The sequence below is a fragment of the Nicotiana sylvestris genome, chromosome 1 (assembly GCF_000393655.2).
Source record: "Nicotiana sylvestris chromosome 1, ASM39365v2, whole genome shotgun sequence".
In the NCBI taxonomy this organism is placed as follows: Eukaryota; Viridiplantae; Streptophyta; class Magnoliopsida; order Solanales; family Solanaceae; genus Nicotiana; species Nicotiana sylvestris.
Window position 1 is genome coordinate 42,944,020 of NC_091057.1, and position 72,089 is coordinate 43,016,108.

The window sequence follows — 72,089 nt, forward strand, 5'->3', positions numbered from 1 at the left end:
CTTTTCAAAATCCTAAAAACGTAAGAGGCGATTTTCCAAACACTCTTTCTTCTCTAAAACATTTGTAAGTGATTTCTAACTCATTTTCTTTACTCATTAACTTCTTTTTACAAGATTTCATCCTAGAATCTGGGGTTTTCATTGTGGAATTGGGAATTTTGGGTAAAACCTAAGAATATTGAAATTTGGGGATTTAGACCTCAAATTGAAGTTGGATTCCAAAACCAATTATATATCCGAGCTCGGGGGTGAATGGGTAATCGGGTTTTGGTCCAAATTTCGGGTTTGGGCCAAGTGGACCCGGGGTCGATTTTTGACTTTTTGGGAAAAACTTTAGAAAACTTATTTACATGCATTAGAATTTATTCATTTAGCATTTATTAATATAATTAAGTAACTTGTGGCTAGATACGAGCGAGTTGGTGGTGGAATCAAGAGGTAAAGCGAGAGTTGACGTTTGAGTTGTGTTCATGGCATCGAGGTAAGTGTTTGGTCTAACCTTAGCTTGAGGGATTAGGAGTTGTGTCCTATTTGCTATGTGTTATTTTTTGAGTACGATGTATAGACATGGTGACGAGTATCTATACGTTGGTGTCAAGCATGCCCGTGAGTCTTATGTTATGATTAATGTGACTCCGTTTGTATTGTTCATGCCTAATGTGATGATTGCTATTGTTGAGTAAGGTTTGTGGAAAGAATATTGATATTTGAACATTGAAGAGCGTTGGCTCAAGTTGTAAAGTGATTTGTAGAAGTATAATTGGCAATTGAACCTTATAGAGCATTGGCTCAAACTGTGAATCGAGTTGTGGAGTAAATGTGAAAAAGAGAAGAGGATTATGGTATTGTTCCCTTGCCGGGACGTTGTTGCTTTTAATATTGTTCCCTTGCCGGGATGTTGTTGCTTTGATATTGTTCCTTTGCCGGGATTTTATTGTGATTCATTTATTTCTGTGCCCTTATTATTTGTGTTTGTTGTTTGGGTGAGGAAGAGTGTAAAGCACGAAGGGTAATGCCGTATATGATTTTTGTGAGGAAGAGTGTAAAACACGAAGGGTGATGATGTGCCGTACAATGTACAATTCTGTGCCGATTATATTGATTTTATGGTGGGGATGAGAGTAAAAGCACAAAGGGTGATGCCGTGCAGTTTATTTTTATTTCTATAGTGAGGATAACAGTAAAAGCACGAAGGGTGATGCCGTGCAGTTTATTTTAATTTCTATAGTGATGATGAGAGTAAAAGCACGAAGGGTGATTCTGTGCACTTGTTTGATTTCTGATTCTTGTTAAAAATTGAGTTATGGTGTTCCTTATGTTTACCTGTTGTTCTCCTGTTATCATTTGTTGTTTCCCCGCAGCATGTTTCTCCCTCCCATACTTAACTATACATTACTGTTCTTCTTTTTTGCTGTATATGAATTAACTGCACATGTTTACTTGGTAGTCTGGTCCTAGCCTCGTCACTGATTCGCCAAGGTTAGGCTAGGCACTTACCAGCACATGGGGTCGGTTGTGCTGATACTACACTCTGCACTATGTGGAGATCTCGGAGCAACAACTTTTGGATCTTAGCTTTGGGTGGCTGCCTTTAGTCCATACAGAGATCCAAGGTAGTCCCGCAGGCGTCCGCAGGCCCTGGTGTCTCCCTCTATCCCTTCATCATGTTTCATTTACGTATTCTTGAAACAACGCTAATGACCCTCTTGGAAACGTGATAGTGGGGGAGGAGGTAGATGATCTTGAGCAAGATGAGGTGCCTCTTGCACCTCAAGGTCAACAGAGAGGCCGGAATGCCAAGGCTAATCCAAATGACAATATTCCAGACCCTCCCCCGGTTCCTCCAAGAGTGGCTCCCAGAGTATTACCGAACTAGGGCTATGCAAGTGCTATTGTCCCACCTCGAATCCGGCGGATAACTTTCAGATAACCAATGTGATGTTGACCTTACTTGAGCAGCGTGGGTACTTTACTAGTGCTGCAAATCAAAATGTCTACAAACATCTCAAGGGGTTCGTAGATACATGTTGGGGGAGCAAGCAGACGAATGTATCCGAGGATGCGTTGAGATTGAGACTTTTCTCGTTCTCACTTTGGGGAAAGGCATTAGATTGGCTCGAGTGACTCCTCAACCATTCCTTCACAACTTGGGATGAGTTGGCAGATAAGTTTATTGCCAAATTCTTCTCACCGAGTTATATGGCGGCACTTCGAGATGAAATATTAGCCTTCAAGCAAGAGCCAACGGAACCTTTGCATGAGATTTGGGAGCGGTATAGAACGATGGTGAAAGAGTGCCCAAATAATGATATGACCGAGGCCATGATCCAACAAACCTTCTACCGAGGCATAAATACTACAAATCAATGCATTGTTAACCAATTGGCCGGGGGCAATTTTATGAAGCTTTCTTATGATGAGGCATGTGAAGTACTTGATGAAACGGCGGACACTTCTTTAGCATGGCAGAGTAGAGCAAATGTGCCTCAAGGTGACCCTACGGTTATCCATTTGCACAAGGAATTACATGATCACGGGCAAGCGATAGCTGAGCTTACTACTACTATGAACCAATTGGCCAAGGCGCAGTTGCAACAAGTTCAGAATCCTTGCCAAGTGAATGCCATGGAGGGTGTTAGTATGCTTGTCAACAAGAGAAGGCAATTGAGGCAACAAAATCAAGGAAATTTTGAGAAATTTGTTGATGAATATGATGGGTTTCAAAATGATGGTTATTATGACCAAAGTGAAGAGGTACAATATGTCAACAACTATCAAGGCAATAGAGACAACTCTTCAAACCAACAATGGCGACCCCAAGGAAATTGGGGCAATCAACAACAAGGTGGTGGAAATTGGAACAACAACAACCAAAACAACAATTGGGGTAATCAAAACAACAACCAAGGCAACTGGAATGGAAATAACAACAATTGGGGCAACAACAACAATCAAGGCGGGTGGAACAACAATGGAAACCAAGGCAACCGGGGGCAAGGCTTTCAAAGGCCCCCAATGTACCAACAACCGAACAATCCACCCTTTTTCCCTTCTCAAAGTCCTAGTTCTTTTGGTAATGATATGGGTAGAATTGAAATGATGTTCGAGCAGATGATGAAGAGGAATGTGGATTCTGATGCACAATTAGCTTCTCACAACATCTCTATCTGAAATTTGGAGGTGCAATTAGGCCAAATCTCCTCAGTCATTGAATACTCACCCAGAGGGTGCTCTACCAAGTGATACAGTAGTGAACCCAAAGGGTGAGAACAATCATGTTATGGCGGTCACAACAAGAAGTGGGAGAGGAGGTGATGTGAATGCCTCTAAGCAAAAATAAGTCGTGGATGATGATGTTGAGTTGCAAGATGACAAAGTCCCTTTGGTAGTTGAAGATGTGGTTGATGAAAATGTGAACAATGAAGTGAGGATTGATATTCAAGAAGTCGAGGTGGAAACCCAAAATGATGTGAACCCGTCTAGGGAACACATAATTGACATGCCGGAGCCGGTTGTGCCAAAAGCCAAAGCTCCTTTACCAAGGCCACCTCCACCTTATCCTCAGGCTCGCGAAGCAGAAGAATGATAATCAGTTTAAAAAGTTCATTGACATGATGAAGAGCTTATCTATTAATGTGCTTTTGGTGGAGGCACTTGAACAAATGTCGGGTTATGCAAAATTCATGAAAGACTTGGTTACAAAGAAGCGTTCTATGGATTGTGAAACTATAAAGATGACTTACCAAGTTAGTGATATAGTACATTCAATGGTCCCGAAGCTTGAAGATCTCAGTGCTTTCACCATTCCTTGCAGCATTGGGAGAGCGAATTTTGCCAAGGCTCTATGTGACTTGGGAGCTAGTATCAATTTAATGCCCTACTCGGTTTTCAAAACTTTGGGTATCGGAAAACCTAGGCCAACCTCAATGAGACTTCAAATGGCAGATAGATCGATGAAACGACCTTTGGGCATTATTGATGATGTGCTTGTCCGGGTGGACAAATTCATTTTGCTGGCCGACTTTGTCATTTTGGATTGTGATGTGGACTATGAGGTTCCTATTATCTTGGGCAAACCTTTCCTTGCAACGGGGAAGGCATTGGTTGATGTTGAAGCGGGTGAGCTCACTTTCCGAGTGGGAGATGAAAAAGGTCGTTTTCCATGTTTGCAAGTCTATGAAGCAACCCAATAGCACCGAGGTGTGCTCATTTGTAGACCTTGTCACAATTGTGATTGTAGATGATACCAGTGTTATGATCAACATGGAGGATCATCCTCTTGAGGCCGTGCTATTAAATCTTGATGTTAATGAGGATGCAAGTAGAATGGAGTGCGTGAATGCCTTACATGGAATGAGCTCTTATTCTTATGAGCCTAGAAAATTATCTTTGGATCTTGAAAACTGGAAAACTCCACCAACAAAACCATCAATTGAGGAGCCACCAGTGTTGGAGTTGAAACCACTTCCTCCACACCTCAGGTATGAATTCTTGGGCTCAAACTTTACTTTACCAGTTATTCTTTCTTCTTGCCTTACTAACATGCAGGTTGAGGCCACTTTGGCGGTGCTTCAAAAGTGGAAAAGGGCAATTGGATGAACTCTAGCTGACATTCGGTGAATAAGCCCCGCATTTTGTATGCACAAAATTATCTTGGAGGATGATGCAAAGTCTTCCTTGGAGCATCAAAGAAGATTGAACGAGGCTATGCAAGAAGTGGTGAAAAAAGAAGTGATCAAATGGTTGGATGCCGGGGTTGTGTACCCCATTTCTGATAGCTTATGGACTTCTCCGGTGCAATGTGTACCGAAGAAGGGTGGTATGACTGTGGTGACCAATAACAACAATGAACTTATTCCTACTCGGACAGTCACAGGTTGGAGGGTATGTATGGATTACCTAAAGCTAAACAAGGTGACCCGAAAGGACCATTTCCCATTGCCATTCCTTGACCAAATGTTAGATCGTCTTGATGGGCGTGCTTTTTATTGTTTCTTGGATGGATACTTGGGGTATAATCAAATCTTAATTGCCCCTGAGGATCAAGAGAAGACCATTTTTACCTGTCCGTATGGCACATTTGCTTTCTCTCGGATGCCGTTCGGATTGTGTAATGCTCCGGCGACCTTCCAGCGATGCATGATGGCTATTTTCACCGACATGGTGGAAGATATCTTGGAGGTTTTCATGGATGATTTCAGTGTGGTTAGGGATTCCTTTGAAGAGTGTTTGGGTAATTTGGATAGAGTGTTGGACCGGTGAAGACACAAACCTCGTACTCAATTGGGAAAAATACCATTTCATGGTTGAAGAGGGTATAGTGTTGGGTCACAAAATTTCAAAGCATGGAATTGAAGTTGATAAAGCCAAGATAGAGCTGATTTCAAGGCTTCCTCCCCCCATTTCTGTCAAAGGGGTGAGGAGTTTTCTTAGGCACATGGGTTTTTACCGGAGGTTTATAAAAGATTTTTCAAAAGTAGTACACCCCTTGTGCAAATTGCTAGAAAAGGATGCAAAGTTTGTGGTCGATGAGGAATGTATGCAAGCATTCGAGCTTTTCAAGCTTAAGTTGACCACTGCCCCTATCATTACCGCACCAAATTGGAGCTTGCCCTTTGACTACTACCCCTACCATTAGCTAGTTGTTCTTTCACATAAAAGTTCTGACTAAAGATTTACGTGCAACTCACGTACATAGTAACTAGTACTACATTAAAAGCATGAAGCCCTTAGCAAAATGTCGTTCACCTTTTTTACCCTTTAAAATTAGACTTCATATTGGACAAAATCGTAATTAAATTATTTACCTAATATTTAGGAATTTCAAATCAGCTAAAAGTTTGCTTGCTAAATCTTTCTTTATTTGAACTACTATATAGGAAGTTCTAATATTTAGGAGCTTTAAAATCAATTAAAATTTACCTTATATATATATATATATATATCCTTTTATTAATTGAACTATTAAATGCAATTGGCCATTAATTAAAGGTTTTAAAGAATTGACATAAATTGACAAAAGCATGTCAAACTATCAAAGACGGCGTGGATATAAAATTGTATACAAAATCTTGGATTTTAAAACGTATGCAAAATTTTACCTTCATGTGCACTACTTGGATGGTTTTTTCCTTTATTTATAGTTATATTCATTGAAAGTTCAAAAAAAGCTACCCTTTTGAAATTTGATTAATTAAATTATTTTTTTGTAATATTTATAATTTTGACATTAAATAAATTTTGACATTAAATAAATTTTGAAGATTATTTGTTTGAGTTATTATTTGCCATAGAATTGTAACGAATTAAATTTTTAGAACATTGATACCGCAAATCAAACATGATAAAATAGATATGATAATTAGTGGATTTAATTGGAGTAAGAGTATTTTACCTAATATTTTGAAGACCAAATCTCTCTTTATTTGAATTATTCCTTATCGTAGAATTCTAAACAATTAATTCTATTTAATTATATCTTAGTTCAAAGCAAGAATAAGTAAAAACCTATAAGTAAACAAGGAAGTATTTAAAAATATATTAAAAAGAAAAAAAAACGTGTTTGATAAAAGTCAATTATACAAATGATGTTGTAGAATATAACGCTTAGTACATAAATGTATTATTACAGTTATATATTTAAAACTAGGGACGGGTTTATATTAAGATTTGAATAACAAAACATAAATTATTTCTTTTAATAAAAAATTAGTAATTTGGAAATAACTCATTAGACAAATAAACTGACTCAATTTTCCTAAATTCATCATATAAATGGAATCATTTTTTAAGTTAGAAAAAATTCTTAATTGAGTATTAAGACTCAGATTGATAAAAGTGCTAACTTGAAACAACAATGATGAAATAGTAGAGAAAAAATTTCTAAATGAGTTATCATTAATTATTTTTTAAATTTTTTTTGCATTCCTCCTAACAAATGACATCTTGTTGTAAAATATTAATTCAATATTAGTTATTTTTAGGCTTCATACTTTCATTTATCAGATTTCTTCTATGAGCTATAGGACCACCTCTTATTCACAAATGTTTAAAAGATCAACAGATTCAATTTTGAATTTGAGTTATCTAATCTCTTAGAAGAACCACAATAAAAGTATAGTTGATCATATTTGTGACTTCTCGGACAAACTTGAGTATAGCTTTCCAAAAATATTTTTACCAAAACTCTTAAATATTCAAGGGTACATATTTTTGCTAAACTAAAAAGGAATAATTCGATAACTTGTGAAACTGAAGCGATAAAATTATAAAACTGACACAAAGTTTAAGGTGACTAAATTGAATGGTGATTGAGGACTTCTAAGAGACAAAGTTTCTATCTTTCTCGAGTTAGCTATTAAGGATCAATGTTATTAGCTTCAAGAGCTTACACTTATATTTTATAATTTGAATATAATTTTTAATATAATATTTATGTGATAATCTACACACACAACGCGCGTACACTAAGACTAGTTCTTTATAAAATTTGTCAAGAAATTCCTACATAAAAATTTATTCTAATTATTCAACAACTCATGGCTCACGAGTCACGAGTGTCTAAAATAAACAAGAATGGTAAGAAGTTTGAATTCACATTTCACATGATGCACGTATTTTTTATTTTGAGACAGATAGAATGAATATCGTACGCCATGTATTATTGGTTATGTTCAATTTTTGTTTTTCCACTCCTAATAATAATAATGAGAAAATATAGTGCAATATGCTATGAGATTACATTAAATATAAATATCTTATGCTCTCTATCCTTCTAGAAAGAAATTAAAGAAAAATCGTAACAAACTATTTTCATTTAATTATTTGGTAAGGGAAAAAGAACAAGCTCATATGCACTTTACCCCTTCTCAATCGTAATACATAAGCAAAATTTGTCCACATAATTACTCTAGATCGACTTTTTCCTTAGTGTGAAAATGAGTCATCTTATCATCTAAAGTTTCAGGTACAGTTTATAGAGAAGATTGATAAATTGCATCAAACCGGCAAATTGAGTTAAATCGGGAAAAAATCTTATTAGTAATTTGGTTTGATTAGTTTGGTATTGAAGGAAAAAATTTTAAACGTGATTAATTGGATTTGGTATTAAATAAAAAAAAGGGCCAAATAGAGATCACGCTAACCCGACATTATACATATACAATTTTTAAAAAAATATATATAGAAAACTTTATTATAAAATAATTTATAATATTTCTTTAACTTTATCATAAGTTTTGTTTCTTAATATTTTAACATCAGGTTTAGACTTACAATTTTAGCCCACAGTTCCACATAGGGGTGTACATAGGTCAGGTTGGTTCTGGTTTTGCAATTACCAAACCAAATCAATTGTGTCGAGTAAACCAATAAACTCAGGTTTTTCAATCTCAGTTTTTCTCGGGTTTTCGGGTTTTTCGGTTTTTTCTCCCGATAAAATCTTCGTATCACAAAATATATAACTTGTGTTTCAAATATTTCTTCAATCCTAGTAAGACACAACTATATAAGTTTTTTTCCCAAGAAAATAACATAAAATACGAGATGTATCATGACAATATCCTAAAATATTCAACAATAAAGACAATAAAATCACTTCATATAAATATTGCTAATTAAAAAGTCATAATAAAAATAAACATAATCTAAAAGTACTAAGTCATGCTAAAGTAAACAGAGTAATAAGAGAGTATTAATTACATGACTAAACGCTAAAGAAAAATAAAAATAGGGTATGCATTTTTATCTAAATCATTGCAAAACAAAAAATAGATATTCAATACATTGTCATGCTTAGTATTAGATTGAATGTCTTTTGTTAGCATTAGTATTGATTTGATTATGGTTTGGACTTTTGTTAACATTATTTGGTTACTAATATTAATGGCTATAAAATTTATTGGAACATTCAAAAGTTCTAAGTCCAACCTTGAAATAATTCATTAAAAGATAAAATTGTGAAAAAGTTTAAGAAATATTTATAATTACATCACAATAAGTATATTTATACATTAAATATATCTAAAATTTCTATATATGTATTGCCGGGTTGGTTTGGTTTCGGTTTGACTTTCTTTAGTTAAAATCAAACCAAACCAATTATGATCGGATTTTTTTTTCCAACATCAAACTAAATCAAACCAAACCATAGTTGAGTTTTTTTTCTCAATTTGACTCGAATTATCGGGTTGGAGCGATTTGTCGGTTTCCTTTGTACATCCCTAGTTCTACACGTAAAAATTATATCCAACAACTTGAATGAAACAAACCAAAACCAAATTTAGTATAACATCCAAACCAAGCAAATATTATTGTAAGATGCTTCACATTTCACCACAAACAACAACAACAACAACAACAACAATAACTGAAAGTCAAAATCTGGCTTTTGTTTGTTTGATTTGGTTTAGAAATTTCGCCAACCAACACAATTGGTTTGGTTTTATAAATGAAAAATTCGGACCAAACTGACATATGTACAGACGCGGACCTACGTTGCAAGTAGAGGGATCACGGGACCCCATTAGATTCGGCAAAAACCTTGTATATATATGTTATATATATTTGCGCTTATATATAGGACCCCTTAAATATTTTAGTTGTGCCCCTAGACACAATAAAACGGACGAAAAAAGTGGTTGTGTTGTGCGCTCAAATTCCCTTGTTTGCTGGATGTTTCGTGTTCGAATCCCTCCTTCAACGTTTTTTTAGTTATTGAATATAACGTACTTGCTTTATATAATAGTCAACTTAATTAATTTTTTTTCTTTCAAATTCATCCCTTAAAATTAAAAGTTTCAAATTGCAACTTATCACTTCACAAATACAAAAATACAAATCTTTATGCCACTACCTTCTTCATCATTTACATTGACCCCGACTCGGCAACGGAAACTAAGAATTTTAGACTCTTCTTTATTTTTTTACTATTAACATACCCTTAATCTTGATTTCTTTAAAGTTTGAATGCCTTTTTGATCCTTGACCCATTTTTTTAATTAAAAAGACTAGAAATTTTAAAGTGCGAAACATGCTTAATCAAACATTTTCCCTTCCCATAGCACCCAATTTGCGAAGAAATCTCTCTTTGTTCGGTATTTTCTTTTCTTTAGAACTTCTTTTTGTTTATACGTGGATGATAAGTCATTATAATCATTAAATTTTCAAAGAGTTGCACGCCGAATTTTATCGCTAGTGTGACGACCCGGTCAGTCGTCTCATGAGTTACCGCTCTATTTTCCCTATTTCTACTTCTTTATGATTCGTTATCCGTGTTTTGTGGTATCAAATTGGTCAGATCGAGTCCGAAATGATTTTGGTAAGGTTTGAGGCACTTAGTCTCTTTTAACAGAGTTTAAGTTGGAAAAGTCAATCGGATGTTGACTTATGTGTTAGAGGGCTCGGATGCGAGTTCCGATGGTTCGGTTAGCTTCAGGAGGTAATTTATGACTTAGGAGTGTGATCGGAATGAGTTTTGGAGGTTCGAAGTAGAATTAGGCTTGAATTGGCAAAGTTGATATTTTGGCGATTTCCGGTTGGTAGGCGAGATTTTGATATAGGGGTCGGAATGAAATTTCGAGAGTTGCAGTAGCTCTGTTGTATCATTTGGGATGTGTGTGCAAATTTTCAGGTCATTTGAACGTGGTTTGGTTGGTTTTTTTTTTATCAAAAGCGGAATTCGGACGATTTTAGAAAGTTTGGCTTGAATCCGATGTGTTTTGGGTGATTTAATGTTGTTTGAGGTGTTTTGATGATTGGAACAAGTTTGAATAAGATTTTAGGATATGTTGGTGCCTTTAGTTGAGGTCTCGGGGGCCTCGGGTAAGTTTCGAGGGGTTGAACAGATCATTTTGAAGTTAAGAAAGTTACAGAAATTGCAGCTTCAGCAGTAGCATGTATTTAGTCTTCGCGTTCGCGAGTGGACCCTCGCGTTCGCGAAGAGTCAGCTGAGGGAGGTGAGAATTTAGCCTTCGCGTTCGTGAGGCAGGTTACGCGTTCGCGAAGGGCTACGAGATTGTGCATCGCGTTCGCGGGCGTGTAGTCACATTCACATATAAGGAATTGGGAGGCTGAGCTTCAGTGGAATTAACCCATCGCGTTCGCGATGGATGGAACGCGTCCGCGAAGGTTCTTCTGGGTAAAGCATCGCATTTGCGAGGGTCTTGTCGCGTTCGCGTAAGAGGATTTTGGTCAAAGTTATTTTTGTGCTTCGCGAACACGAGGCTTTGACCGCGTTTGCGAAGAAGGATTTTCATGCCTGGGCAGAAGTTTAAAAGGTCGTCTTGTCCGCGAATGTGGGGTTTATTTCCTCCATAGTTGGTCGTTTTTGGAGCTTTTTGAAGGAGATTGAAGAGGGATTCAAGGGGAATCATTTGGAGGTAAGATTCTCGGACTTAAAACTCGATTATTATGTGAATTCCACCTAGAAAATCATGGAAATTAAGCTAAAAATTGAAGAGTTAGGGCTTGGAAATTTGGACTTTTGATTGGGGATTTGGAGGACCATTTGGGGTCGGATTTGAGAACTTTTGATATGTATGAACTCGTGGGAAGATAATAAATCTATTGGTGTAAAAAATTCTGAATTTCGAGATGTGGGCCCGGGGTCGGGTTTTGGTAATTTCAGGATTTGTGCCCTTTATTGATTGTTTTCGCTTGGGCTTTGTTCCCTTAGCATATTTTGACGTCCTCGTTCTGATTTTGGATAGATTCGACACGCGTGGAGGCCGATTCGAGGGGAAAAGGTGTCGCGAGCTAGAGATTTAGCCGGTTCGAGGTGAGTAATGATTGTAAATGATGTTCTGAGGGTTTGAAACCCTGGATTGCACATCGTAGTGCTATATTGAGGTGAGGCACACGCTTGATGACGAGCGTGTGATCGTGCACTATTGGGGATTGTGACTTGGTCCGTCCCGACTGATGATTTTACCGCGTGTTTGATTGAAATCTACTTGTTTTCATCATTATTTGGGCTGAATGCCATATTTGGGCCTTGTGCAAACTATTTGAGCCCTTCGGAGATTTTTATTGATATTTCCTCACTGTTTTGACTTTATACTTGAACTCAGTCATGTTATATTTTACTGTTTTCGTACTCAGCCATGTTTACTCTGTTTTAAACACTTACATGATCTTTTAAACGATATTTTGGGCTGATAAACATGTTTCACTACTGCCCGAGTGGTTTGTAAGGATTTTTGACTGAGTAAGGCCGATGGCCTATGTTGTGAGGAAACACTGATACTGATTTGAGGCTGAGGACTGAGATATGTACGCCACGAGGTGGCTTGATTGATATGAGGCCGAGGGCCTAGTTTGATGCCACAAGATGGCTTGTTATTGCGTTTGGGCCGTAAGGGGCCCTTCCAGTAGTCTGCACACCCCCAATGAGCGTAGGTACCCATTGTGATGTGAGATTGAGCCCGAGGGGCTGGTATGGTTCTATGTGATTGCCCGAGGGGCTGGTACTGTTCCGAGATGTTGCCCGAGGGGCGGATTTGTTGATACTGTGCCCGAGGGGCGAGCCTTTATGTGTTTACTTTTCATAATTGACTGTCAATTACCTGCTTAATCATGAAAAAGGCTTTTCATGAAACTACATTTGAGTTAAAGAATTTTACCTATCTTTCAATGATTTGCTGTTTTTAAATGGTTTTACTGCTTCATTATAGAATGCTTTGTGCCTTATGTGATTTCTTGCTTTCAGTTTTTATTTATATTTGTTAATCACTGAGTTGGAGTATTCACTTTACTCCCTATACCCCTGTGTGTAGATTCAGGCGTTGCGGATCCTGCTAGTGCGAGTTGGGAGCTCCTGGCAGATATTGGAGTCCACGAGGTAGCTGCTTGACGTTCGCAGTCCCGTGTTTCTCCCTATTTATCATTTCCATCTCTTATCAGACATTTATAGTAGTATGTGGATTTTTCAGATTTGTATTAGGTTTTACAGATGCTCATGACTAGTGACACCCCGGTATCGGGCTGTGTTGGGTTGTTCTTCCGCGTATTTATAATATTATCTGCTACTTTGGATTATCTAGTCATGTTTAGACTGCTTCTAAATGCTAAATTATTAATAATTGGAAAAATGGGAAGTGTCGGCTGGACTTGTCTTCACGAGAGGCGCCATCATGATCGGGTCCGGGTTTAGGGTTGTGACAAGTTGGTATCAGAGCCTAGGTTACATAGGTCTCACGAGTCATGAGCAGGTTTAGTAGAGTCTCACGGATCGATACGAAGACGTCTGTATTTATCCTCGAGAGGCTGCAAAACCTTTAGGAAAATTTCACATTCTTGAATTCTTATCATGCGTCCTTGATTCAGCTTGAAAAGTAACTTTTTGAATTCCTTCCACGCATTCGTATGCGCGCATGAGCGCTCGGTATCGGATGTGCATCGATGGCTTGTGATTCCCTGATCGAGGGGCAAGATGTGATTTCCGTGCGTTGATGTTTGGCCAGTCTGGAGGACTCGAGGCCGAATTTTTGTCTATAACTTGAGCCCTGATCTGTTGATTTTGTGAGCGCGTGTTTCTAGATCCATATGTTCTGTTGTGTCACTATTAAGGGAGGTGATGACTGGATAGTTACGTGATGAGTGTGATGTGACTGCGAAATGTATTCATGCGATTTGGAAGCGACGAGAAGGGTCTGCTGGAGGATAGAAGGACTATTAAGTGCTCGATTTTCATCTTGATTTGAGGTATAGCCCCGAGTTATGGGTGTGTGAAGAATATTTCTATGTTTTCTAGTTGGGAGTGGAGTAAATTTCATGTTGCGGTCTGAGTTCATACTTAGGAAGTTTAAGTGACTGCATAATGTTTATGACGGTGGAAGGTATACAGAAATGTTAGTTCGAGGCAAAGCAGATGGGGTTATCTCCTGCGGACTGTTCTGAAGTTTGTGTGATCCTTTGTGTCATTTATTGGAAGATCTCTGTTATCAGGGAAATATATGTTTCACAATTTGAATTTGGGTTGCTCAAGAGAGTAGGCTTGACTACTACGAGAGTGAATGTGAGATTTGCAGAAGATATAAAGTACCGGATGGTCTGTGTTCCATGAGCTTATGAAAGATTGAGTTTAATATCATTATGGTATTATGGCAGCGATAAAGTATATGTGTTATGAGTTATTGTGTATGTTTTGGTCTATGGCTTCGAGCCAAGTGGGGGAGTGCACTATTAATTAGTCGATTGCATGCTTATGTGCTATGTTGGTTCCAATTTGAGGCATGCAGGTGAATCCATCATCGGCTCCAGCGCCAGTTACTTCACCACCACCTGCCCAGTCAACTAGGGGTCTCCCCAGAGGGGGAGGTCGATCAGGTGGTGGTCATGACCATTTCTATGCACTTCCAGGCAGACCCGATGTTATTGCTTCAGATGCTGTTATTACATGTATTGTTTCAGTCTGCCACAGAGATGCCTCTGTATTATTTGATCCCGATTCCACCTTTTCTTATGTGTCATCATACTTTGTTCGTTATTTGGGTACGCCCCGCGAGTTTCTTTCTTCACCTGTTCATGTATCTACCCCGGTGGGCGATATTATTATTGTAGACCGTGTGTACCGGTCGTGTGTGGTGACTATTGGTGGTCTGGAGACCCGTGTGGATATTTTATTATTGTGTATGGTGGATTTCGATGTCATCTTGGGCGGGGATTGGCTATCTCCGTGTCGTGATATTCTGGACTGTCATGCTAAGACAGTTATATTGGCTATACCGGGTGTGCCACAGATCGAGTGGCGAGGCGTGACTGATTATGTTCCTAGTAGAGTGATCTCATTCTTGAAAGTCCAACGTATGATTGGGAAGGGTTGTCTTTCATATCTAGCCTTCATGAGGGATGTCGGTGTTGAGACTCCCAATATTGATTATGTTCCAGTTGTGAGGGATTTTCCCGATGTGTTTCCTATAGACCTGTTGGGTATGCCACCGGACAAGGATATTGATTTCGGTATTGACCTAGTGCGGGCACTCAGCCATTTCTATTCCGATGTATCTTATGGCACCAACGGAGTTGAAGGAATTAAAAGAACAGCTTCAGGAACTCCTTGGTAAAGGGTTCATTCGGCCTACTGTGTCTGTCACCTTGGGGTGCGCCAGTTCTATTTGTAAAGAAGAAGGATGGCACTATAAGAATTTGCATTGATTATAGGCAATTGAACAAAGTAACAATTAAGAACAAGTATCCTTTACCTCGCATTGATGATTTATTCGACCAGCTTCAGGAAGCGAGAGTGTTCTCCAAGATTGATCTCCGTTCAGGTTATCACCGGTTGAAGATCAGGGACTCGGATATTCATAAGACAGCTTTCAGGACCCGATATGGTCATTATGAGTTCTTGGTGATGTCTTTTGGGCTGACCACTGCCCCAGTAGCGTTCATGCATTTGATGAACATTGTGTTTCGGCCTTATCTTGACTCTTTTATCATAGTCTTCATTGATGACATTCTGGTATATTCGCGTAGTCAGGAGGATCACGCAGAGCATTTGAGAGTTGTGTTGCAGAGATTGAAAGAGGAGAAGCTTTATGCAAAATTCTCCAAGTGTGAGTTTTAGCTCAGTTCAGTCGCTTTCTTAGGGCACGTGGTGTCCAGCGAGGGTATTTAGGTTGACCCGAAGAAGATAGAGGCGGTTCAGAGTTGGCCCAGACCGTCCTCAGCCATAGAGATTCGCAGCTTTCTTGGTTTGGTGGGTTATTATCGCCATTTTGTTCAGGGATTCTCATCTATTCCATCGCCCTTGATCAAGTTAACTCAGAAGGATGTTTCATTTGTATGGTCGGACGAGTGTGAGGAGAGCTTTCAGAAGCTCAAGACAGCCTTGACCACAGCTCCAGTGTTGTTTTTGCCATCAGCTTCAAGTTCATATACCGTGTATTGTGATGCTTCGAGAGTTGGGATTGGTTGTGTGTTGATGCAGGAGGGTAGAGTTATTGCTTATGTTTCTCGTCAGTTGAAGCCCCATGAGAAGAACTACCCCCTTCATGATTTGGAGTTGGCTGACATAGTTCACGCATTGAAGATTTGGAGGCATTACTTGTATGACATATCTTGTGAGGTGTTCATTGATCATCGCAGTCTTTAGCATTTGTTCAAACAAAAAGATCTTAATTTGAGGCAGCGGAGATGGTTGGAGTTGCTTAAGGATTATGATATCACTATATTGTACCATCCGGGAAAGGCCAACGTGGTGGCCGATGCCTTGAGCCTAAAAGCAGTGAGTATGGGAAGTTTGGCATATGTTCCAGTTGGGGAGAGACCTCTTGCAGTTGCTGTTCAGGCCTTGGCCAATCGGTTCGTGAGGTTAGATATTTCGGAGCCCAGTCGGATATTGGCTTATGTGGTTTCTCGGTCTTCCTTATATGATCGCATCAGAGAGTGCCAGTATGATGATCCGCACCTACTTGTCCTTAAGGACAGGGTTCAGCATGATGATGCTAGAGATGTGACCATTTGGGGATGATGGGGTGTTGAGGATGCATGGCCGGATTTGTGTGCCCAATGTGGATGGGCTTCGGGAGTTGATTCTGGAGGAGGCCCATAGCTCGCGGTATTCCATTCATTTGGGTGCCGCAAAGATGTATCAGTATTTGAGGCAACACTATTGGTGGAGAAGAATGAAGAAAGATATTGTGGGATTTGTAGCTCGGTGTCTCAATTGTCAGTAGGTGAAATATGAGCATCAAAGACCGGGTGGCTTGCTACAGTAGATGGATATTCCTGAGTGGAAGTGGGAGAGGATCACTATGGACTTTGTTGTTGGACTTCCATGGACTTTGAAGAAGTTCGATGCTATTTGGGTGATTGTGGATCGGCTGACCAAGTCCGCGCACTTCATTCCAGTGTGTACTACCTATTCCTTAGAGCGGTTGGTAGGGATATATATCCGAGAGATTGTTCGCTTGCATGAAGTTCCAATTTCCATCATTTCAGATAGAGCTACTCAGTTTACTTCGCAGTTTTGGAGGGTCGTGCAGAGAAAGTTGGGTACTCAGGTGGAGTTGAGCATAGCTTTTCATCCTCAAACGGACGGGCAGTCCGAGCGCACTATTCAGATATTGGAGGACATGTTGCGTGCTTGTGTCATTGATTTCGGAGGGTCATAGGATGAGTTTCTACCGCTTGCAGAGTTTGCTTATAACAACAGCTACCAGTCGAGTATTCAGATGGCTCCATATGAGGCTTTGTATGGGAGACGATGTAGATCTCCAGTTGGTTGGTTCGAGCCCGGTGAGGCTAGGCTATTGGGGACTAATTTGGTGCAGGATGCTTTGGAGAAGGTGCAGGTGATTCAGGAGAGGCTTCGTACAGCACAGTTGAGGCAAAAGAGTTATGCTGATAGGAAGGTTCGAGATGTGTCCTACATGGTTGGAAAGAAGGTTCTGTTGAAGGTTTCACCCATTAAGGGCGTTATGAGATTTGGGAAGAAAGGAAAATTGAGTCTGTGGGTCATTGGGCCTTTTGAGGTGCTCTGGAGGATTGGGGAGGAGGCTTATGAGCTTGCTTTGCCACCCAGCTTGTCGAGTATGCATCCAGTATTTCATGTTTCTATGCTCCGGAAGTATATTGGGGATCCGTCTCATGTTCTGGATTTCAGCACGGTTCAGTTGGATGATGATTTGACCTATGATGTGGAGCCAGTAGCTATTTTGGGTCGTCAGGTTCGGAAGTTGAGGTCAAAAGATATATCTTCAGCGAAGGTGCATTGGAGAGGTCAGCCCGTGGAGGAGGCTACCTGGGAGACCGAGCGGGAGATGCGGAGCAGATATACTCACTTGTTTGAGGCTTCAGGTATGTTTGTTGATTCGTTCGCAGACGAACATTTGTTTAAGTTGGGGAGGATGTGACGACCCGGTCAGTCGTCTCATGCGTTACCGCTCCATTTTCCCTATTTTTGCTTCTTTATGCTTCGTTATCCGTGTTTCGTGGTATCGAATTGATCGGATCGAGTTCGGAATAATTTTGGTAAGGTTTGAGGCACTTAGTCTCTTTTAAGGGAGTTTAAGTTGGAAAAGTCAATCGGATGTTGACTTATGTGTTAGAGGGCTCGGATGCGAGTTCCGATGGTTCGGTTAGCTTTGGGAGGTGATTTATAACTTAGGAGTGTGATCGGAATGAGTTTTGGAGGTTCGAAGAAGAATTAGGCTTGAATTAACGAAGTTGATATTTTGGCGATTTCCAGTTGGTAGGCGAGATTTTGATATAGGGGTCGGAATGGAATTCCAAGAGTTGCAGTAGCTCCGTTGTGTCATTGGGGATGTGTGTGCAAATCTTCAGGTCATTCAGACGTGGTTTGGTTGGGTTTTGATCAAAAGCAGAATTTGGAAGATTTTAGAAAGTTTGGCTTAAATCCGATGTGTTTTGGGTGATTTGATGTTGTTTGAGTGTTTTGATGATTGGAACAAGTTTGAATAAGGTTTTAGGATATGTTGGTGCCTTTGGTTGAGGTCACGGGGGCCTCGGGTGAGTTTCGAGAGGTTGAACGGATCATTTTGAAGTTAAGAAAGTTGTAGAAATTGCAGGTTCAACAGTAGCATATATTTACTCTTCGCGTTCGCGAGTGGATCCTTGCGCTCGCGAAGAGTCAGCTGAGGGAGGTGGAAATTTAGCCTTCGCGTTCGCGAGGCAGGTTACGCGTTCGCGAAGGGCTACGAGATTGTGCATCGCGTTCGCGGGCGTGTGGTCGCGTTCGCATAGAAGGAATTGGGAGGCTAAGCTTCAGTGGAATTAACCCATCGCGTTCGCGATGGATGGAACGCGTTCGCGAATGTTCGTTAGGTAAAGCATCGCGTTCGCGTAAGTGGATTTTGGTCAAAGTTATTTTTGTGCTTCGCGAACGCGAGGCTTTGAGCGCGTTCGCGAAGAAGGATTTTCAGGCCTGAGCAGAAGTTTAAAAGATCGTCTTGTCCGCGAATGTGGGGTTTATTTCCTCCATAGTTGGTCATTTTTGGAGCTTTTTGAAGGAGATTGAAGAGGGATTCAAGGGAATCACTTGGAGGTAAGATTCTCAGACTTAAAACCCGATTATTATGTGAATTCCACCTAGAAAATCATGGAAATTAAGCTAAACATTGAAGAGCTAGGGCTTGAAAATTTGGACTTTTGATTGGGGATTTGGAGGACCATTTGGGGTCGGATTTGAGAACTTTTAATATGTATGAACTCGTGGGAAGATAAGGAATCTACTGGTGTAAAAATTTCTGAATTTCGAGATGTGGGCCCGGGCGTCAGGTTTTGGTAATTTCGGGATTTGTGCCCTTTATTGATCGTTTTCGCTTGGGCTTTGTTCCTTTAGCATATTTTGACGTCCTCGTTCTGATTTTGGATAGATTCGACACGCGTGGAGGCCAATTCGAGGGGAAAAGGCGTCGCGAGCTAGAGATTTAGCCAGTTCGAGGTGAGTAATGATTGTAAATGATGTTCTGAGGGTTTGAAACCCCGGATTGCACATCGTAGTGCTATATTGAGGTGAGGCACAAGCTTGATGACGAGCGTGGGGTTGTGCACTATTGGGGATTGTGACTTGGTTCGTCTCGACTGATGATTTTACCGCGTATTTGACTGAAATCTACTTGTTTTCATCATTATTTGGGTTGAATGTCATATTTGGACCTTGTGCCAACTATTTGAGCCATTCGGGGATTTTTATTGATATTTCCTCATTCATACTTGAACTCAGTCATGTTATATTTCATTGTTTTCGTACTCAGCCATGTTTACTCTGTTTTAAACACTTACATGATCTTTTAAACGATATTTTTGGGTTGAGAAACATGTTTCACTACTGCCCGAGTGGCTTGTGAGGATTTTTGACTGAGTAAGGCCGAGGGCCTATGTTGTGAGGAAACACTGATACTGATTTGAGGCCGAGGGTCTGAGATATGTATGCCACGAGGTGGCTTGATTGATATGAGGCCGAGAGCCTAGTTTGATGCCACAAGATGACTTGTTATTGCGCTTGGGCCGTAAGGGGGCACTCCAGGAGTCTGCACACCCCTAGTGAGCGTGGGTACCCATTGTGATGTGAGATTGAGCCCGAGGGGCTGGTATGGTTCTATGTGATTGCTCGAGGGGCTGGTACTATTCCGAGATGTTGCCCGAGGGCGAATTTGTTAATACTGTGCCCGAGGGGCGAGCCTTTATGTGTTTACTTTTCATAATTGACTATCAATTACCTGCTTAATCATTGAAAAAGGCTTTTCATGAAACTACATTTGAGTTAAAGAATTTTACCTATCTTTCACTGATTTGTTGTTTTTAAATGGTTTTACCGCTTCATTATAGAATGTTTTGTGCCTTACGTGATTTCTTGCTTTCAGTCTTTATTTACATTTAGTAGTTTGTAGATTTTTCAGACTTGCATTAGGTTTACAGATGCTCATGACTAGTGACACCCCGCTATCGGGCTGTATTGGGTTGTTCTTCCGCGTATTTATGATATTATCTGCTACTTTGGATTATCTATTCATGTTTAGACTGTTTCTAAATGCTAAATTGTTAATAATTGAAAAAATGGGAAGTGTCGGCTGACCTTGTCTTCACGAGAGACGCCATCACGATCGGGTTCGGGTTTAAGGTCGTGACAACTAGTGATTAGTATATAGTGGTGCCCCGTCGTGCTCAAATCCGGGGTTCGCCTCTGCCTATGTATACCCTTAGGTTCAAGTATAATTTACGGTGCTTATTTCGCTATAATTTAAAAAAATCGAAAGATATAATGGACATTGTTAAGCTATATATGATCATGTTAGTTAAGTTATTAATACATTAATAAATATTCTACATTTATTAGAACTTAATTTTATGGAGACATTGAAGATCCATAATTTTGGTGGTTCAAATTTAATGGAGGATATGCAACAAACACCTACTAACCACCCTAAAATAGTAGGCCACACTATTTATTTGCCAAACATAATCACTGTTTAAATTCATTTTTTTTTTTAAAGAAAATTGTCAAATGGTGAAGCGAGAAGCTACTTAAGGGGAAAAATGCTGAAGCTAACACATTTGTGCCGAAAGCAAATGAAAATTAAATGATACGTGTGTAACTTTTAAGTGTTAGAAAACACTTTCAAATGCCAGAAGTTATAAATAAGCAATTATTTGTTTGTATATAAGGGAAGAAAAGGATAATAATTCGATATGTTTGATAAAACGTCGCTACTTAATAAGCAGTTTTTTTGTATAAATAACTACTACTACAACAACAACAACGACCCAGTATAGTCTCACAAGTGGAGTCTGGAGAGGGTAGTGTGTACGCATACCTTACCTCTACCCCGATGGGGTAGAGAGGCTGTTTCCGATAGACCCTCGGCACAAAAAAACGAAAAGACAAAAAGAGAAAATATATCAGTACCATCTTTTTTGTATAAATATATATATATATATATATATATATATATATATATATATATATATATATATATATATATTATGTGTGTGTGTGTGTGTTTTAAATTTAAAGTATCTTTACATAAAGAAGGATCTTTTTGTCCTCTTTCAGAAATAATCTCTCTACCCCTTCGGGGTAAGGGTAAAGTTTGCGTACACACTATCCTTTCCAGACCTCACTAGTGAGATTTTACTAGGTTGGTGTTACGTAAAGAAGGAAGAACGATGAAAATGAATGAGAGGGAGGTAGGAGATTCATTTTAGGAAGGTTAACTCAAAAAAATAGAAAATATTATAGAATAGTTAAAATAATAAAAAATTTGGTCAAACCAAAAGTATTTACAGTTTCGAATACCCAACTTATGATTTTCAATCTTTTTTATTTATAAGCATTTTTTATATTTATCAAGCACGTAGATAAATTAAAAAGAAAACGATTTATAAGCTGATTTAACCAACTTATAGACTTATTTAAACACTTTCTTACTCTAATATCTTGTTACTATATTTTGTGTTGGGTGGGGAGGCCAAGTGTAAGAGAAGGAAAGAATGGCCGGTAAGAAATTAAATATAGTTCAATACTCGCCACTTACTCTAAATGAGGAATGAAGCCCTTTAAAATATTTTTTGAAAAAAGTGATATTTGTTATGAAATAATTTTTTTTTAGTAAAACATGAACAAGAAATAGAGATAGAGAGAAGGAAGAGATTTTCTTCTTCAATTGTATGTATTTCCCTATCTATTACAAGGCTTTTATATAGGCATGAAAAGTGAAGAAAATATGTCATGGAATATATCATTGAACATAGAAAATATGTCATTGAATATGTCATTAAGCATTTGACATGAAGATCATGGAGGAAGAGTACATCCACCATAATATGATATTTATCATAACACTCCCCCTTGGATGTCCATAAATAATGTGTCTCGTTAAAACCTTATTAGGGAAAAAACCCTATGGGAAAAAAAATCCTAATAAAGGAAAAAGAGTACACATATTTAGAAATACGCCTTTTGGTTGCCTTGTTAAAAAGCTTGCAAGGAAAACCCCGGTGGGACAAAACCTTGTAAGGGAAAAAGAGTACACCGCGTATTAACTCTTCCTGATGAGAGCCTCAGTTCACATCCTTCAGCCTTCGCATCCCAATCTTGTACACCAGTTTCTTGAAGGTTGACGTCAATAGAGATTTGGTGAACAAATCAACCATATTATCACTTGAACGAATCTGTTGCACATTGATATCACCATTCTTTTGAAGATCATGTATGAAAAATAACTTTGGTGAAATGTGCTTTGTCTTATCTCCTTTTATGAATCATTCCTTCAATTGGGCTATGCATGCTACATTGTCTTCATTAAAAATTATGGGTAGTTTGTCACACTTCAAACCACATTTGTCTCGGATAAGATATATTATAAACCTCAACCAAATACATTCTCGACTTGCTTCATGAATAGCAATTATCTCAGCATGATTAGAAGAAGTAGCCACGATTGATTGCTTAGTCGATCGCCAAGATATGATAGTGCCTCCACATGTAAACACATAGCATGTTTGAGATCAAGCCTTGTGTGTGTCAGATAAATACTCTATATCGGCATAACCAACAAGATCGGGATTGCAATCATTGCCATAAAATAAAGCCACATTGGTAGTCCCTTTTAGATAACGCAATATATGTTTGATTTCATTCCAATGTCTCCTTGTAGGAGCAAGGCTATATCTTACTAAGACATTAACTAAAAAAGTTATGTCACGCATTGTAGTGTTAGCAAGATACATTAGTACATCAGTTGCACTAAGATGTGGTACTTCAGGACCAAGAAGTTCTTCAGTATTTTCATGAGGTCTGAATGGATCTTTATTTATATCGAGTGATCTCACAACCATTGGGGTACTCAATGGATGTACTCTATCCATATAGAATCACTTTAAAATCTTTTCAGTGTATGTTGATTGATGGACAAAAATTTCATCTTTCATATACTCAATTTGTAGACCAAGACAATTTTGTTTTTGTCTTTACAAGATCTTTCATTTTAAATTCTTTTTTTAAACAGTCTACTACTTCAGGAAGCTCCCCGAGAGTTCTAATGATATTTAAATCATCAACATACACGGCGATAATAACAAATTCAAATCCAGATCCTTTTATAAAGACACAAGGACTAATTGAATTATTCTTGTACCCTTCTTTCAACAAGTACTCTCTTAGGCGATTATACCGCATACGCCCTGATTGTTTCAATCCGTATAAGGATTATTGAAGCTTTATTTAATAAACTTCTTGGAAACCATAATATGCTTCAGAACAATTTAAATCCTTCAATAATTTCCATTATATGCATATCAAGTTTTTCATATATTGCCAGATTAAAACTTGAAATGCCAGGATATTTACAAATCTTCTTGTGACACAAGTCGTCTTTATGTCTATCGACTTATCTTTCTTCGCACAAGAACACATTTATACCTCCACTGGCTTTATACTTTCAGGTGTTTGGACTATCCGTTCAACTTCACATTTTTCAGGTGAAATCAATCTTGATTGCGTTTTTATTTTATTTTATTTTATTTTGGCCAATCATTTATCTATCCAAATTTCATGACAGATTTGAGCTCAAGATCCTCATCAATACTAATAATATTGAGCGCTACATTATATTAACAATATCGTCGATGATCACTTTACGTCGGTTCCATTATTACCTAACAAAGACATAACTTATTGAGATTTCTTTATCTCATTATTTTCAGGTATCTGAGCCTCTCCCATGAGGTCTTATGAAGTGTTATGTCGTGGTGCTCTTCTAGGGCACTTGCCTCCTTATTATGACCATTTTGAATATTTGCCTCTCTCCTTCTTCAAGGAGTTTTATCTTTGGAACCGATTGGTCTGTTACGCTTCATGCGTGCCATAGACTCTGTCCCTCATGGACTTTATTCTATTTGGAGCATTAGCAGCTGAAATATGACATTTAGCTTTGGGTCAGCAAATGCGTCTAGCAATAATTTATAAATGAATTATCACTTGAACTTCAAGTTCATATTTTCTTGTACGAGGATCTATATGTATTCATAATAATTCATTTCACGTATCACTTTCTCAGCCGCCCATTTTCTCCCCCTAATGTTGGGATCACCAACACATTTCCCTAGCTTCTTTGGGAAATGTGCATTTTCGTGGCATAATTAAATCATATAGCACATCCATATTTCTATATAGAAATTATTTGGTTCCTGACCCTGAATCGATTGTTATAGGGAGAAATTTTTATAACTTGGCTACTAGATGCGTAAAAGTGCTGCTGTATATTAAATAATACATCTCATACCAAATTTCATTTTTGGGAGTTTTGTTCTTATAACCAATGATTTATCTATAATTGGAGGCATACAATTTCTGTTAAACCAACTTGGATTTAAATCAGTATTATCAAGATAAATCATCATAATTTATATTTTGGAACTGTGCTCTAATAATTTGAGCAAGCAATCTTGCAAAAGCCAAACTTCAAGTTGATAACAAATGCACATGTGACCATAAAATAGATGCATCTATTAAAATCATATAATAGTAAACGGTCCACATGGAAGGTGACTGGGCCCATATATTTATCACCTTTTATTCGTTCCAGAAATCAAGGGATTCAATCCCAACCTTAACTGGTATATCATGAGAATAAGCAGCACAAGAGAATTCTTGAAGAATCTTCTATTCTTCAATATATGTCAATGTAATTCTTAATTAATTTTTCGCATCATAATTGAACCGGGATGGTCAACCGGTCATGCCAACTAATATTTATTTTAGTAAACCTCTAGTTTACTTGTGGCATATGATTCCAGCATCATGCTTATATTTATGTAGTACAAATAGAAAGAAAATCGGGTAATCTTTCATATTTACCTGATATGATTATAGAAATATGAAGATATTCAATCTTCCTTTCATTTATAGTCTCAATATGCCAATCACTTTGACTTATACATTTGAAATTCAAAAAGTTTCTTTTGAGACTTTACAATATCAATGTCATGAATAATTTTATTCATCCGGATAGTAACAAATTAATTTTTCCGGAACTCTTAACAACTTTTGTACTACAAGATCTTTTATCATACTATTCATATGGTAAATGTCTCCTTCACTGAGAAAATTATATCATAATAAATTGTCATGGTAAATTTTATAAGCATGCCAAAATATTTTGGTGTATCACATGTACGAACCCAATGACATATTCATGTAACCACACAATAATATTTATTCCCTTTATTTCACTCAAACCTCCCTCAAAGGTGAGTTATGTGTTATTCATCCAATCATGTCTTGCATGTCTTTATTCATTACTTTTATCACATATTACCACATTCACCTTTAGGAATGGGTCAGCATTCTCAATGCTTATCACAAGTCACATTCTCTTCAAGGAATGGATTATAATCAATGATGTGCTTCATACCAATTTGATAGTAAACATTGCCTTCACATCTTGAAGGACTGTTTTGAGAAACCTTGTTGTTCTCCTTTTATAGTCATTGTGATGATTATTATTATTTGGAACGTTCACGTTCATTGTTCAACCACTTGTCTTCATTTAAGAATGAAGCTAATCAAGTGGGACAATCTTCATGCCTTTTCATGAAAAATATATTATTTTTTTAGTCATTATTATATCATCAATATGGTACATTGGGATTCAGACCCAATGTCTTACCAATATAAAGGCATGTTAGGCCATAATAAATTGGGACTCAAACCCAACTCTTATCATTATGGAGCATCAGGACTTGATCCTGATGTCTTACCCTCAATCAATGGCATAATAGGCTACAATATTGAGATTCATTCTCAAGCCTTAATTTCAATCACATGCCAATAAAGTTGTACACAACTAATTTGCAACTTAACAAATCAAATTTGTTTTCTTAAATAAGTGTACAAATCTCAAATCAGCGGAAAGCTTTATCAATTATTTGTAGCATTTATATGAAATACAACCGTTTGTAGTCAGAATATTTCTTCTAAATTCTATTAGAGTTTAAATGGATCATAAAATCATTGTCATAATTTTTATTAAGCCTCTTTCAAAAATATTGTTGTTTTCGGGGTATACCCTACCTATTGGATTTGATTTAACGCCACGACTTTCTTTCACTCAATTCAACCAAGCAATTAGTGAATAAATTTGATCAAAAGTACAACATATAGGTAACAAAACATATATAGTACTAATACTTGAAAAGTAAAAGAAAATGTTCACTAATATAGTACTATATATTACCTGAAAAGTGACATTATAGGTAACAACTTACCAGTTGTAGCTTATGCATCATTCATATAAAATACTTGAAAATGGTAAGTCAGTAGCAAGCATCAAGTAGATCATTGATACTCGAAAATACCTTTTCTAGTAGTCATACTAATCACTGTTTGCTTTCAAATGATACGACCATAAATTATGAAGTATACTTTCTCAGTAGCTGATTTGTTTTCCAAATTTCAAGGAAGTAATTTATCAACCTAGATAAAGATGTGAAGTATTTCTTGTTTTCTTCAAGATGATTTATGCTTCTAATCAGTATGACATTTTTTTTATTCTCCATTTTTTTTGGCAAGTGCAAAAATCCAAAAGGAAAAAATATTCATCCAAGTAAAAGAAAATGTTAAAAGCGGTAGGACAGATTTAAGATAGTTAACACACAAATATGAATACGACAACTTATATAACATATCCTTGGTTACCATGACATGCCTCATATCAACAATTAATTGCTACTATGATTTTCACATATAGAACTTCGAAAATTTTATTCCATTCATGTGATATGAAAGATGTAATATTAATATGTGCTTATGCAATACAGGTATGGTATGAAGTTGTGTGTATATGAGACATTAGAGGAATGACAAGTATAAGATAATTATACATTCTTATGTTTCATTACTTACCATATGTAGTTTCTCTTTACTTTCAACCAGGAAATGATATGTATGACTTCTGATTGCAATCTTTCCGGATGTAGGACAATTTTGTAGTTATATATAGAATTGGTTAGAAACTCGTGCTGATAACGTGTTATGAAATAAAAGTAATTTAGTAAAACATGAACAAGAAATAAAAGCAATTTAGTAAAACAAGAACAAGAAATAGAGATAGAGAGAAGGGAGAGATTTTCTTCTTCAATTGTGTGTATTTTCCTATCTATTACAAGGCCTTTATATAGACATTAAAAGTGAAGAAAATATGTCGTGGAATATGTCATTAAACATAGAAAATATGTCATTGAATATGTCATTAAACATTTGACATGAAGATCATGAAGGAAGAGTAGACATCCACCATAATATGATATTTATCATAACAATATTACTTAAGTTACATAAATCTTTTTTTTTATTTTATAATCTTGGTGTTCGGGTCTTTGTTGATTAAAATTTGGATAGAGAGGAAAATCATCTTGTATTTTTGTCTTCATTGAGATTTATAGCCTGTTTGGCCAATCTTCTAAAATCAGCTTATTTTGAGGAGTACTTTTCAAAAAAGTGCTTTTGGTGAGCAGAAGTTTGTGGTTGGCTAATTGATTTGAAAAGCACTTTTGAGCAGTAATTATTGTTTGGCCAAGCTTTTAAAAACTCTTCTAAGTGTATTTTTTCTCAAAAATGCTTCTCAAGAAAGTGCTTTTGGAGAGAAGCTATATTTTTCTACTTCTCAAAACTTGCTTCTACTTCTCCTCAAAAGTACTTTTTTCACATCTAAAAGCTTGGCCAAATACCTCAATTTTTTGCCAAAAGCACTTTTGACTAAAAAAAAAATTACTTTTGGCCCAAAGAAAAGCTTGGCCAAATATGCTATTAAACAAGAGACTTTATGATTCTCAACCTAATTTATTGGCCACTAAACCACGCCTTGAATTCATGTAAACCATTTTCTTTCCTGTTTCTTACCACTTTCATTTCTATCTCTCTAACTTTATAAAATAAAGGAGGGCTAATAATGGACATACCAACAAGTAAATTAGAGTACATAATATTGTGGAATAAGAGGGAGTACTACTGTAAATGAAAGGGTAGAGATGTAGTTTAATAATCGCAAGTTCACCTTAAATCGTTTAATCGTATTTTTTTTTCATTTAGAAGTTCTGTTTTCTGTTATCTTTCCTTTTTAACAATATTTAGCGTCCATTCCAATTCTACACACACACAAAAAAAAAAAAAAAAAAAAAGAGTACCATAAATGTGGATTTCGACTTACCTACCTTCACAATTTCATAGGGAGTGGAAAGTTAGCATCCCTAAACTTTAAGAGGCCATTACGCAAGTTTAAAGAGAGTACCATAGGGTTGGTCAATTTTTAAAGGCCGGATCTAGGATTTAAATTCTATGGGTTCAACTTTTAAGATTTTTAACATTGAATCCATTATATTTTTAAAGTTATGAGTTCAAATCTATTATTTTAATGAATTTTTACATATAAATTTCTACTCCGCGTCGAAAGTTATGGGTTCAATTGAACCCATAACTAACACACTACATCCGCCTCTGCCACTATGGAAGTTTTATGGGGAAAGTGTACAAATATACATACGTTTTTAGGACCGCTATTTAAAGAATAATTGAAATTACAAAGTATTTAAACTTTAAACTTCCGACTTTGAAATTAAACTTTCAATTGTAAGTATATATGTTCCAAATTCAGACAGTCGAATCTGAAGTTTGAACTACTAAACGTTACTTCAGGTCTGGAGTTAGGTTTAGCCACTTTACAACTTCGGACCTTCTGGATTTAAAATCTTCCGCTTGATGTGGCCCAACATAATATTATGTCTGAGCCTAATTTCATGTATGAAGTTGGAGTATAGCTATAAAAGCTTCCTCTGCTCATAATTCACGTACCAAATCATAAGGAGCTTATTACATATGCAGAGACTATCAAATTTTAACTGAATGTGCATCAATTGCTACTTTCAATCTCCATGATTATAACTACAATGCTTCTTAATGCATAAATAGCACTAACTAAAAACCGACCGAACCAGTGGCGGATCCAGGATTTTAAGGTCGTGGGTGCTCACTCTCTTAAGTGAAAAGTTGTTACCCATCACATAGTATAAATTCACACCTATTTAACTACGATAGTAAAAACTTTATAAGATAAACTACGGTTAATATTATCATTAGCAAAAAAAGACTTCTATTCACTAGCCACAATCAACTACTAACAATGTTACATTATAGAAAAAAAGATATCTAGTCATAACTGTGCTCGACGACTTTTCATATGTTGAAAATGATCAATAATAGCATCATTGCTTACGGTTGCAAATATCTTACGCTCTACATAGCAAACTAAACAACTATTTAAAAATTCATCACCAATATTGTTACGAAGCTCATTTTTTATGTAATTCATGGATGAGAAAGCTCGTTCCACAGAAGCAGTAGCAACTGGAAGAACAAGACAATATACAACATAAAATTTAAGTCCATTGTGAAACCCATGTCTCACTATAAACAACACAAACAACAAGACAATAACAACATATTTAAGTCCATTCTTCTGTCCACTGAAAAATTAAAACAATATACAACATAAAATTTTGGTCTTTAAAAAGCAAAGAAAACTTACAAATTTTCGAAGCTAGCAATGAGTGTATGTCTGTACGAGCACCAATTCATCAATTGCATAACCCAGTGACCAGTGTTGCTAATATAATCTGCATTTGTCCCAAAATTTTAGTTTCGGTGTCAAGTAAATAACATAAACAAGTAAATTTACTTTATGACAAGTACCAAAAATAATTTTTTATCACAAAAATATTGTAGTCACCGACTCTTTTCAGCAAAGTAATACAAAAAATTCATTGAATATATTTTAATTTTTACAAAGCATAAGCAATAAGTATGAGAAAACCCCAATTCCTGTTTCCTCTAGCTTGAATAAAAAATTTAAAATACCAAATTTTGTTACCTTTTATTTATGTTCTGATTTTGAAATTACTGGGGAGAACAAGTGCCCTGCGTTTTCTTTCTAAGGAGAAGCCGAGAAGAAGGGTTTTTGGCTTTTTAAGAAGCTACTTTTAACTTTTAAGACTATTACTTTTATTAGGAATAGGAAAAATAAAAAAATAAAACAAAAGGAAAGGTAAGTCAACAAGGAAGAGAATAAAAAAGGTAAAAGAACTAGTTGGAAAGGGAGAGCAGCCAACGTTTTTTTTTTAATTTCTGGCTATTAAAAAATTTGCTTCAAGCAGGCCGATTCATACTTTGAACTCTAAACTCATCTCATAACCAAAGCACCCAGAGACCTTTTTGGTTAATGGGTGCTGGTTAATTAGTTATATCCGTTTTTCCTGTATTTTCTGTATAATTATACAGAATTTGCCTCGGGGTTAATGGGTGCTTCAGCACCCAGCACGGTTAACGTAGATCCGCCCATGGACCGAACCATATTGATTTTTAGGTTTCTTTTAATAATACCGTATGTTTTTATATAAATTTACAATTGTACCGATAATTAGGGTTGATTTTTTATTTTACGAAAATAAACCAAAAAAATATCGAACCGTACCGAATAAATTTACATGGAAAATTTATTTATATATTAAGGTTAAAAATAATAAAGCATTAAGTTTTTCCTTGGGTCTTGGAATTATGAAAATGATTACAAGTGAACAAGCTGTTACAATCAAATTCGTAATTACTACTGAGCCAGGATAGTATTTGTATGTGTAGAAAGTTCAGGGGTTAAAGTGTACAGATTAGAAATTAGTACCTAACTTAACTAATGAGATGTTAGTTAGTGTCTGTATATAAGTAGTTAGCTGAGCTTTGTTTGTTAGCTAATTCAATTTTCCTCTCCAATTGTGAATAACAATGGAGATTTTACAGATTGCCTTCTCTCTCATTCTCTCATGCATGTCTGCTTTCCTTGAAATCTGATATGGTATCAGAGCGGACGATCTAATTCCGCTGTATCTTCCTCTTTCTGTCACTCTTACAGTTCTGATTTGTTCTCTCGACTTTCATTCTCGTCGGAGTTCGTCGTCCTAGAGCTAGGGTTCCTAATTCAGAGCAAAAATGGCTAATGATGGATTGAATGCTGAGAATGTGCAAGGACACGCTCATCCTGTTGAGATTGTGCAAGGACACACTCATCCCGTTGAGGCTGTGCTAGGACACACTCATCCTTTGTATTTATGACCATCAGACACGCCGGGAGAGCATCTGATTGAATTCAAGCTGATAGGGACAAAGAACTACAATTTGTGGTCTAGATCTATGAGAATTGGACTGTTTACGAATAACAAAATTGGATTTATTGATGGAACCTGTAAGAAGGAAAATTTTGAGCAAAATTTGCACGATCAGTGGGAGAGATGCAATGAATTTGTGCTATCATGGATAATGAATGTTGTCACCAACGAGCTCTATAGTACTGTGGTCTATGGGTCCTCTGCGTGTAATGTGTGGAGAGATCTGAAGGAAAGGTTTGATAAGAAGAACATCTCTAGAATCTACAATTTGTCGCAAGAAATTATAGCCCTTAAGCAAGGTTTGACACCAGTCTCTGTTTACTATTCTAAACTGAAGGACCTATGGGATGAATATGATGCTATGACACCTACTCCTTCATGTCCATGTCCTGAGTCAAGGATATTTGTGGAACATATTTAGCAACAACGTCTAGTGCAGTTTCTAAGTGGTCTCAATGAATCATTTGCTCAGGCGAAAGGTCAGATTATGTTGATGATTCCAACTCCAAACATCAATGAAGCCTATGCAATGGCTGTGCAGGATGAGAGTCAACGAGCTAAGGCAGCTAGCATCAGTAACTTGGAAATAGGAGCTCAAGCAATGACTTATAACACAAGTCATGTAGCTAACCCAATGGCTTCCAATACAGGTTATGGAGCTAATGTTGTGGGCTATAACACAGGGCAAACATACACTGGAGGCTACAAGCAGAAGAATCAGTTGTATTGTGATTATTGCAAGTACAAGGGACACACTAGGGATGTCTGTTACAAATTGGTAGGATATCCTGCAGATTTCAAACCAAAGAGGAAGAACTTTGGAAGGAATGCAACTGCAGCACATGTGCAGATGGACAAATGTACATCAGCCCCAAATGAACAGATAGAAAGGTCAAAAACTGAACCTGCGGGACATTTCTTTACAGAGGAGCAATATCTTCAGTTGCTAAGAATGCTCAACCAGGTCAACACCAACACTTCAACTGATACAGCTGCCCATGCCAAGGTCACAGGTATACCACTGTCACTTCTGAGTATGATAAAAAAAAGGTGGATTATAGACTCGGGAGCTACGAATCACATGGTGTCTAGCCTATATCTGTATATTGATTATATGGAACTGTCTGAGAGTAATTCAAGAAAGGTGCAATTAGGTATAATTTGTTATCAGTATCTAAACTGACCAGGGATTTAGGCTTATTTCTTGCCTTCTTTCCTGCCTGTTGTATATTCCAGCACATTTGCAATGACAAGGTGAAAGGGATTGGTAGAATGGAGCATGGATTGTATGTGCTGGATCAGAATGTCAAAGCTAACACACATGGAGGATTGCATGTTGGTCTCATTTCTTCTATGTTGCCTATTAATAGAATAAATGCTGCCTATAGAGACTATGAAAAGAATGCATATGTTTGGAAACACAAAACTTGTGACTGTAATGATCCATGTTCTGTATGCCCTTTGGCTAAACAAACCCGTTTACCTTTCCCAGATAGCATTACAAAGAGTTATGCATTGGGTGATCTTATACATGCAGATATGTGGGGACCTTTTAGAGTGCCTACTTATGATGGCAAACAGTATTTCTTGACTCTTCTAGATGATTTCAGTAGATTCACATGGGTGTGCCTCTTGAATTCTAAGGATGAATCAATTGTGGTGTTGAAATTCTTCATTGCTTTAATTAGAACAAAATTTTCTTCCAATGTCAAAGTCCTCAGAACAGATAATGGAGGAGAATTTTTCAACAACTAGCTCAAGGAGTTACTTTGTGCAGAGGGGATTACTCATCAAAGTACATGTCCATATACCCCTCAACATAATGGGGTAGTGGAAAGAAGACATAGATACATATTAGACACTGCCATATCCTTAAGGTTCCAAGCTAATTTACCCTTAAGGTTTTGGGGAGAGTGTATTATGACTGCAGTATATCTGATAAATAGAATTCCCTCTAGAATATTAGGTGGAAAATGTCCATTTGAGCTGGTATTCAACAAAGCCCCATCACTGGATCATCTTAGAGTATTTGGATGCCTTTGCTATGCCGCAAATTTGAAGAAAAGGGACAAGTTTTCTGCCAGGGCTATTCCTGCAGTATTCTTGGGTTATTCCTTAACTTAGAAAGGTTATAAACTGTTTGATCTAACTAATCGAATAGTTTTTGTCAGCGGGGATGTTGTTTTCCAGGAAGATAGTTTCCCATTTATGCAGCAGCCAGGTGAATGCAATTCAAGTTCAACTATTCCATCCACAGATCAAGATCACAATACACATATTACTGGCCCTGATGCTCTATCTCCAACAACCATTTTTCCAATTGATGAACCTTCAGTTGATGTAATGCCCACATATCCACCACCTCCAGATATACAAGAGGACATGTCACTCAATAGTCCCATTGATGTTGCTTCCCCTACATCCCATAGTATGGATTCTCATACATCATCTACTGTTGATTCTATTCTACACTCACCAGCACCATTACCTCAACATAAAGGCAATTTTGAACCTCGCAGAAGCTCTCGAACTTCTAGACCTCCTATCTGGATGCAGGATTATGTAGGTCACCAAAAGAATGCCTACCCTATTTCCAACTCTGTCAGCTATCTCCATTTGAAGCCTCACTACTCCAAATGTTTGGCTACTTACTCTTTTGAGACAGAAACAAAAACTTTTGCTGAAGCTGCTAAGGATCCTAAGTGGGTTGATGCCATGCAATAAGAAATCCAAGCCTTGGAAGATAATCAAACTTGGAGCTTGGTGCCATTGCCACCTGGAAAGCAACCTATAGGGTGCAAGTGGGTGTTCAAAATTAAGTATCATGCTTCAGGAGAGATCGAGAGATTCAAAGCTCGACTGGTAGCAAAGGGCTACACATAGAAGGACGGCCTTGACTACACTGACACTTTCTCACCTGTTGCTAAAATGGTGACAGTAAGATCAGTTGTGGCACTAGCAGCTTCCTCTGGTTGGCCCCTCTATCAGATGGATGTTCATAATGCTTTTTTGCAAGGTGACTTAGTTGAAGAAGTTTATATACTTGTCCCTCCTGGTTTCTCTAAGGGTATTGACAAGCAGGGGGAGTACCTTGTATGCAGGCTGCATAAGTCCTTGTATGGGCTTAAACATGCATCTCGTCAATGGAATATCAAGCTATCTGAGGCACTACAAACCATGGGGTTCTCTCAAAGCCACTATGATCACTCTCTATTTACTAAGAAAACTGACACGTCTCTTGTTCTAGTGCTCATTTATGTGGATGATTTGATAGTCACTGGGAACAGCATTACAGAAATTGCCAGGACAAGGTCCAAGCTGCATCAGTGTTTTAGAACGAAGGATCTTGGAGAATTGAAATTTTTTCTTGGGATTGAGTTTGCTCGATCCGAAAAGGGCATATACATGAGCCAACGTAAATATGCATTAGAGCTAATTTCAGAACTTGGATTAGCTGGAACCAAACCCTCTAGCACACCATTAGAAGTAAATCAGAAGTTGACCTCTGTTGATTTTGACAGGATAGCCTCTTCTTCTGATGACAGTGTTCAAGACCCTCTCTTGAAGGATGCTGGTGAATATCAAAGATTATTGGGAAGATTATTGTATTTGACAATGACTAGGCCGGATATATCATTTGCTGTACAAACATTAAGTCAGTACATGCATTCTCCCAAACAGTCTCATTTAGATGCAGCAAGGAGAGTTGTCAAATATGTGTATCAGGGCAGGGACTGTTATTACCATCATCAGGTGATGGGACACTAAAGGTATACTGTGATGCTGATTGGGGAGCATGCCTCCAAACGAGAAGATCAGTCACTGGTTACTGCGTATTCTTTGGCAATGCTTTGATTTCCTGGAAATCAAAGAAACATGACACAGTGGCAAGAAGTTCAGCTGAAGCTGAGTTTAGGAGCATGGCTTCCACTGCAGCAGAGATTGTGTGGCTCATTGGTCTGCTTGGTGAGTTGGATGTAAGGTTACAACTGCCTGTGGCTCTATTCTGTGATAGCAAGACAACAATCCAAATCGCAGCAAATCCTATCTTTCATGAACGTACGAAGCATATTGACATTGATTGCCATTTTATTAGAGAGAATATAAAGGCTGACATCATCAAGACTATACATGTGAATACTAAGGAACATATAACAGACATATTAACTAAGGGGATGGGAAGAACACAACACCAGTATTTGCTATGCAAGCTTGGAGTGAAGAACCTTTTTCTACCCTCCAGCTTGAGGGGGAGTATTGAGCCAGGATAGTATTTGTATGTGTAGAAAGTTCAGGGGTTAAAGTGTACAGATTAGAAGTTAGTACCTAACTTAACTAATGAGATGTTAGTTAGTGTCTGTATATAAGTAGTTAGCTGAGCTTTGTTTGTTAGCTAATTCAATTTTTCTCTCCAATCGTGAATAACAATGGAAATTTTATAGATTGTCTTCTCTCTCATTCTCTCATGCATGTCTGCTTTCCTTGAAATCTGATAATTACCAATCCTATTAAGCTACTCCTACTAAAACTAAATTATTTCTAGCATATTCACTAGCAAGACACAAATTTTTCTAGCGATTATGAGCAGCAAACTACAATGTATTGAATATATTTCCTTTCGTATGATTTAGATTTATCTTTTTGAATATTTAATCTTTTATAGACTTTATTCTGAGTCCTAACTTAGTTAATATCTTTCTACACGTATGATTTATCTTTTCTTGTCTTTGCTTAGTTTCTTTTATGTTGTTATAGAGTAGTTGATGGATTTATACTCTAGCCATCTTTCATGTTTTCTTAATTTATCACCATTTAAATAGTAAAACTGTCTAGAGAGTTTTGCTAAGTCTTATAAAAGTGTGCACGTTATTGCATTCTACTTTTAGTAGTGACTTTTACATGACTTTTAAAAAAATACCAAAAATTAACCGAATTGTACCGATATCGAAAATAAACCGACATGATTGAGACGGTTTTGAAAAGTCTAATTTTGGTTATACATAATAGAATAACCAAAAAATTGGTATGATATAAATTTTATAAAATAACCGGCCAAATCAAACCATTGACACCCCTAGCACTAACCGTGCCTAGGTGGACATGTCGCAACAATATCTGTGCTTATGCGGGTTTAAAACCGTAATGTGAGCAAATTCATACAGGCGGAATTAATTTTTACAATAGATACACATTGTAAAATTTCCCAAAGAAAAGAAAAAGAACTTCCCGTCATACACCCTACAAGGCTGAAGCAAGGCTCAAGAGGCCCAAGAATTGGATATGGTAATTGGGCAAATATCACTGACTGAGTCTATCACTGACAGGCCCAATTTAAAAATAAAAATGGATCTTTATATAAATAGCCGGTTAGATTTACTGTTTACTTTTCTTAGCCGATATATATATATATATATGAATGAATTATACATTAATTATATGCATATTACATATGAATTATACTTAAAATTTACCCCACCGACTATTTTTAATTTAAACGATTGGGTGGACGACAATATTTAGGTTAATTCAGAACACAAGTTAAAGGTCATGCTCCCAAGTCCACTAGTGGACTGTGGAAAAAAAGGGATTTGTCACAGTCAGTTCCTCCTTTCTTTGATTTATACCTGACGACCAATATGCTGCTCTTCAAAATGATTTCCATCTATGACTCTATGAGATATGATAAGTAATATTTAATAGACATTATAACTATCATGTCATTCCAAACGCTATAGTATAATCCAGGTATATGAATCGTATCATTTGCTCCCTTAACACGATAACACCAAACTTTTTTGTATCGTGTGCAGGCAAAAAGTATAACTATCATACTCTTCCAAATGTTCTCGTATAATTTTGGTATATAAATCGAGCATCAACAAGATTGTTACATCTCAATGTGTGCTTAAAATTACACTTGTATAAATCGGATGGTGGTTCAAAATACTTTTTTTTCAATAGTTTTTGTTACACTAACGTGTATATTTCTTAAAGGGGAAAAGGGAAGAATAAATGAAAAAGAAAAATAGACGTGGAGAAGAAAGGAGCAAGATCCTAACTTGCTGGAGAATTATAGCATGCGCAAAGATGGAATTTTGTAACGTGGAGCATGAAACTTGACTGTTAACTAACTCACATGTTTTCGACCTCACATTTAGGTATTATTCTGTACATATTACACTAACAAGAACTAGAAGAAGAAGAATTTTTTTAATATAGTGTTGTTTCTATTTTGAACTAAGATTTCTGGTTCCTTTACTTTTTGGATGAAAACTAAATACCCCATTTTAAGTAAAAAGTAGTACTAACAGCTAAGCCTTCTTTGCTCAAGTTTATCCAACTCATGTTACAAGTGAAAAATGTGTGCCTATTTCCCATGGAAATAAATATTCTCAATGGTAAGGTGGTGGCAAATTAGGCCAATGTCATGTCACACTCCCTCTTTTTTCACATGATGATTCTGCCACCATGTTCTTCTTAATTTGGCTCTGCTTCATTCGTCTTCTAACATTTTTTTGGTTCCTCGTCTGGTATTCGTTATCTGAAGTGCCCCCGACTAATCCTGATTTATGTCAGAAAGACCCACTTTGAAGGGTGAATTGTTCCTTACCGAAAATAAAATTCATACCCAGAACTTAAACGCGAACCTTTGGTTAAGGATCGAGAGGTACTTAATTACCACTCTACTACAACTTTTGGTGATCACCCTCTAACATCCACACCCTCCCATGCCAGGACCAACACCTTAATTCTCATATTAGATGGCCCCTTCTCTTCTGTCAAAGCACTATTGCACCAATAAGGTCAATCAATTTTTGCCTAACATTTGAAGCAAATGGCATTGAAATAACATGCATAACCCACTTGAAAACATGCACAATATTATGGTTCAAGAAAAAATAAGGAAAACAGAATAATTATCTATTTTTCTTACTTCGTTCATCCACAAACAGGAGCACATCTCTTTTCTTGTGTTATTTGATACGATTTAGATTTCGGTTAAGTGGCTATCTTTTTTTGTTTTTGTTTGATAATTTACTCCAGAACAAATGAAAAGTCTGATTCCTTTCATATCTTTCATAGAGAAGGCAAGTGATAGTGTTGGCAGAGTTTTCTTATACGCTCTTCTTCTCCCAACTGAAACAATATCGGTTCCATCTCCAAACACTGTTCTACCTTTCTCACGTGGACTACTTATAATTAATTAAGGAACATTTTGATAATTAAATCACATACACGACGCATTTCACATAATAACTTCAAAACTCCCCTTCCCATATGGACAAGCGCATTCAAAGACGAATGTAGATGGTAATATTTACATGGTTACCTTGATCCCTGTATGTTTGCGAGATTAGATGCTCTTTAAGTGTAAGAATTTGTTTGTTAATGGTAATATTTACATGGTTACCAAAAAAAAAAAAAGACGAATTTAGAATTTAACCTACGGGGATTCAACTTTTAAAATATTTAGCATGAACTTATTATTTTTAAAAATTATTGGTTCAGTTGCAGTATTTTAGTGATTTTTCGCATTACAATCTACATTTATGTTCCATTTGAAAATACTGAACTTGTATGAACCCACAACATGTCGATAAAGTAGAATCCCATTACATTTAACTCTTTCCACATGTGGAGTCAATATAGTTTAAGAAATCAATCATACACGTTGAAGGCATAATTAATTAATAAAAAGTGTGTTCTCTAACCGCTTAAACTTTTAGATAAGATAGTCACACATTTTAACATGGTATCAAAGCAGACACAGGTTCTGGGGTCGAGTCTCACCACCACCCAACATAAAAAAAATAAAAAAAATTACGTGTTTGGCTCATCAAAACAAATCAAGCCCGCACATGAGGAGACATGTTGAAGACATAATTAAGTAAATAAAAGTATATTTTCTTTAATAACTTAAGCTTTTAGATGAGATTATCACACACTTTAATAATACACTGCATATGCAATAGCGGTTATTCAACCGAGCTGACCGGTGTGATTGAAGCTCCATGCTTTCAATATTCCTATTATTTCCTAATCAAATCAGATAGGAAATTCCTCCTAACTCATTTTCATTTTTAAGGCAGCGCAATGTTATCTTATTGCAACATGAGAAATAAAGAATGAGTCTAAAAGTGAATCATGGTTACATTACATCGACGTACCTTCGAGTCTCCAAAAACATTTTAGTCAAGTGCACATGCATTTCTATGGATGCAAAACGGAAGGATAAAGTACACACATTTTTTTAGACTAATGTCAAATCGATTAGAAGTAGATCTAAATTCTACAAAGTGCTAAGGATATTTTTCTCTTTTTATGTGAATTATTTAAGAACTTAAAATAATAATAATAATAATAAAACCAAGCTATAAAATGAGTGCCAGGTGGAAGGTAATGATACCACTGCCTTTGGCGACTTTACTTAACTTGCACTCGAACTACAACTTTTTTTTTTTTTTTCTTTCTAATAGAAAGGTTCTAGGTGGACTATTTGTAAGCAATAGAGAAAAATAGAAGAAATATTTCGAATGGCCTTATAGCCTGTTTGGCCAAGCTTTTTTTCTTGGCTAAAAGTGATTTTTTTGTCAAAAGTTTATTTTTTTTTCAAAGTTAAGGTGTTTGGCCAAGCTTTTTGAAGGAAAAAAAAGTGTTTTTGAATAGAAGCAGAGAAGCAGAAAAAAGTAGCTTATCCCCGGAAGAACTTTTTTGAAAAGCAATTTTAAAAAAAATACACTTAGAAACACTTTTTAAAAGTTTGGCCATGCACTAATTGCTTGGCCAAATACCCCTTTGCCACCTTTTGGATTTCGTAATCTTAAAAGATTCCACATTCTTGGAAATTTTTTGGGCGTAAAGATCCAGTTGTCCCTATGTTAAACTCTTATATATTATTGAAAGGCGAAATGGCTTCCTGGCCACTTAAACTTGTCGGGTTTTTTAAAGCTGATACACAAATTTTGGGTTTTCCCATTTGAACACTCGAACTCATGATTCCCTTAACTAATAAACACATCTGACCCTTGAGCCTATGCGCGTGTATTACACATACACAGACGTGTCCATCCAGTCAGCAATTGACCAATCCAAAAATTGTCACCTATATTTATATTTTAAAAATAAAAATAAATACAATAAAAAAGAAAACACTTAAACCCTTCCAGCTTCCTCTTCCCCCTCCCCGTTCTTTCCCATCTCGCCCCCTCCCCACACCTGCAACTCTTTCTTCTACTTCCATATCAATACTCCCTTCCTAGGTTCTTCTTCGTCTTCTCCTCTCTCTATTTTTTCCTAGCTAGGTAGATTGCCGGAGAAATTTTCCGATCAACACTGTCGCAGAATTTGTTTTCTTTAAAGTTGTGACAATTAATTTGTTGTAATGGCCAATTGGCGTGACCTCCTCAGCAGCAGGAGTCGATTGGCATTGCTCTTGGGCGATTTGGACCACTGGAATGCCATCTCCGACCAACTGGAGCCGCCGGAGAGTTGCAGCGAAATGAACAAGGCGAATGCCATCTCCGACCCAAAATTGAAGAATGCCATCTCCGACCCAGAATTGAATAAGGCGAAATGATTATTTTGAGTTACTGGTACTTAATTAGCAACAACTCACGAAAAAACAAGGCGAAATGATTATTTTGAGTTAGCAGTGAGCCCGCAAAGACCGCTGAGAAATTGCTATTGGCGGCTACACACAGTCGACATCTTATTGAACAGTTCAAAACTGTGGTGGATGTGATGGTTGGTACAATTAAAGGTTTGCAGGTTAAATTGGAAGAAAGCAATAATACTTGTGTGAAAGTCCTGGAAGAAAAGGAGATTCACCAAGAGAGGATCTCCCAACTGGAGACTGATCTAGAAGCGTCAAATGATCTTTGCAATGGGATGAAGCTTAAGTTAGAGGATTATCAGGCAAAAGAGGATAATATCAGGGAGAAAGAAGCTGAAGTTTTGTCTCTTCTTCTAAAAATGGAGGAATGGGGTATTTTAGAAGGAATGAATAAGAACACAATTAAACATAACCCATTTTGTACTGTTGGGCGTTGGGAAGGGGGTTTTCACGCTCCAGTGCGTCGTGTTCCTCACGCGGGCTACTGATTAAGACCGACTAACGCCACATAGGCATGATCAATGGTCAAATGTGTTTATTAGTTACGGAAAAAACGAGTTCGAGTGTTCAAATGGGAAAATCCAAAGTTTGTGTATCGGCTTTAAAAAACCCGACAAGTTTAAGTGGCCAGGAAGCCATTTCGCCTTATTGAAAAGCAACTTGATTCTACACCAAAAATACTGATTTTTAGGCCTCTGTTTACGTAATATCAAGGATAAAATGTGATTGGAATATCAAGTGGCAAATTTCAGGATAATATCAAGTGGCAAATTTTTTAAAGCTTTGACGATAACAATATCCTTTTCAATTTTCATGATGTGAAGAGACGAAATAATGGGGGCAATCTTAGTAATGGGAGATTCTTTCCACTAACAGATTCTCCTATTTTAAAGATGTTTGCTGTAAATAACAATTATACTTGCGGTTTGAAACGCTAATGAGAGAAAGTTTTGACTAATTAGCCTGGAAATTAGTGCTATATCTAGTAAGAAAAATCATGCTCAATGGGCCATAGGGGAGGATTATTACACAAAGATCCACAAAATCTCTTTTGGCTGTTAATTTTGACTTTAATTATGTACAGTTTATTCACAAACTATAGGTTATAATTTGTTTATTATGATTAGATAACATAATCAAGTTCTGTTTTCGGTTGTCAAAAAGGGCGGAAAAAAGAAGACAACCAAAGAATCTGTGGGGCAAGGAACAAAGGCATTGGTCAAATGTCAAAACGTTTGCATAAGTTGTAGAGTTAGTTGCTTAAACTTTCAGACAAAAGCAACATAAGACCCATTTGGTGGTTAGTGCAGAACATCAATCCTCCTATCAAAACGTTATGGTTTTTTCAACTTCTCAGACAAATGAAATTGATGGAAATCCTCCTATCAAAACATTGTTGGTTGTTTGACTTCTTATGATACAATGCTTGAAACTTTGGGACCAAAATGTGCAGGCATTTAGCAGCATAAAAGCAGGAGAAGTCACCGTATAAGACAGTACTGGTTTCTCTCAACAACCATACCGTACTAGCTGTTGGAAATGATATTTTGGTGCTAAATGAATATTCTCTTCTTATCTTTAACGAAATGGGGAGAGAGAGAAATAAATGGTGCTTGAAATGCAATTTGTTGTCGCTATTAAGAAGAAGGTGCAATGATTATTGATAAATAGTCATATGCCAGAGGAGGTGCAACCAAACTGCACATGCATGGTTTCATCACAATCTGACAACATTACTTTCAATTCAAATGACTTAATTACCTTTAATCAATATTACCACACAGACGTGGTGATAATAAAAGGAGGTTTCTCCTAGAATACCTTTTTTCCTGAAAAAGAATTTCTCCTACAATACCTTAGTGATCTGAGGACAATAACACTGTAAAGAAAACTTTAGGTCGCTGGTGAAAGAGCGTCTATCAAATCCAGAGAGAGAGATTTATGGACAATACCTTTTTCCTAATGCTATTTTGTGAAAACCAGATGGCGAGCTTTGATCTGGAAGATAGAAAACATGCAAATTGTTCTTTTTCCTCAATTCAAATGCATGTTCCTTAGTAACTGCTGAGGTTTGAACATTGAGCATAAGGTGAAATGTCCCTCGTGTAACCTGTTGTACAGGTGCAAAATTTAGTGAATTGAAGACATAAGACAGGTACAAAAACAAAAGCAAGAATGCACAGTAAACCATGGAGCTCCACGTCCTCTGGTGCACAAAAGCATGTACCCCCTACTAAAGACACAATGAAGTAGAGGAAAACAACCTTACACAACTAGAGTCCAAAAATAACTAACTAAGCAAAGGGGAGGCAGGTTGTTACACTTCATTATACGCAGGAGCTATGGAAACCAAAGTGGGCGGGGAAACTAAGGCATGTTCAAATTAGGATAAGAAATTGAAAGTAGACAGTTGTATTAACTTTTCAGGACAAGAGGTGTGCTACTATTTAAAATGGTGTTTGGCCTTGAAATCTTTTGGATACACTAGAATACACTTTGATGTAAACATCATTGGAAGGTTTTTGCTTAGCCTAAAAACACCAACTATCATGTGAGAAGAGCTCAATCCTGGGTCCACCACTACTAAATAGCTTTAGATTCCATCATTAGCATGAGAAAAGGCATTACCTAATTTTAATTATCAAAGGAACAATAAATGTTAGGCCACTTCGTACTCCATTGTACTAAAGGTTGCAATTCACAATAATTGTGGAAAGAAAATCAGAATACTAGGAGTATATCACATTAACTTCAGATTTGCTTTTCATAAGACATACTATACAAATAGAAAAATAATCATATTTATGCTTTACATATGGAGTATCCCTATCATTTGACTCGGATTGAGTCCTAAGTGGTTTAGAGACGCTAATTTGAATGTCTCTTTAGTGGCTTCCGCCCAAAAGTAATAATGAAAATGCACAACATGAATGCATATGATGAAGGCCCTATAGTTTAAGCCCCTTGACCAGTTCAACATACAATGCGAAAGTCAAAATACCTGAAATACAAAGGTGAAAGAATAACAAGAAAGAACCTGTAATTAACAAAAGATACTTGAGCCATATTTATAGTTCAATGTCAAAACATCTTCAGGCCAGAATATATCAGTAATATAACATTTAAGCATAGTTCTTTAAGAGGGGAAGTGGATATTACATTTGTTGTGAAATGGATATGTTCTTATATTTTTGGAAAGAGGATATCTGTAGTCACGATAGTTGGCACAGGGGAACACTCCTTATATCTCAATGTAAATGACATTCACAGTGCTTCTTACATAGTTACTCCAGTTGTAAGCTTTCAACAACCAGTAACTCACAAATACCTCCAGCCCCTATAAATATCCTTGCTTCTGGAAACTCAAGTTAGTGTCTCTCAGTATCTCCTTCCTTCTCTCTCTCTCTATCTATCTATCTATTGCTCCCTCTCTCTATATATAGTGCATAAGTACACGTGAGTGGTTGTATTTGTGCATGGATACAGAACTGCATGCAGAAAGAGGATTTATACACAGTTAAGCTCTCTCTATAACACTCCAAAACAAGAAAACAAGAGGAAAGAGGCAGAAGCAAAATAAAGAAGATGGAAGCAGAACAGACCGAAAAGCACCCGTCATCACCAGAGGTACAAACTACAGAATATTTTAGAACCTTTGAATAGACAAAGAAAAATGCGTATGAATCACCATAACAATTTTTTTTCCCCACAATTTATAGGTCATGGAGGAATTGAAGAAAATAATGGATAGAGGCTTTCCTATACTTGCTATGGGCTTGGCGACTTATTTGAAAAACATGATTTTAGTTGTGTGCATGGGAAGGCTCGGAAGCTTAGAGCTGGCAGGTGGTGCACTGGCCATTGGCTTCACCAATATTACTGGTTACTCCGTATTGTCTGGCCTAGCCTTGGGGATGGAACCACTTTGTAGCCAGGCTTTTGGATCAAGAAACTTAACCATAGTGTCTCTTGCCCTCCAAAGGACAATCTTTATGTTATTCACTGCATCTATACCTATTGCCTTCTTATGGTTTAATTTTGAGCCTCTCATGCTAAAGCTACGCCAAGACACACAAATAATACACGTAGCAAGTGTATTTTGCAGATTTGCTGTCCCAGATCTTATTGCTAACAGCCTTCTTCACCCTTTACGCATCTACTTACGGTGTAAAGGGACAACATGGCCTCTGTTGTGGTGTACTTCACTTGGAACACTATTGCATTTCCCTATCACAGTTTACCTGACCTTTACTAGAGGTCTTGGGATCCAAGGAATTGCAATTTCAACCTTTGCCTCCAACTTTATCACCTTATTCTTCATTTTAGGCTACATATCCTTTACTTGTCTTAATCAAAAGACGATATTCTTTACTTACGACCAAAACAGATCTCTGTCCAAACCCCTAGCAGAAAATCTAAAACCTCTTCCTTCCATTTCTGTGGGAGAGCAATGGATAATGCTTCTTCAACTTGCTATACCTAGTTGTTTAGCAGTTTGCTTAGAGTGGTGGTGGTATGAGTTCATGACAGTTCTAGCCGGATACCTTGACAGACCTGAAGTTCCACTTGCCGCATCTGCTATTGTAATACAAACCACATCTCTCATGTACACATTGCCTTCAGCCCTAAGTGCTTCAGTCTCAAGCAGGGTAGGAAACGAACTTGGAGCAGGACGGCCAGCTAAGGCCCGCTTGGCAACAGGGATAGCCATAGGACTAGCTTTTTTGACTTCAACATTTGGATTCTTACTGACCACCTTAGGGCGAGAAGCATGGGGAAAAGTTTTTACAAAAGATAGAGAAGTGCTGGAGCTAACAGGGACCGTTCTACCCATTATTGGACTTTGTGAACTAGCTAATTGTCCACAAACTACATGTTGCGGGGTGCTTCGGGGAAGTGCTAGGCCTGGTGTTGGTGCAGGTATTAACTTTTACTCGTTCTATCTGATGGGAACACCTGTGGCCATTATTTTGGCCTTTGTTTGGAAGCTAGGATTTTTGGGTCTTTGTTATGGGCTTCTAGCGGCTCAAGTGGCATGTGTAATCTCAATGTTAATAGTTACTTATGGTACTGACTGGGAAGGAGCATCCTTGAAGGCAAAAGAACTAGTGGGAACAAGTAATGAACTTCCATACGAAGATCAACTGGTAAAATTTGAGGAGGGCAATGGATTTCTCAAAGGATTTAGCTTTTGAAGAGGGAAGATGCCTAAGGACGCAATGAATGCAAAGGAAAAGGAACGAGATGGCACAGAAAGGAAGAAAACAAAAATGTTACATTCTCTCAGTATTTCGAGTCAGAAAATATGCAACATGTGTCAATTGTTCTTCCTGGTGTCTATTGGACTGTGTCGTTAAAGAAACTATCTTCATTAGTCCAACAATGTTGTTGATGGATTATAGAAGTACAGGCCAGCAGAAGTATGTTATATAGCTTAAATGTGTAAATATAAGAGGCTTTTGGTTTGCATTTTCTAGATATCAATATACTTTATCTTAGTAGCTATGACATGAACATGTGCATGAGCTTCAAGTTGCTTTTTTATAGTACTCAGCATGTAATAGTTCTTTGATTAACCACCAGAACATGCTTCACATTTAGTTCACCTCTCTCCCTTCCCCTCTTAAATGGTGAAGATAGAACAGGAGGCATTGTATCTCTCCATTTGTGGGGCATAAGCCCTACGAGAAGAAACATAACCCCTATGAAGTTCAATTTTGGATAGTAATCTATTATTTGACTATTTTAAAGATACTTTAGGAAAAATATTCATTGGTAGGGCAATATTCTTGTAAATTGAAATTTTTTGAAAAAACTATTCTTTTCTTGGAGAAATCAATTACGGCAATGGTAAATTTTCAACCTTAAGAAATAAAGGTTTACTACAGTACATATTTAGATCATAACATTGATTTTGTCATTTTAACCTTTATTCTGTATCTAACTCTCAATTGAACATTTGGTGTAACTTGCAAATCTCTATAATAAGAAATTAACTCAAGTTAACCTTTATTTTCCTTAGGTAATAAAATTGACATACAAAAGCAGCACTTAATTGAGGGATACAAACATGCAGGGAACGGAATGGGCGACCAGCGGGAGTAAAGCTTTGGGAAACCATTGCCCAATGAGAGGCCACTGCCTTTTAACATGCTGGTAAATATATGATATTTTATAAGCATGACTAGGCATGAGAAATCAAAATTTAAAGAGACAAAGAGGAAGAAATGAAAAAAAGACACTAGGAATTATACAAGAGAAATAAACTAAATTTCAAAGACTCTCATTCACTCCTTCCACAATGTTCCCATACAAACACCAAGATCGTGCTCTGTCGCACCCTATACACCACCACATGGCTTCTGAGATTCGGTGTCTCGACACATTGGGAGGCAAACTATGCACAGTGGGAATGTAACTGACTTAGGAGCAAGGCATAACAATTGTTGTGTTAACTAGCAAGTCACCACACCAACTGTAGTCTCTAACTCGAGGCATTACAAGGATACCCTAGAGTTATGCATTGTAAGGGACAGAATATCATGTATACAATGGGAGCTACGTCTCGAATCCTATGACTCCCATCTAAGTTCATGCAATATTCGGTGGGTTTTCACCCTTTATCATACCAAACTGGAGGGGAACATTACTAATAGCGAAGCATACACACCGTTGGGGATAAATCCTAAAAGGCACTGCTAATGACCCAAGTTTGCATTGAACCGATATAAATTCAATCTTATCTGTCAATAGCCAACGAATAAGTTTGTCACCCTAGCAAGAACCAACAAGAACCATCTGCACTATAATACAATATTAAACAAGAGAGTTCAACCTCAACTTTTCCCTTCACTCCTGAGAAAAAAGACAATAGTTCCTACTCATCATGGCCAGAATTCCTCACCTTTTCCTAGTATTGTCACCTATTCTCTACTTGTTGACATATTGATAAAGGCTTATCATTCTTAATAATACTTCCACATAAAGCAATAGTGATAAAAAAAAATTGTGTCATTTAATTTCAGTTGACGCTCTTCTTCTGACGAGATTTTTATATGGAATGATACTGCATCCACTATTTATTTGTATAGCTCGGGTCGAATGTAGTGGATGTGCCCGTACCGCTGCTTTCTATACAAATCTATCCTTGCTCCCTCTGCTCTCCCCTCCCTTTCCGTAGAGATGATCAATCAAAAGTCCTTCCCTTTCTGTTTTGGATCCCTCTCCCTCAGCTCTTTCCCCTTTTTCTTTTCTCTCTGTAGAGTTAAGACAACTCACGGTACATTATCAACTTCTCAAAAGCAAACAACCTTAAGTGCCTCAATATTTTCAAAAGAAAAGACCTTTCTCGACAATCTTAACAACCAGAGATATTTCGATAATTCTTTCAAATTTTAATTCCTCTCCCTTCATTCACTCGTAAATTATTGGTGTAATACTCACCATTCAGATAGTGACTGGCGCTTTTTTGCTATGCATTATGCACTTGATGTTCATATAACTTTCGGCATAGAACATGTAACCAGAGATTCATAAAAGTCTCATATTTATGATCCAACCATCAAAACTCAAAAAGGAAACTGAAGAGCTGATTAATGTGGCTTATAAAAATTCAGAACCTACATTTGGAAAAAGAAAATAGTAGCAGAAAATTCCAACAGATGCAAAAAAACTAGGTGACTTTTCTTCCCAGATGTCTAAGATTTTGTTTGGCAAAGTTACCCGGTAAGTGTGCTGCGCTCGCACACACACACACAGAGTTGCTCATTGAACGCTACAATTTATTTCACGCAATAACTATGAGTCCATGGCAAATCTAAATTTGCTAATGGAGAAGAAATAAAATTTGTAGAAATTTGGAAAATAACATATACCACTAGTTTGGATTAACTGCAATTTCAACTGCCAATTGATAACGTGCAAAGATTTCAATTCTCGTGACAAATACGTAAAACAAAATAGAATGTGAAGAGAAAAAGCGATCTTACCGGAGATCAGAGAAGATACATAATCGGAGATTCCGCCGGAGGGATTGACGGCGAAACTGGAGATTCCATTTCCGACTACACGCTGTGACAAACACGTGATTTGACAGATCCTCAACGACTTCTCCGTAAACTATTTTTATTGGGCCTATTTGTAACGGGCTCTTTTAGATGGACTCCTTTTCGAGATTGTTGTAGAAAGGAAATTTTACCGTAAAAATTATATGGGGTAGCCACTTTTTAAAGAGGTATTTATTTTTTTATCCAGCATTTTCAATATTTAGCAATAGTAGTCACTAGCCTATTAAAATTAATATGAAAAGATTGTGTTACCCTTTCTTCTATCTCTTTCGGGAGAAGAACTGTGCAACTAGACTCTTTCTCATCTGTTGGATTGACGGACGCATAAAAGTTCCTCCTCGAATCATCAAGGGTTAAGCTCCTTTTTGCAATGGAAAGACTTGACTGCAGCGATCTCATTTGTTTCTGCCATATTTCTTCTATCTCTTCACAGTTCACGATCTAAAAAGAAACAGAACTCAATTCTTGTATTTTTTCAGAGTAATAGAAAACACTACAATTTATAAGAACAAAATGATTACTTGTAATATTTCCAAGTCTAGTAGTAGTAACTCAAAATTAGCAAGTTTGAGGGATGAGAATGAAAGCAAAAGAAGTAATGGAGGTTTCTGCATTTTCAATGCTTAACGGTAGCAAAAATTAAGGACACTTGGTCCTGAACTTCGAGTTTCAAGTTCAAAAGTTAATGACACTTGGTCCTGAACTTAGAATTACAAGTTCAAAAGTTAAGGACACTTGGTCCTGAACTTAGACTAACAAGCTCAAAAGTTAAGGACAATATGTCCTGAACTTACAGTTACAAGTTCAAAAGTTAAGAACAATAGGTCCTGAACTTAGGCTAAGAAGCCCAAAAGTTAAGGACAATAGGTCATGAACTTATAGTTACAAGTTCAAAAGTTAAGGACAGTAGGTCTTGAAGTCCTGAACTTAGACTAACAAGCTCAAAAGTTAAGGACAATAGGTCCTGAACTTAGGCTAAGAAGCCCAAAAGTTAAGGACAATAGCCCTGAACTTAGACTAACAAGCTCAAAAGTTAAGGACACTTGGTCCTGAACTTACAGTTCAAAAGTTAAGGACATGTAGTCCTGAAGTCCTAAACTTAGAGTTCCAAGTTCAAAAGTTAAGGACATGTAGTCCTGAAGTCTTGAAGTTAAGTTCAAAAGTTAAGGACATGAGCACAGGGTATTTTCGTCCGAAAATTTAAAGTTTATTAAAGCAGTGGCTAAAAACTAAAGACATTTTAAACAATGGCTTAAAAGTAAATACATGTGTTATTAGTGGTTAACCGTGCACTTCCCCCAATTTTTACCTCCTATAGCAAAGGTATACACCCTATTTATTATAAATCAAAATTATTTTAAAATATTATTTTTTTGTAGTTGCTTTTTATATTTTATAGCAAAATAAGTATTATGGTATATACTATCACTGAGGCATGAAATACGCTATTTATGTTTTTCCTTCTTAGACAGCTGAACATACCTATTTTTAAGGTGATTGTCGTTACTGTATTCATGAATACATGGCGCGAATACATGTAAATACATGCGCATACAACTATCCTGTCCTAATTTTAGGCGTTTTTACTGCTGTATTCATGAATATAGCAGCGCGAATACATGTGAATATATGCGCGTACAGTTGGACTTGCCCTGATTTTAGGCGTTTTTGATAATGTATTCATGAATACATAATACGAATACATGTGAATACATGCGCATACAGCTGGACTACCCTTATTTTATCTAATACCCTATATTTTAAATAATGGTGTATTGGTAATTAGCAGAAAAAAAAGAAACTAACTAATAAAACAAAACCAAAAAAAAGGAAAACAAAGAGATAAGGAATTGAAGCAAAAAGGGCCGAAGCCCATTGAAAGCATATCTGCCAAATTGAAAAGGGTTAGGGGAAGGGGAACGAAGCAAAAAGCTTCGGGAAAACGAAAAACAAAAAATAAATAAATTAAGAGCAAATAAAGGAGGAAGAAGTTGGTGCAGTGCGTTAGAACCATAGTTATAACTGTTGAGGTCTTAAGCACTAATTAAGTCTTACGGGTAATACTTGAGCTTCTGCTTATGGTAGATTTTAATTTCGTTTCCAATGGTCGAAAGATTCTACAGAGTAATAGAAACTACACTAGTTCATTCATGTAATTGAGAATTTTCTTCCTGAAGAATCATAGAACTTTATAGAATTGGATTAATAAATTGGCGAAATGGCCTCCTGGCCACTTAAACTTGTACCGGATTTTAAAGTCGATATATAAATTTTTGACTTTCCCATTTTAGCACCTCAACTCAACCAGTTGATTATAAATAAACCCCTTCACCAGAGCGTGTAGCTCAATTGCTTGACAAAAAGAATACGTCAAATACTAAGACCATTTATTATTTTTCACGTGTCATCAATGGGTCCCATTTTTTTTATAATTAATTTATCAAAATTTCTTTCTTATTTTATTTCTTTCATTATTCCTTCTACACCTTTTATCGCTACCATTGTGAGAAAGATCTCAGCCATCACTTGACCATATGCTCAATCAGTCATGAACTTTCATAAAATTCATTCCATTTTTCACTTCTAATCAAGCTTCAAATATGGGACACGGCGGGACATGAGAAATTTCGGTCAATTACGAGGGCATATTACAGAGACGCTGCAGGAGCTTTGCTTGTTTACGATGTGACTAAAAGGCACACTTTCGAGCGGCCGTCGAGTTGGCTTGAAGATATACGGCAATAAGGCGACACGACAGTAATAGTGGTGGGGAACAAGTGTGACGCCGGAGAAAATATTAAGGCTGTTAGTGCAGAGGAAGACGAGGAATTCGTGAAGAGTAATGGATGTTTGTTTATTGAAGCTTCTGCTAAAACGGCGGTGAATGTGGCGACGACGTTTCATAAGACAGCGGAGAGAATATGTGAGAAGATGGGATACGAGGATCTTGAGGAGGTGGATGAAGCTCTGGGAATTAATATTTGGAATTGGAAAGGGTTTAGGATTGGAAAGAACACAGCGGGTAAAGGGAATTTTGCGGGGATGGGGGAAGTGGGTCTGGTTTATTTTCTTTCTTTTTAATTTGTATTTTTTTTTCTAGTTTTAGATTTTTTAAATCAAAACTATTGTAGTCACGCGCGTAATTTTCATAACTTGCACACACCTTGTCCACATCATCTCTGTTACTGCCACATGTGCATGGCCAACAGTCAAATAGGTTTATTAGTTACTGGATATGTGAGTTTGAGTGTTCAAATGGGAACAATATAAATTCGTGTATCGGCTTTAAAATTCAATACAAGTTTAAGTAGCAAGGATGCCATTTCGCCTTAATAAATTATATGATTAGGTTAGAGTTGATAGATTAGAAATTACTCATCCCGTGGGTAAATATAATTCGGCGAATTAAGATTCAAATATGAAACCTCGAGGGTTGGGTATTCTAAATTAGCTATGAATTAGCCTAAACATGGAAATTAACATGAGATCGATATTATGTAATTATAGATTGACGGGAGGAAGTTGTACGAATTGCTCGAGGCGAAGCATTTGGTATTTCGACACGAGTATGTGAGTAGTAATCTTACCGCAATTTATTTTTTCATAACTTGCATGATTTACACATGATTTTTAATATGGATATGTTACCAATTATTTTGAGTCGTATGTGGGACAAGTCTTTTACTCGATATGATACCGAAATAGTTATTTGAGATGATTATCGTTGTTTTAAATATTCCGTTATCACTAGATATGTTTTAGTGTTACTTGAATTTACTATTATCGAAACAAATTTCATGATTTGATAAGAACTGATATGCCCTACATTATTTTAAAATATTTTCAAACAAGTATATATGGATTACAGAGACAAATATAAATGAGAGGAGACATTGAATGATCCCGTAGCTAACGACGGTTCGTTAGACCTGGTGCACGTTGTAATTGCCGATTACTGTTACAGCCCTCGCTAGTGGGAAGGTAGAACTAGCATATCGTTACTGATTTCCCTCGAGTAGGGACTATCGTTATATTGACTTCTTGCGAAGAAGTCCATAGTTATACCGATTACATGATCCATTCATTGAAACCTCCCAAACATGAATATTGATATTACACAATATTTACCGAGCTTATTACCGAATTGTCAATTGATTTATAATACATGAAAAACATGATGAGACTGATTGTTGTTTATTGTTTCTGAAAGGGCATCATTATGATATTTTCTGTTTAATATATATACTAGCATATTTTTTGACTTGTCCCCAATAAAAATGGTTGTGGTTAAGTGTTATTACTCATTGAGAGCGACTCACTCCCCGCTAATTTTTTTTTTATAGAGATAGCAGTTGACGTGGGTGAGGATTTCGTTAATTAGAGAACACAGGCTGATAGTTCTTGGTGAGCCTTGCACTTGTTCGCGTGGACGAAGATTTTATTTATTGTTATGGTCTTTTTTTGAACTCTTAGAGTCGCTCCATAGTCATTCTTTTAGTGTCATGAGTATTCTTTTGTTATTATAGACTTATGTTGAGTATCACTCTTTATTATCAATGTTGGACTTTAATTAGTATTTCTAGCTGTTAGTAGGTGGACTATTAATGGTAGATATTTGTTTGGGTTAATTAATAAAGTTATTGTTGTTTGGATTGATATTAAGATGTTTGTTGATTTGAGATAAGGAAATTTTTGGATAGTCCAAAAACAGGAGAAGCCCCGTCCGATTTTTTGTAAAATAACGATGAGGCTTACTTGAAGGCACTTGCTCCTAACTGCTGGTCATGATCCTAAATGGGATCATGACAAAGTTGGTATCAGAGCTTAGGCTTTAAGTCCCGAGTATGGAGCAATGTTTTGTAGAGTCTTGTTCATGGGTATGTAGGGGCCCACACTTATGATCTTGAGGCTACTGAACATCTAGGAATGTTTTTCCTTCTTTCATTCTTTGATCGTGCGTTGAGATAACTTGATATTGACTTTGGAGTATTTCTTTCGTAGATGGATAGGACATGTACACCCTCATCTGTTGGACGCGGTACTACCCGAGGTGGCGGCCAAGTGGGGGTTTATCAAACTAGAAGACGAGCTGCTACTCAACCTGAAGTTGGGAACATGGGTCAAGCCCAAGCTACTATGCCAGATCAAGTGCAAGAACAAGGGGTTCAGGATGCTCCATTACCAGTGCCAGTTGTTGTACCTACTGTTGCCTTACCTGCAGACGTAGTGGCAAGGTTATTGAATATGTTAGAGGCATTAGAGCCTACTCAGGGTGGAAGTTAAGCTCCTCATGCTACTTTACAAGCACAATCACCTGCACAGACTCAGACTTTCGGGAATAAAGAGGTATCTCTACAAGAGTTCCTGAAATTGAAATCACCAAAATTCACAGGTTCTGATAATTCAACAGATCCTCAAAGTTTCTTGGATAGGACACTCAGGGCATTACGTGATCTAGGATGTTCTAGTGAGTGAGCCGTGGAGCTCGCAACATACAAACTAGAGGATATGACCAACACATGGTATGAAACTATATTGCTAGGAAGACCAGTAGGAGCAACACAACTGACATGGGACGAGTTCAGTAAGTTGTTCATGGATCATTTTCTTCCAGACAGCCTGAGGCAAAATATGCTAGAGACTTTGAGAGATTGGTTCAGACTCCAGATATGGATGTGTCAACGTATAACACCAAATTTCATAATCTGGCTAGATATGCTCCTTACTTAGTGCCTACCCAAGAAGCTCGAGTTCAGAGGTTTGTTGATGGGTTAGTTGGTCATCTATACAATGTAGTAGCCTTACAGATGAAGACTTTGTCCTACTCTGATACAGTCGATCTTGCTAGAAAGATTGAAAACAAGGGATGTGATGAGCGTGCAGACAGTGATTTACGTAAGAAGGTCAAGACAGGGGGATCTTTCAGTGGCGGTTTTAGTGAAAATCGTGGAGCAGGAAATCAGGGACAATAACAACATGGTTCTCAAATAGGGACATACTTGTCTTCATAGTCCACATACATACCACATTACAGACATGGTACTAGGGGACTATCATCATCTGGATATTGTAATTCTAGGCAGATATATGCCCATACTCTAGTCTGCCAGACCTGTGGTAGATTATATTTGGGCCAATGTCGTGTTCTAACTAGAAAGTGGTTTCGGTGTGGCCGGTTGGGACATCATTTGAGGGATTTCCCTCAGCCTCTAAGGAATTTCAACCCGGCTTCTATTTAGTCAGTTGCACCTACTTAGACTACTCGTAATACTTCAGGTGCTACAGGTATAGGAAAAGAGGTCAAGGTGTTGGAGACCGTGCTACTATGAATCAAGGATAATGAAATGCTGGTAGAGGTTAGGCGAGAGTTTTTGCATTTACTAGATAGGATGGTCAGGCCTCGAATGTTGTAGTTACAGGTATTCTTTCTGTCTATTCATTTGATGAACTTATGTTGATTGATCCGAGATATACTCACTCCTATGTGTCCTCGTACTTTGCTTTGAGGTTTAGTAGACAACCTGAGCTATTGAATGATCCTTTTTTAGTTTCTACTAATGTTGGAGAGTCTCTATTAGCCGAATACGTGTATCATGCTTGTCAGATTTGGGTTGAGGGTAGAGATACTCTAGCTGACCTTACTGTACTTGATATGATTGACTTTGACATACTAATGTGAATGGATTAGTTATCTTCTTTCTAAGCTATCGTCATTTGTCATGCAAAAATAGTTAAGTTTGAGATACCAAACGAACCCAATTTTGTTCTAAAAGGGGATCAGGTTCTAGAGACTTGCAAAGTTTTATCTTTTATGAAGGCTCAACGACTTCTGAAGAAAGGTTGCTTGGGTCTTTTAGCTATTGTAAATGACACAAGAAAGGAAACAATTAGTGAGAAAATTTTCTGATGTATTTTCTGAGGATTTACCAAGTGTGATGACCCAAAGGGTCATCTTTTGTTTTAGAATCCAAATCCGAGTTCCAAGGCCTTGAAAACCTCACTTCTTCTCGATTTGCGTGTACAGCCCGGGCACGTTTCCAAAAGACCTTTATGTGAAATTTGAGAAAAATATTGAGTTTTGAATTTAAAATTGATTTAAGTTGACTTCAGTCAACATTTTGAGTAAACGGACCCGGACCCATATTCGGACAGTCCGTAGTAAAATATGGGACTTGGGCGTATACCCGGAATCGAATTTCGAGGTCCCTAGCCTGAGAAATAAATTTTTGAAGAAAATTGTTAACTGAAAAATATAATGGTTTTTAGAAATTGAATAATGCTTGAACTTGTTGGTATCGGGCCCATATTTTGGTTCCGGATCCCGGTACATGTCTGCTATAATATTTTAACCATATCTGTAAAATTTGGTGGAAAACGGAAGTAATTTGACGTGATTCAGACCGTTGGTTGAGAAAATAGAAATTTCAATGTTCTTAAGGATTTCATGAGTTTTGGTGTTAAATTCGTTGTTTAAGATATTATTTTGGCGATTTGATCGCACGAGCAAGTCTGTATGATGGTTTTAGACTTGCGTGCATGTTTGGTTTGGAGCCCCGAGGGCTCGGATGAGTTTTGGATAGGCCATGGAGTGTTTTGAGATTTAAGAAAATTACTGGTATATTTCAAGTCTGCAGGCATTGCATTTGCGAAGAAAGATGCATTTGCGATCAGTGGGCTGGGAGGGGACCTTCGCAATTGCGAAGCTCAACATCGCATTTGCGATGTGAACAGGTCACATTTGTGAACAAGTGTTCGCATTTGCGATAAAGGCAGGTCCTGAACATTCTTCGCATTTGCGATGAATTGTTCGCATTTGCGAGGTTCGCATTTGCGAACCCAAGATCGCAAATGCGATATCTGTAATTGTTCAAAAGAGTTTTGGACGGGATTTTCAACTCATTTCTCAAAGTTTCAAACCCTAAACTTCAAGAGGCAATTTTCTAAAGAGTAGTTCTTCCCCAAATCATAGGTAAACAATTTCTAACTCATTTCTTTCAATCTACTTCATCTTTTTACAAGATTTCATCACAAAATCTAGGGGTTTTCATGGGAAATTGGGTGTTTTTGGGAAATTCAAAATTTAGGGATTTAGACCTCAAATTGAGGTCAGATTCCAAAACCAATTGCATATCCGGGCTTGAGGGTGAATGAGTAATCAGGTTTTGGTCCAAACTTTGAGTTTTGACCAAGCGGGCCCGGGGTCGATTTTTGACTTTTTGGGAGAAATATTGGAAATCTATAATTAAGCATTGGAATTGAGTTCTTTAGCATTTATTGATGTTATTAAGTTAATTATGACTAGATACAAGCGGATTAGAAGTGAAACCGAGAGGTAAAGCGGTATTTGAGGCTTGAGTTTGGCCGTGGAATCGAGGTAAGTGTTTGGTCTAACCTTAGCTTGAGGGAATATGTGTTGTTGTCCTATATGCTATGTGTTAGTATTGAGTACGACATATAGGTGTAGTGACGAGTATCTATAAGTTGATGTTGAACATGCAAGTGAGTCTTATATTGTGACCATTGTGTCTCTTATTACATATTGTTCATGCTTAAGCTGGTTATTCTTCAAGTTGAACAAGTCTTGTTGTATTTTCTTGTTATTGGGTAGTTGTTAAGTATTGACTCAAGTTGAGACTTATATTGTGAATTTAACTGCTAAAACGAAATTGGTTATAGCTGATTCCCTTGCTGGGATGTTGTTGTTTATATTGTTTGGGTGAGGAAGAGTGTAAAACACGAAGGGTGATGCCGTGCACGATATTGTGAGTCAGTATTAATGCACGAAGGGTGATGTCGTACCATATTCTGTGAGTGTTAATGCACGAAGGGTGATGCCGTGCCATATTCTATGAGTGTTAATGCACGAAGGGTGATGTCGTGCCATGATTATGAGAGAGTTAATGCATGAAGGGTGATGCCGTGCCGTTTCTATTGTTTCTTATGGTAAGGACGAGAGTTAAAGCACGAAGGGTGATGCCGTGCACATGTTACTATGTTGTTACTTCTGTTGGTTCAAAGCATGATCTTTATTTTGCTTCTTTATTGTATTACTGTCACAATTTGATATTCCCCTCAACATGTTTCCCTTTTCCCGTTATATTTGTTAAATTTTTGTTATTATTACTTTCTCGCATATGCTTTAACTGCACAGGTTTATATTGTTATTGTGTCCTAGACTCGTCACTACTTTGCCAAGGTTAGGCTCGACACTTACCAGTACATGGGGTTGGTTGTACTGATATTGCACTCTGCACTTCTTGTGTAGATTTTGGTGCCAGACCTCGTGAGCAGAGTTTGGGTTGCTGCCTTCAGTCCACGGGAGACCCAGGTAGATCTGATGGCGTTCGTAGACCATGGAGTCCCCCTCCTCCCCCGTTTTGGATTACCTGTCTCTTTCTAATTTGAGAACAGATGTACTTCTTTTGAACCAGTATTTGTAGAATTTCTTAGATGTTCGTGGATTGCGACACCAGATCATTGGGGTAGTCATGTATTAGAATTGTTGAACTATTATAACACTTTTGCACTTTATCTTTATTTGGCTTTAGCTATTATTTATTTCTGTTCTGGTTAATAATTAATGTGATAAAACTGTATTTGTTGGCTTGCCTAGCTTTCAAGAGTAGGCTCCATCACGATCCCGACGATGGGAAATCCGGGTCGTGACAAGTTGGTATTAGAGCACTAGGTTGCCTAGGTCTCACAATTCACGAACAAGCTAGGTAGAGTCTGAGGGATCGGTACGGAGACGTCTGTGGGATAAGTTCACCAAGCTTTTCCCGGTTCATTACAGTGGGGAAGCTTCTGAGGACCCCCAAGATTATCTTGACCGCTGCCATGAGGTGTTGCGGAACATGGGGATAGTAGAGGCTAATGGGGTCGACTTTGCTGTATTCTAGATGATAGGGCCCGCCAAGAGATGGTGGAATGATTTTGTATTGATCAGACCAGCTGGGTCGCCTGCATTGACTTGGGATCAGTTCTCTCAGCTATTTCTCAATAAGTTCCTTCCTATAACTCAGAGAGAGGACTATCACAGGCGGTTCGAGCATCTTCAGTAGGGTTCTATGACTATCACTCTATGCGAGACTAGGTTTGTTGATTTGGCTTGTCATGATCTTCTTATACTCCCTACCGAGAGAGAGAGAGAGAGAGAGAGAGAGAGAGAGAGAGAGAGAGAGAGAGAGAGAGAGAGAGAGAGAGGAGGTTCATTGAGGGACTCGCTCAGCCTATCAGATTGCAGATGGCTAAGGAGACAGGTAGCGAGATTTCTTTTCAGGATGCGACCAATATGGCCTGGCGAGTTGAGGCAGCTCTAGCTTAGGAGAGTGGTCAGGGGTCTGACAAGAGGCCTCGTCATTCTAGTAGGTTCAGTGGTGCCTCGTCTGGAGGTAGGGATTCTTTTGGTAGGGGCCATCCTCCAAGGCCGTTTCATTCAGCACTTCAGGCTTCTCATGGTGCTTCAGGTGGCCATGGCTCTCATATGCAGTATTCTGATCAGCTACCCTGTAGTGCATCACCAGCTCCTATCAGTGCACCTTCGCTCCAGAGTTTTCAAGGTGGTTACTCAGGCCGTCAAGGTCCGTTTCAGGGTCAGTAGTCCCAGCAACTGAGGACTTGTTATACTTGTGGCGATCCGAGGCATATTGCTAGATTTTTCCCTCGAGCATCGAGTAGTTCTCAGCATCAGGGTTCTCATGCCATGGTTCCGGCACCGGGTGTTCCACCGCCCGATCAGCCAGCTAGAGGTAGGGGTCAGGCACCTAGAGGTGGATTTCGAGGTATCGGAGGTGGAGTTCAGGCCACTAGAGGTGGAGGCCAGCCAGTGGGAGGCCGTCCTAGGGATGTAGTTCAGAGTGACAGGGCCCAGCCCCAAAGTTATGCTTTCCTAGCCAGGCCTGAGGCTGAGGCATCTGATGTCGTTATCACAGGTACGATTTTAGTTTATAGTAGAGATGTTTCAGTTCTATTTGATCCAGGGTCAACATACTCCTATGTGTCATCTTATTTTGCTACGTTTTTTGTTGTGCATCGTGATTCCTTGAGTGCTCCTGTATATGTATCCACACTGATAGGTAATTCTATAATCGTAGATCGTGTCTATCGCTCGTGTGTGGTTATTATTGGGGGTCTTGAGACCCGTGTAGATCTCCTACTTCTTGATATGGCTGATTTTGATGTCATTTTGGGGATGGATTGGCTGCCACCTTATCATGTCATATTTGACTGTCACGCCAAGACTATGACCTTAGCTTTGTCAGGGTTACCTCGATTGGAGTGGAGAGGGACTCCTGGTCATTCTACTAGTAGGGTCATTTCTTATATGAAGGGTCGACATATGGTCGAGAAGGGTTGTTTGGATTATTTGGCTTACGTTTGCGATTCCAGTGTAGAGGTTCCTTCCATGGATTCCGTACCAGTTGTTTGTGAGTTTCCGGAGATATTTCTTACAAACCTGCCGGGGATGCCACCCGATAGGGATATTGACTTTTGAAATGATGTGGCTTCGGGCACTCAGCCCATTTCTATTCCGCTATACTGCATGGCCCCGCCAGAGTTGAAAGAATTGAAGGAACAGTTGCAAGATTGCTGGATAAGGGCATTATTAGATCTAGTGTCTCGCCCTGGTGTGCACCAGTGTTGTTTGTTAAGAAGAAGGATGGGTCGATGAGGATGTGCATAGACTATCGGCAGTTGAACAAAGTCACCATCAAGAACAAGTATCCATTGCCGAGGATTGATGATTTATTTGATCAACTTCAGGGTGCCAAGGTGTTTTCGAAGATTGATTTGAGGTCCGACTACCATCAATTAAGGATTAGGGCACCCGATGTCCCTAAGACAGCTTTTCGCACTCGGTACGGGCATTATGAGTTTCTAGTGATGTCATTTGGGTAGACAAATGCCCCAACAACATTCATGGATTTGATGAACCGAGTGTTCAAGCCCTATCTGGATTCCTTTGTAATTGTTTTCATTGATGATATCTTGCTCTACTCCCGTAGCCGAGAGGAGCATGAGTAACATCTTCGGGTCATTCTTCAGAATCTGAGGGACGGCTAATTATATGCTAAGTTTTCGAAATGTGAATTTTGGTTGAGTTTAGTTGCTTTCTTGGGTCACATGGTATCAGCAGAGGGTATTTAGGTAGATCCTAAGAAGATTAAGACAGTCAAAGACTGGCCTAGACCCACATCAGCTACAGAGATCCAGAGTTTTTTGGGTTTGGCAGGCTACTACCATCAGTTTGTGGAGGGGTTTTCATTTATAGCAGCTCCGATGACCAGATTGACCCAGAAGGGTGCCTCGTTCAGTTGGTCAGACGAGTGTGAGGCAAGCTTTCAGAAGCTCAAGACAGCTTTGACCACAGCGCCGGTGTTGGTCTTGCCCACAGGTTTAGGGCCATATACAGTATACTGTGACGCATCTCGTATTGGGCTTAGTGCGAAGTTAATGTAGAATGGCAAGGTTATTGCATATGCTTCATGGCAATTGAAGATTCACGAGAAGAATTACCCAGTTTATGATTTGGAGCTAGCAACCATTGTTCAGTGCTGAAGATTTGGAGGCATTATTTGTATGGAGTGTCATGTGATGTGTTTACGGATCACAAGAGTTTGCAATACTTGTTCAAGTAGAAAGAGCTAAACTTGAGGTAGAGGAGGTGGTTGGAGCTACCGAAGGACTATGATATCACCATCTTGTATCATCCCAGGAAGGCCAATGTAGTGGCCGATGCTTTGAGTAGGAAGTTGGCTAGTATGGGCATCTTTGCGTATATTCCAGTCGGTGACAGACCGCTTGATTTGGATGTTCAGTCTTTGGCCAATCAGTTCGTGAGGTTGGATGTTTCTGAGCCCAGTCGTGTTCTAGCTTGTACGGTCGCTCGATTTTCATTATTTGAGCGTATCAGAGATCGGCAGTATGATGATTCTCATTTGCTTGTTTTAGAGAAACAGTGTGGCACGGAGGTTCCAAGTAGGTTACTGTTAGAGATGATGGAGTTTTGAAGATACAAGGTTGTATTTGGATGCCTAATGTGGATGGACTTCGTGAGTTGATTCTAGAGGAGGCCCATAGTTCCCGATATTTTATTCATCCGGGCGCCGCCAAGATGTATCAGGATTTGCGGCAGCATTATTGGAGGAAGAGGATGAAGAAGGATATTGTTGCATATGTAGCTCGGTGTTTGAATTGTCAACAGGTAAAGTACGAGCATTAGAGACATGGTGGTTTGCTTCAGAAGATTGAGATTCCTGAGTAGAAGTGGGAGCGTATCACTATGGACTTCGTTGTTGGACTCCCAGAGACTCAAAGGAAGTTCGATGCAGTATGGGTTATTGTGGATAGGCTGACTAAGTTAGCGCATTTCATTCCTATGGCGGTTTCCTATTCTTCGGAGTGGTTTGTAGAGATTTATATCCGTGATATTGTTCGTCTCCATGGTGTGCCCGTGTCTATCATTTCCGATCGAGGTACGTAGTTTACCTCGCATTTTTGGAGGGCAGTTCAGTGTGAGTTGGGTACGTGGGTCGAGTTGAGCACAACATTTCATCCTCAGACGGACGAACAGTCCGAGCGTACTATTCAGATTTTGGAGGATATGTTTCGCGCTTGTGTTACTGACTTTGGAGGTTCTTGGGATCAGTTCTTGCTATTAGCGGAGTTTGCCTACAACAACAGTTATCAGTCGAGCATCCAGATGGTTCCCTATGAGGTATTATATGGTAGACGGTGTCAGTCGTCGGTCAGATGATTTGAGCCGGGATAGGCTCGGTTATTGGGTACAGAATTAGTTTAGGATGCCTTGGATAAGGTTAATATCATTCAGGATAGACTTCGTAGAGCTCAGTCCAAGCAAAAGAGTTATGCCGACCGTAAGGTTCGTGATGTGGCATTCATGGTCGGAGAGCGAGTGTTGCTTCGGGTGTCACCCATGAAGGGCGTGATGAGATTTGAATAGAAGGGCAAGTTAAGCCCTAGGTTCATTGGGCCTTTTTAGATCCTTGATCGAGTGAGAGAGGTGGCTTATAGACTTGCGTTGCCACCGAGTTTCTCACCAGTGCATCGAGTGTTCCATGTGTCCATGCTTTGGAAGTATCACGGTGATCCGTCCCACGTATTCGATTTAGCACTGTCCAGCTGGACTAGGATTTGACCCACGAGGAGGAGCCGGTGGCTATTATAGATTGGCAGGTTCGTTAGTTGAGACCGAAGAGTTATCCTTCGGTTCGTGTGTAGTGGAGGGGTCAGCCTATTGAGGCAGCTACCTGGGAGTCCGAGTTCGATATGAGGAGCAGATATCCCCATTTTTTCACCGACTCGGGTACTTTTCTATGTCCGGTCGAGGACGAACGGTTGTTTTAGAGATGGAGAATGTGATGACCCAAAGGGTCATCTTTTATTTTACAATCCGAATTTGGGTTCCGAGGCCTTGCAAACCTCATTTTCTTTCTCCTCAATCTGCGTGCGCAGTCCAGGCGCATTTCTAGAAGACCTTTATGTGAAATTTGAGAAAAATATTGAGTTTTGCCTTTAAAATTGATTTAAGTTGACTTCAGTCAACATTTTGAGTAAACGAACCCGGACCCATGTTCCGACATCCCGGAGGGTACGTAGTAAAATATGGGACTTGGGCGTATACCTGAAATCGAATTCCGAGGTCCCTAGCCCAAGTAATGAATTTTTGAAGAAAATTGTTAACTTAAAAATATAATGGTTTTTAAAAATTGAATAATGCTTGAACTTGTTGGTATCAGGCTCCTATTTTGGTTTCGAAGCCCGGTACATGTCCGTTATAATATTTTAATCGTATATGTGAAATTTGGTGAAAAATAGAAGTAATTTGACGTGATTCGAACCGTTGGTTGAGAAAATAGAAATGTCAATGTTCTTAAGGATTTCATGAGTTTTGGTGTCAAATTCGTTGTTTAAGATGCTATTTTGGCAATTTGATCGCACGAGCAAGTTCGTATGATCCTTTTAGACTTGTGTGCATGTTTGGTTTGGAGCCCCTAGGGCTTGAGTGAGTTTTGGATAGGCCACAGAGTGTTTTGAGACTTAAGAAAATTGCTGGTATGTTTCAGGTCTGCAGGCTTCGTATTTGTGAAGCCTGGCTCGCAAATGCGATGCTCACATTTGCGAAGAAAGATCACAATTGCGATCAGTGGGCTGGGAGGGGACCTTCGCAATTGCAAAGCTCAGGATTGCATTTGCGATGTGAACAGGTCGCATTTGCGAACAAGTGTTCGCATTTGCGATGAAGGCAGGTCCTGGACATTCTTCGCATTTGCGATGAATTGTTTGCATTTGCGGGGTTCGCATTTGCGAACCCATGATCGCAAATGCGATATCTGCAACTGTTCAAAAGAGTTTTGGACAGGATTTTCAACTCATTTCTCAAAGTTTCAAACCCTAAACTTCAAAAGGCAATTTTCTAAAGAGTAGTTCTTCCCCAAATCATAGGTAAATAATTTCTAACTCATTTCTTTCAACATACTTCATCTTTTTACAAGATTTCATCACAAAATCTAGGGGTTTTCATGGAAAATTGGGTGAAATTTGAGAATTTCAAAATTTTGGGATTTAGACCTCAAATTGAGGTCAGATTCCAAAACCAATTGCATATCTGGGTTCGGGGGTGAATGGGTAGTCGAGTTTTGGTCCGAACTTCGAGTTTTGACCAAGTGGGCCTGGGGTCGGTTTTTGACTTTTTGGGAAAAATATTGGGAAATGTATAATTAAGCATTGGAATTGAGTTCTTTAGCATTTATTGATGTTATTAAGTTAATTATGACTAGATACAAGCGGATTGGAAGTGGAACCGAGAGGTAAAGCGGTATTTGAGGCTTGACTTTGGCCGTGGAGTCGAGGCAAGTGTTTGGCCTAACCTTAGCTTGAGGGAATAAGTGTTGTTGTCCTATATGCTATGTGTTAGTATTAAGTACGATGTATAAGTGTGGTGACGAGTATCTGTACGTTGATATTGAGCATGCAAGTGAGTCTTATATTGTGACCATTGTGTCTCTTATTATATATTGTTCATGCTTAAGCTGGTTATTCTTCAAGTTGAACAAGTCGTTGTATTTTCTTGTTATTGGGTAATTGTTGAGTATTGACTCAAGTTGAGACTTATATTGTGAATTTAACTGTTAAATCGAGATTGGTTATAGCTAATTCCCTTGCCGGGATGTTGTTGTTTCTATTGTTTGGGTGAGGAAGAGTGTAAAGCATGAAGGGTGATGCCGTGCACGATATTGTGAGTGAGTGTTGATCGAAGCCAACCCTGCACTACTTTTGAGTATCGAGAGAGGTCGAAGCAGCTTTTACCCGATTAAGGTCGGGATCGATTTCCACAAGGAGCTAAAAGTTGGAGTCGGGTGTCTATCTAAAGTGGAGATGTGTATTTGCTCTTAATTGCACTTCTAAACATTTTGGGTTTTGATTTACTTCTAATTGTATAGAACTACAATGATCAATTAAACTAAAATAAGCTAAGATTAAACTATTGCGAGTTGTTCAAATGATTAAAAGGCACTAGGGTAGTGACTTTCACCTAGGTGGTCAATTGACGGATACTTGAGTCTAAGGTATGATTCTACTCATTCTACACCTCTCGGTAGTTTGAGTGATTTTGCCCGAATTGACTTTCTCAAGACCAATTGGGTATGCAAATTTGCACAAGCATTCAAGGTTCAAGTCGGGTATTACTATCTCTAGGTTTAACCTTTTAATTGGGGCTATCAATCTCTTGAGTACGCCCCAATTCCTTGTTGGACCCATTTCAGAGACTTGGGCTCTCTTTCTCAAGAAGAGCCAAAATCAACTAAATACAAACTAGTGTTTGCAACCACTAGTTCAGCAATTAAATATGAAATTAGTTCAAATATCAAACACCCATAATCAATCAAGCCCTAAAACACAAGACCCATCAATTACCCACACTAGGGTTGAGCCACAACCCTAGCTTATGGGTCTAGCTACTCATAATTAGAGAAGAAAACAAAGAAATAGATGAAGAAAAACTCATATTAATTAATTGCTAAATTAAACTTGAAGATTCAATGTTGAAATAAAGCTAAAATTACACAAAATAGTTAAAAATGTCGAAGTCATGAGCGCAGCCTTCAGTACAAACTCTCTGATAACCTAAAAATGGGGAAAGAAGCAACTTATACTAAGCTGGAAAATCTGGACAAAAATACCCATGCGGGGTTAGTGCGGACCGCACAAATCACGTGTGGCCGCACTAGGGCTCTGAATTTGAATAAACAGTTCTCTGAACTTGGGCAATGCGGACCACACATAATTGAGTGCGGCCGCAGTGGCTTCTAGTGTGGTCCACATGAAATGGAGCGCGGACCGCATTGGGCTTCAAACTTAAAACTGGCAACTCTCTGAACCTTGGCTCTGCGAACCACACTAAATCGAGTGCTACCGCATTGATCCCAATGCGGACCGCACAAAACCCCTTGCGGCCGCATTGCCTTTGTGCCTAAATAGTAGCCTCTCTGAACTTCACTTGTGCGGATCACACAGAATGGTGTACGGCCACACTGTCCCTGTTTTGCCTGAGCTTTATCTTGTCTTGGTACTTTTGCAAGTTTCACTCCTTTTTGAGTTGATCTTTGACATCTTGTCACCTTGTTGATCAAACCTGCAATCAAGCACAACTTGTAAGCCTTTTGGGACTATTTTGTACACGTTTGTAATCAAAATTTAAGCATTAAGGAGTATAAAATGTATCAAAATCCCTAGTTATCAACTCCCCCAAACTTAAGCTTTTGCTTGTCCTCAAGCAAACAAAATAAGACCCACCCCTTAAGAGAAAATCCAAGAAAATTCAGCTGCCCTAAAGTGACCTCATCTAGCATCATTTGGGACTAACAATTGCCCTCAATACAAATGAATCATTAACAAATTTACTCTTTTAAACACCATGGATTAAGTGCGACACAAAAGCATCAAGAGTTGACTCAATACATCAAAGAACTCTTTCTATTACTTTGGTCATTGTGGAACCCAAACTCACACATCCTCAGCTCTCCCTAAGCAAACCTCACCTTTAGAATAGTGGCACTCAGAATGATGTTAATGGAAATTCACTTATCTCTCTCAAGAAAAAGTCACAAGTCCGTCTCTAAGTACCATATGCTTGCCCCTTATGTGGGTCACCACTAATGTAAGCTTCATTCAACTAGAGATCATATAGGGCTTTTGTGGAGACATAGTGAAGGCTTATGGTTCAGGGTAGGAAGTGCTTGGTCTAAGTAGGCTCCATCTTCCCTTAAGCACTTCTTTTGCTTCATTTTGGCACACATTCACTTGACTTTTTGAGTCTTTTTACTTCTTTCTAAGGGGTTAGAGAGACAAACTGTCACTCCTTCTTATATATTTCAATTTTTTTCTCCTTTTTCAATTTTTCACCCCTTTTATCATTGGTAGGCTATAGAAGTGTTCAAGCTATTATTTGGATCAAGGAGAGCCTATAATCATGTCTCAAGTCAAAATTCACTTAGGATTTTGCCTCAACAAACATTCAGGGCAAGTTCTAGACCAATGGCCCGGGACTTGGACTTGCAATGCAATTTCTCACCACACAAGCTATGGGATTGCTAATGACATAGAGTCGGGGGCCCACAATAACCTTAGATAAGATTTGAGCACACAATGGTCCCGAAAAACCACTTGATGATTATCGGTCAACACAAGAGTCTCAAAGTTACGACTTTCACCATCCTAAACACAATAATTTATTTTTGACCATGAGATCAAAGGAAAATTTGCTAGGCCCAAGTGAAGCTTTGCTTGAGGCACCCTTACCACTACTACTAAAAAGCAAAAATAAAACGGACTCAAACCCTTAAGAAGGTTGTCACGCCATCCATCATTGGGAAGAGCCACCCGGTTCACACAAACTCCACTTTTGGAAAAAACCGTGACATTAAGAAAACAAAAGGCTTATTGCAAACGTTCAAAACAAGAAGCTACGAACGTAAATAAGAAGCTACGGAAAAGAAAATTGTGGAAAGTAGAATGAATATGTACAAGACGGTATTTACTCGAATATACAATACGGGGATGAATATATACAATGTAACATAACTTTTATATACAGACCCAAAGTGAAAAGTACGAAAAATGCAATGAAGTTCTAAAATTATATACACACCAAAGAAGAAAGAAATCATAAAAATTTGTCGAATATATACATTCATCCAAATCAATAAAAGTAGGGCCTACCCCCTCAAATGAAAGCTGGCATTGTCCTCAATGCCAACTAAGCAAAATAAGCACCAAAAATTAAGGGAAAAGGATATAGAAACTCTCTATGGCCCATCTGTCTGCATGGGGTCCTGAGTGGTCCCTAGGTCCTCAATATGCTCGGGAACCTCAGGCTGGTTCCCTATGACCTGTTTCTTTGCTGCTGGGACCTGGACCTGGACAGTCTCCTGAGCTGCATCCTGTGGATGACTAGAGGAGGTCTCCGGTGGGTCTGCCAACTAGATGAATGCATCATCTGCACAGGGAATCATCCTCTTCCTCTTGGGAGGCCTCTGAGACTGCTCTGGCTGGGGATGAGCTGCTGGCACAGGGTCCTGTAGCAATAAGTCCAAGGCAGATGATTTGCCTTCAACCTGTCAACCTCAACCCTCAACTCCTTCACGGACTCCTTGGAAGCCTGCGTCTTTCTCATCTTCTTGGCCTCCCTAGGTTGAGTGTCAAGGATTTTCTTCTAGTTGTCCAGAATATCCTTGAGGGCGTCCTCAATAGACTGAGGGACCTGTGGAGGCGGGGGTGCCGACTGAGATGCTATTGTAGTAGTGAGGACATACAACTTAGAGGAAGCTGTCTGCATCCAATTGTTGATGCTGAGAAGGGACTGGCTTAGACGGTGTGCAGTCACTGGGTGGGTCGGGGTAGAGGGTATGTCTGGAACTGCTGAAGTGGATGGACTAGAGGGCAAGTCTGCTGAGGTGGAAGAAGGCTGAGTAGGAGCCACTACTACTACTGGCTCTTCAGACTGGCCAGTTGGAGCAGTGACTGTTCCTTATAGTTCTTACCTTTTGGGTTGTCATAACCCTGCATGCTGTACCATGAGAACGGGGCCTTTGCTTTCACTTTGATATCAAATGGCCGCTTTTCAACTTTTAGGTCCCTGAAGTACATGGTTAAAAAACTGGGGAAGGGGTAGTTTCTGTCACCTTCACTAACTACCTGTGTAATCACTCGAGATATCACCTTCCCGACGTTAATCGGGTACCCCGCCATGATTGATGCTACCAATACTGCCCGATGAAGAGGGAGTGAGTTGTCATGAGTAGTGGGGTTCAATCTGCTACACACAAATGTTTCCCACCCCTTGGCCTCGAAATTCAAACTTCTCCTCAAAATTTTTACTCAGGCATTCAACCAATCGGGGGTGGTACCTGGGATTGCCAGATACTGTGCCAACCAAGGACGGACCTCCTCACCTAATTCCATCTTTGCCAAATACAGCGACTCATCCTCCTTATCGAAGCCCAAGTAGTCATTTATTGTTTTCCCATCAAACATCACTGTCAAGTTGCGCACCTTGGTCACTTTGGTGCCCTTCTTGATGTGGGCAACATTGGTGTAAAATTCCTTGACCAGGTGCTTGTTTTCATCCTCACAGTTGTTTAAGAAATACTCCCAGCCCACTTTTCTCTAAACTGCCTTCTCACATTGGGGTTGTGAGGCAAGAGGTCTCTATCCACAAAACTCCGCTCCGGAATCAATTTCCTCACAGGCCACCATTCTCTGAATTTATGGTAGGCCACCTCACTCACAAAGCGGTCTTGCCACACCTCCGGGTTTCTAGTTCTAGCTACTCCTCCAACCTGAGGTTCACCCCCTTCTCCTACTACCTCTTCTTCTCCTGATGCCTCATCTTCTCCTACTGCACCCTCCCCGGATAATGAAGTTGTGGGAGAGGTGGAGTATTCATCCCCACTACCTTCAGCTGAGCCCTCAAATGACCTAGAAGATACATTTACTGACACTTGGGTAGTGGGGGAAGGTGGAGAAGTGTCTCTTAGTCTGTTTCTCTCCGTCCAGTCAGTGATGTACTCTGGGATTGAGTCTGAAGATATATCCCGAGAGGGCTCGTATTCACTCCCAGACTGATCAATGGCCCTATCAGTAGCTTTAATGAGCTTCCTCATGTTTTAATGTTTTGCCGGGCTTGGGGAGTCAATTTTAGCATCTTCTGTTTCCCTCCCCGGGAGGATTCTCCTTTACCAGCTTGTTTAGAACCCTTGCCTCTTTGTTTCACCATTGTCTACAAACATCAATCATTAAGCTTGTTAGTATCCAGAAAGACAGTGAAGTTCACAGTTGCAGGAAATAAAATGTTACAGATAATATCAAATGTTGCAGAGTGCGGACCGTACAAAATGTAGTGCGGCCGCACTGAGGCCAATGCGGACCGCACAAAATGTCAATGCAGTCTGCACAGAAGTAGGGTTCAGAATACCCACTCTCTAAATAATTGCTCTGCGGACCGCACAAAATGGCGATGCGGTCCGCATTGAGGCACCGCGGACCGCACAAAATGCAATGCGGCCGCGGTCCTTAATGATCAAGCTTCAGGTCTTTCAGCAATACGGTCCACACAAAATGTCATTGCGGACTGCACAAGGGCATCGCAAACCGCACAATATCCACTGCGGTCCGCACTGAGTGCCCAGTTGCAGCACTAAGTTAGGGTTTATGAAATGTTCATGTTTAAGTCCATTTTTCATCTAAGAAAGGTCCCTAAGTGTTTGCCCAGTGTTTTTAACTACCTAAGTCTACATTAAACAAGAAAATAACTAACCTAATTCTACCAAATTGAAAGAAATATGGGAAGAGCAGAAGAAAAGCTAAGAAAATAAAAATTTAATGAAAAATAATAAAATTAACAATTGCAAAGAGAGGAAAGTACCAGAAGTAAGATGCTGTGATGATGATTAGGCCTTAGTGATTAGTTACGTGCAATAAGTGGAATGAACAGTAATTTTAAAGCTCTAAGAGTTGAAAGATCGAAAAATTCAAAATGAGGGCCTCAGGTACTATTTATAGAAAAAGTCCCGAGGCCCATCTCACCTACCCAATGCGGACCACACAAAATGCAGTGCGGTTCGCACCACACAGCCTTAGACAAAGTTTGAGGAGACATACCACTGTGGTCCGTACAAAATGCTTTGCGGCCGTAGTGGCCCACCGTAGACCGCACAAAATGTAATGCAGACGCGGTGGCAAACTTCAGAGACTTGGTATTTTCATCCATCATCAGTGCGGTCCGCACTGATTTTGTGCCCCCCGCACTGAGTTCTTTGCGGCCGCACACAATGTAGTGTGGTCCACATTGAAAACTGCAGAGACTTGAACAATTTTTCCACCATGTCCTGCACTGCATCAACACAAACCTCTAACATCTCACAACCAGCCAATCCAAAAATAAATCCTATCCTACAATTAAAATCAAAGAAAAATAAGAAGAAAAACACATGGGTTGTCTCCCAAGAAGCGTCTGATTTAACGTCGCGGCACGACGCAGGTTACCATCAAATCATTTGAGATGAAGAAGTGCCACCATGTGGCTGTCATCAATTTTTCCCAAGTAGTGTTTGACCCTATGCCTATTTACTCTGAAAACTTCGCCATTTTTGTTCTTTAAATCAAGTGCACCAAATGGGGTCACACACACCACTTCAAAAGGTCCACTCTATTTTGAA

At 38.4% G+C, this 72,089-nt stretch overlaps 4 protein-coding genes and 1 long non-coding RNA gene across 5 annotated transcripts; 4 read left to right on the forward strand and 1 right to left on the reverse strand.

Moving 5' to 3' along the window:
• The first annotated feature begins 31,495 nt into the window (after positions 1–31,495).
• LOC138869419 (uncharacterized) lies at positions 31,496–32,092 on the forward strand. Its single transcript, XM_070147037.1, has 2 exons — positions 31,496–31,608; positions 31,693–32,092. Exons 1-2 carry the CDS (start codon positions 31,496–31,498, stop codon positions 32,090–32,092), a joined length of 513 nt encoding a protein of 170 aa, XP_070003138.1.
• A 1,499-nt stretch (positions 32,093–33,591) lies between these two features.
• On the forward strand, positions 33,592–34,395 carry LOC138869429 (uncharacterized). The gene is made up of 2 exons (XM_070147048.1): positions 33,592–33,768; positions 33,862–34,395. The coding sequence occupies exons 1-2, from the start codon at positions 33,592–33,594 to the stop codon at positions 34,393–34,395; spliced, it is 711 nt and encodes a 236-aa protein (XP_070003149.1).
• Positions 34,396–42,893: 8,498 nt separating this feature from the next.
• LOC104234299 (uncharacterized) lies at positions 42,894–49,437 on the reverse strand. Its single transcript, XR_712926.2, has 2 exons — positions 49,273–49,437; positions 42,894–43,394 (listed from the first exon to the last, which is right to left on the reverse strand). It is a non-coding gene; the product is annotated as an uncharacterized lncRNA (long non-coding RNA).
• Positions 44,556–46,789, forward strand: LOC104234297 (protein DETOXIFICATION 55). Its single transcript, XM_009787832.2, has 2 exons — positions 44,556–44,911; positions 45,004–46,789. Exons 1-2 carry the CDS (start codon positions 44,870–44,872, stop codon positions 46,477–46,479), a joined length of 1,518 nt encoding a protein of 505 aa, XP_009786134.1. The 5' UTR covers positions 44,556–44,869; the 3' UTR covers positions 46,480–46,789.
• Positions 49,438–60,052: 10,615 nt separating the features above from the next.
• LOC138869436 (uncharacterized) lies at positions 60,053–60,844 on the forward strand. Its single transcript, XM_070147056.1, has one exon. The coding sequence runs from the start codon at positions 60,053–60,055 to the stop codon at positions 60,842–60,844; it is 792 nt and encodes a 263-aa protein (XP_070003157.1).
• The last annotated feature ends 11,245 nt before the right edge of the window (positions 60,845–72,089 follow it).

Excerpts from the sequence above, each read along its gene's own strand:
- LOC138869419 (XM_070147037.1), top strand. The coding sequence starts at position 31,496 with ATGGCTAATGATGGATTGAATGCTGAGAATGTGCAAGGACACGCTCAT. Across the intron at positions 31,609-31,692 it reads CTAGGACACACTCATCCTTT|ATCTATGAGAATTGGACTGT; the intron begins GTATTTATGACC and ends TTTGTGGTCTAG.
- LOC138869429 (XM_070147048.1), top strand. The coding sequence starts at position 33,592 with ATGACTGCAGTATATCTGATAAATAGAATTCCCTCTAGAATATTAGGT. Across the intron at positions 33,769-33,861 it reads CTGCCAGGGCTATTCCTGCA|GAAGATAGTTTCCCATTTAT; the intron begins GTATTCTTGGGT and ends GTTGTTTTCCAG.
- LOC104234297 (XM_009787832.2), top strand. The coding sequence starts at position 44,870 with ATGGAAGCAGAACAGACCGAAAAGCACCCGTCATCACCAGAG. Across the intron at positions 44,912-45,003 it reads AGCACCCGTCATCACCAGAG|GTCATGGAGGAATTGAAGAA; the intron begins GTACAAACTACA and ends CACAATTTATAG.
- LOC138869436 (XM_070147056.1), top strand. The coding sequence starts at position 60,053 with ATGGTTCCGGCACCGGGTGTTCCACCGCCCGATCAGCCAGCTAGAGGT.